We start from the raw sequence: 72,089 nt of genomic DNA on the forward strand, positions 1-72,089 counted from the left end.
TATAGCTATAATTATAAGAGAAATTAATAATAATAAAATGTTAATCTATCTAAATATCGCTTATTCTAATACGCTTTATAATAATCTAAAACGAATAATTATTTAATCGATTAAATGAAATATACTTACTTATACTTTTACTATTCTTTTTTAACTTTTCATTATAATTATATCGTAATTATACTTTTTTAATAGATTTATTCTTTTTAAAAGTAATTATATATCTCTTAATAATAATATAATCTTAAGATTCTATATATTACGAGTAAAGGTCTAGAAATTAAATTTATAATTATTTTTTTAATTAGAGCTATCGAGTAAATAGGTAAGCGATCTTTAATAAGCGAACTTTGATAAGCGATATTTGAATTCCTTACGCTTTAATAATTATAAGACTAAATTTAAGAATTCTTTTTTTCTCTAAAAGCCTATATTGTATTATGTAATTTAAAAAGAAATTACAAAACTTTAATAGAAAATAAAAAAGTTATTGTAAAATTAAATAATATATATCTATTTTTTAATTAGAGCTATTCGGCTATTTTTTTTAATAGTTACGAATATTAATTTATTTACTTTTAATAACTTAGTTAATCTAATTAAAGAGCGTAGTAACTCTAAATATATAATTAGTTATATATATATATTTAAGATTTTTTAAATTAACTCTATCTTATTCTTTTATATATATTAATTATATATATAGAATAATTATATTAAATAAGATATTTATCTAATTATCGAGAGATAAATTTAGAGTTATTATTATTAAGTGAGAAATATAGATAAACGATAGAGTAGATATTAATTCTACTATTATATTCTAATATAAAAATATTTAACTTAAAGAGACTAGATATAAATTCTTTATTATTTTCGATTAATATTTATTAGCTTTTACGTAATTATTAATTTAATTAGAGAGATTATATATCTAGTAGATAGAGATTATACGCTTATTAAATAGAGGCTATACGCGTAATAATAGTTTAATTTTATATTATATTTAAAATCTAGTCTCGAAGAGATTTTAAAGTATTAATTAGTTTATTCTATATACTATATATTTAATATTTTAATAGCTATTACTATTATAGCTACTACTATTTATTATTTAAATAATTTATTATTATATAATAGCTATAATAGTAATAGTTATAATAATAATAATTATAATTATAATAATAATAATAATAATAATAATAATAATAATAATAATAATAATAATAATAATAATAATAATAATAATAATAATAATAATAATAATAATAATAATAATAATAATAATAATAATAATAATAATAATAATAATAATAATAATAATAATAATAATAATAATAATAATAATAATAATAATAATAATAATAATAATAATAATAATAATAATAATAATAATAATAATAATAATAATAATAATAATAATAATAATAATAATAATAATAATAATAATAATAATAATAATAATAATAATAATAATAATAATAATAATAATAATAATAATAATAATAATAATAATAATAATAATAATAATAATAATAATAATAATAATAATAATAATAATAATAATAATAATAATAATAATAATAATAATAATAATAATAATAATAATAATAATAATAGTAATAGTTATAATAGTAATAGTTATAGTAATAATAGTTATAATTAACTAGAATAATAACTAGAATAATTACTTATACTTCTAAATATAGAAATTTTAATCGAGAAATTTTATGTATATATTATTTTATAATATAATACTATATATATATTATCTTATAATATAATTTATTAAGATTTCGAATTTATATTAAAAAAAAGATATAATATTTAACTTTATTTATATTATATTTAAATACGATATAATATTACTTAATATAAAATAATCTATAAAATATATTATATCTTTTTAACTAGTATTTATAATATATTCTTTATATAATATATATTATTTAATTAATCTTAAAAAAACTTTTAAATAATATTAAAATTATTTTAATAAATAAAAAATTCTAGAGAAGCTAAGATAATAAAGAAAATAAGAATTAAATTTAAATAAGTATAATTAATTTATTAATAATCTTAATTTAAATATACTATTTTTTATTATTATTCTAATTATTATATTATTAATTATATTAAAATTTAAAAAATTATTATATATATAAATATTAGCGATTAGCGTAAAAATATTTTTTTATATTCTAAATTAAATACTTTTAAAATAAGAATATTTTAATATTAGATATATATTAATTTTTTTTTAAAACAAATATTATTAAAAATATTTTCTTAAGCTTTTTTAAGATATTAAGATTTATTAAAATTTAATTTATTAGATATTAATTTATATTTTACTTCTTTATATTAATATAAGTAAAGATCTATAAATTAAATTCATAAAGTTAAATTTTTCTAAGTTAAATAAAGTTAGATTTTTTTAAGTTAAATAAAATTTTAGTTCTAGTTAAAGTTAAATCGAACTCTAATCGCTTACTATACGTTTTTAATCTACTTTTATTACTACGAAATTAATAAAAAAGATAAAAGCTCTAATTCTAAGTTAAATCGAATTCTACTTATTTTTTATATAATATTTAACTTATTTAGCTTACTTCTATTACTATAAATCGCTAATTAATTATATTCTTATCTAAAAAAGAAGTACTTACTTAATAATCTTATTTTTAATATATCTTATTAATCGAGTAAGTTATCTTCTTAATAAATCGTCTAAAATTATAATTAATAAATTAATCTTACTAATAACTCGACTTAGAATTATATATAATTAATTATAAGTAAAGACCTCGAAGTATAGATATAAGTTAATTTACTATAATAACTAGTCTTAAAACTTATTAATTATTATATTAAAGATTAATTAAATTAAAAATTAAATATATTAAAAGAGAATATATAAATTATTTAAATTAGATAAAGCTAGAGAAATATATAATATATAATATTATTTATTATTATATTCGTTTTTAAGAATATAATAATTAAGTATCTTAAACTTAATATATTTAATTTATAAATATATCTTATTATATAAATCTATACGCTACTTTAAATTTCTTAATAATATTATTATATAATTCTATTTTAACTTTAAATAATAAGATAAAAGCGAGATTAATTTAAAGATATTTATTATTTTAATAAATAGAAGAAAACTATCTTTCTTATTAATAACTTAATTTCTACTATTATAAATAATCTTAATTTTAAAAAACTTATTAAAAATTTAATTATTAAATTAGATAATATTCTTATTAAAAATATAAAGAATTATTTTAAATATATAAAAATTAGTTATTCGATATAAGTTAAAATTATTATAAATAGTATTAATTAATTAAATAATAAAGTCGTTTAATAGTTACTCGATAAACTAATTAATAGCTTTTTATTCTTCGAAGCTTATTAAGATATTATTATCTATATCTAATAGTTTTTAAATAAATTTCTCTATATTAGTTTAGTCTTAATTAATAAAATTAGAGTTTTAAAGTTTTATATTTTTTATAAGTCTAAGAATTTAAATATAATTTTAAAAATAAAACGCTTTTAATATAGTTTAAGCGATATAATCTAATTTAATATTCTTAATAATTAAAAGAATTTAATAGAAGTTATTATAGAAGTATATAATTATATTATTAAAAGAAGTAAGATTCTTTTAAATATCTTAAAATATATAATTAATAATCTTAATATCGTAGCGATTTTATATAGAGATCTTATTTTAGAAAATAAGCTCGATTATCTTTAATAATTAAGTTAAATTAAATTCTATTAATATATTATAATTAAATTAAATAATAATATTAAAAGAAATCTTAAAGCGAGAATAAGCGATAATATTATTTTAAAAAAAGAATAAAGATAATATTAGATAAAGCTATAATAATAGCTATTTTAAAATTATATTATACTCTTTATAATACGATATTCTAAAATATAATCTTATTAATACCTTTATAGCCATCGAGAAAGAAAAATTAATTATTAAAATAAGAGATTATATTCTAAATAGCGTTAATTATAGCGATTTAATTATTATTAAAACTCGCTTATATTTACTCTTAAATATTAATTTAATAATTATATTCTTCGCGTAGAAGTTAATTTTAATTATTAATATAATACTATTTATAATTTTATTAAATTATAAATAAATTAAAATTAATAATAAGATTAATATTTTTTATAAAGCTAATATTATTTTTCTTTAAGCGAATTTAAATTAAATAAAGATAAAAGTCTTTAACGATAATCTATTTATATTATATATTATTTAATAAAGAAAGAGTATAATACTAAGTCTAAAGAATATAAATAAAATTATTAAATAATCTAAATAAAGAAAAATATATATTAATTAAGAAATATATATAAAGTATAAAAGAAGAATTAAATTATTTATAAATAAAAAAATAAAAAATATATTTAACGCGAAAAGTTTTAATAGCTAAAAAAAGAATATTATATTAAAAAAAGTTATAATATTTTAAAACTATCGTTAGCGTGAAAATCTTCTTATTCTATAACTCGAAGTACTTTAATTTATAAAAGAAATTATTTAAAAAAAAGTATTTAATATAAAAAGTTTTAATATATAAAAAAAGAAATATTATATTAAAAAAAGTTATAATATTTTAATATTATTATTAACGCGATAAGCTATTTATAATACGCTTAAAAATTTCTATTTAATAAAAAAAGAATTATCTATATATCTTAATTTATAATTATTTTATAAATCTAGAGAATTATCGAGTTTATATTATAATAGAATTATTATAAAGAAACTCTATAAGCGATATCCTCTCTATTAAATCGCTACTTTATTTAATATTTAATTCTATTTAATATTATTATAAAATAAATCTCTCGCTATATAAATATTATAATAGAAAGAAAGAATATTATTATTTATTATATATAAGTCTTTAAAGAATATAGAGTTTAATATATTTAGAAGAAGATATTATAGATAGAAGAGCTTCTTAGCGTTTAAATTAATATAATATATTCTTATAATAATATCTCTACGTCTCTAATATAGACTTTATTTAAATATATCTTACTTATTCTTTTTTTAGATATATTACTTTAATAAATTAATATAGAAAAAATCTTCTATTTATCTTCGCTATTAACGTTATTAATTTAATTAAAAGAAGACTATTAATTTAATTTAGCGTTTATATATTATATTAATTATCTAATTTAAATTATTATTATTATTAAATATTATATTATATTAATATAGAAGATAAATAGATAATCGTTTAATAGAAGAATTATAATTATATAATTTAAAGCTAAAAATCTTTTAATAGACTTTTATAGAGTCTATCTATTATACGTCTTAATACTTTTAAATCTTATTTATCTAATCTAGATCTATATTATTCTAATCTATATCGCTTTTATACTTTATCTAAAAACTAGTTTAATTACTATTTTTATAAATATATTTAAAAATATATTTATAGACTTTAATATTAATATAGATCTTTATATTAATATAAGCGTTATACTTAATTAATAAATAGAGACTATAAGATATTATCTAGTAATTCTATTTAGATTTATTATCTAATATCTTAATAAGTCTATATCGATAATATATAAAATACTCGAAGTTTAATTTAAAGACGATATAATCGCTAAAGTCCTTCGAAAATTATTTATTATATATATTCTTATCTAAATCTTAATAAGACGAAATAATATTTATTCTATTAATAGTATATTAGCTATAATTTCTATAAAGTATATATTTAATAATAATTATATAGAGATTAAGAAATAGACTTTAATTAGAGATTTAAATATTAATAATAATATCTATCTTAATAACGCTAAAGAATTAATCTTTAGAATATAATATAATAAGAATATAAATATATAATAAATTTTATTTTTAAAATTCTATAATATAAATATAGATAAAAACTTAATTTATTATTTATAAAGTTAATTAGAGTTAAAGCTAATCGATATTTTAATTAATTATACTTCGCCTTTATAAGAATAAAGAAATTTTTTAAATAATATATAGAGTTAATTAATAGAAATTACGATATATAATAAGTTAAATTATATTAAAAGTACTTTTAGAAATTATAATCTATACTAATTATCTAATTTATATATTATTTAAAGAACTATTCTATTAAATAAGAAGAGAGAGAATTATTATATTATAATAGAGGATAAAAAGAATAGAAGTATATCTAATATCTTCTTCTTTAGAATATTATTTATAAAGATCTTTAGCTTTAATCTAAATATTCTAATAATTAAATTAAATTAATTAGTAATTTATTTATTAAATAAAAAGTTTTTAATAATTTTAATCTATTTTAAATTATAGATAAAAGTTATAAAGAGATTTAGTCGACCGAACTTAATAAATAGAGTAATAATATTTTAATAGAGTTATTTTATAAATCGTAAGTTTTCTTAATAGAAGAAAGAGAGAATAATATATTATTTATTAATCTAATCGTTTATAATAACTTTATTAATATAAATATCGATAACTACTTAATAAATATTAGCTTAAATAATCTTCTAATTTATCTTTAATTAATAAAGTTTATTATTTTTAATAATTATATAGATATTATAGATAAAATATTATAATAGTCTATTATAATAGAGAAAGCGGTTAAACTTATAAGAATAATTTTATATTATATATTTATAAGAAGTTAGTAATTAATAGAATAGAAGAAATAAATAAAATAGATCTATAATATAAGATAAGCGTTATTTATATAAAGTTATCTTAGCTAATAATTTCTCTAATTTATAAAATAACTTTATTATTTCTATTTCGCTAGATAAGAAAACTCTTATTTAATATATTATCTATATAAAATATATTATTATATTATAACTATTTATTAAATAAGAAGATAAGAGAATAGTATAGAGATATATAGACTAGATACTAATATAAAATACTAAATCTCTTATTACTTTAAGTCTTTATTAATATATCTCTAATTTTAGATATATCTAATAAATTATCGATATTATTCTTTTAGATAATAGCGATTTTATCTAAAATAAGACGATTATAAGTATATAGATTATAATATTATAGATTTTTATAGAGTAGCTTATAACTCCTTATATTTAAATTAATCTCTAATCTTTTAAATATCGATTTAAGAATATTAATATAGAAATTAATACTTTTAAGAATTATAACTATTTTATAATAAAGCGTCTAATTAATATAATTATAGTAATTATATCTAGTAAAGTTAATATAGAAAATATAATCGAGAGAAAGTTATATCGTATTATAAATTAATCTTAGATATTATCTATAATATAGATTTAGCTAAAAATCGATTTTTCGCTCTTTAGAGACGCTAGAATAGATATATAAATAGTAATTACTCTCTAGATTTTATATATATATAAGACGATTAAATAATTAATAATAATTTACTATAAGACTATAAGAATTATATTATTATATTAAACGCTATAGTATAAGAGCGTAGTTTACTAACGATTAGCTAGCGAGTATAGACTATAAAAGACGTAGAGTTATTATGAAATTTAGTAGTATATTTAATAGTAGAAATAATTTTTAAGAAATATTAAAACTTCGAGATATATAAAGTAAATCTATATTCGTTAAGTCTCTAAATATATAAGATATATTATTAAAATTAAATCTTAAAAGAAATCTTAATATAATATATATAATGTTAAAGCTTTAGCGTAAATAGCGTTAAGGTTTATAATAGTATTAAATATAATAATTATCTCTTCTTTTAAATCTTAATCTCTAGATATCTAAATAAATAGAACGCTTATTAAAAAATCTTTAAACTTTAATAGAAAAATAAGAGAAAAGAGTTAATCTATTTTAATATCGTTTTAACGACGTAATAGAATTAATTATTACGCGTTATAGACGCGCTATTAATATATTATATAATAATATTAATACTATCTTTAAGAATAATATCGCTTTTATAATATTAATTAATAGTAATTTATAGTAAGTTAACGCGCTTAATATTAGCGTTTTTATAGCGTTAATTAATAACTCTTATAGCGAATAAATATTTAATTTATAAATTTATAATAAAATCTTAAAATTTTAATAAGTAAAAGAAGATAGAAGAGTTATTCTATAGATAATATCGTTTTTATAATATATTATATTAATAGCGAAGTAATATAGTAATAATCTTTATTATAGATATTTAAAGAGAATAATTAATAGAGTAACGCGTTCGCGATAATATTTTTAATTATTAATTAATAATAATAGTAGAATAATAATAATAGTTAGATAACGCGGCTTTATAAATAATAGCGAAATATTATTATATCGCTAATATCTATATTATTAAATATTATTTATTAATATTAGCGCTATAATAAAGAATATAAAAACTCTCTTTAAATTATTTATTTTTATTCTTCGTAACTCTTAATATCTCTCTTATAAATACTTATTTTAATATTATAATATTAATATTAATATTAATATAAATATAGTATATCTTATTATATTAATAGTCTATCTCTCTTTATTATAAATATCTTATTATTATTAATTATATTAATATATAGATTAATAATTTTATAATATTCTTTTTTAATAATAATAATAACTTTAATAATAAGTATATAATCGCCTTATAGACGCGATTATTAATCTCTAATTATTTTTATTATTATCGCTTTATATATATAATTATTAATAAATTCTAATATTTAATTTATTATATAAAACTTATTTTTATTAAGATAACGATTTATATATTTAAGATAAGTCTTCTCTTTATAATAATTATAAAGTTAAAAAGCGCGATATTAGTCGCTATATTAAAATCTCTCTATATCTTTAAGTATAAATAAGAAAATTAATATAGCGCTATCGTCGCGTTAGATAATTTTAGCGAATATCTTATTAATAAATTAAGCTCGATAAAGAGATTATTTAATAATATAAGTTATAGAGATATATAATAATAATAATTTCGATTATTTTTATTATAATTATAAATTTTTATATCTAGCTTATAGCGATAAATAAGCGTATAATAAAGTTTAAATAAGTTATTAAAGAAGAAGTTTAAGAGTCTTTATTAATATATAATAAACGTCGAAAAATATTAACTCGAAGATTATATTTTAATTAACTTTTTATTAAAGTAATAAATTAATAAATTTAATTTAATATCTAACGCTAAGATAATAAAGAATATTTAAATAATAATCTTTTTTTAATAATAGCGCTAATATAGAATCTTTAGATAATTCTTTAATAGCTACTTTAAGTAAAAATATATTTATATTAATAGTATATATTCTAATATAATATAATCTCTTTATAGTAGAGTTTAATAGATAGCTAAATAATATAATTATTTAATTAATCTATATTTTAATAATAGTAAGTATAAAGAAATACGCGCGTAGTATAAATATTATCTAAAAATATATCTAATTTAATCGATATTTATATCTTATTTTATCGCGTTCGCTTATTTACTATTAATTTATATAATTAAATAAACTCTTTAATAATAAGAGACTTATTATTATCTATTATTTAGTACTTCTACTTATTATTTGTTTATTTATAGATTTAAATTAACTCGTTAGTATTAATAAGTTTATTATCTAATAGTTATTAGTTATACTCTTTATCTTAATTAGTTTATTTAATTTTATATTAAATATCTTTCTTATATTTAATCTTATTAACGATTTCTTTAATTTTTTAAAGCTTATTATTATTAATAAACTTAAAGATCTATATAAAGATATTCGCTATATTATTATAATCGCGATTATAATAAGACTTAAATAATAATATATAAAAGATATTATAAATTTTATACGTTAAGAGTAAAAGTAGATAATACGCTTACGCTTCTATCTTATTTATAATTTAAAATAATTTTATAAATTTATAAGATAACTTCTTATTTAGATATTTTTACTTTAAATTCTTAATTACTAATATTATTAAATTATTTATTTTATAGCTTTAAGATTAATATATTTTATTATAATATTTAAACTAAACTATAATAGCGCTACGAAAATACTCTACTATCTTATTTCTTAATATTTATAACTTCTTTATTCTATTATTTATAGCGAATATCTTTCTCTTAATAAAGTTATTTTTAATCTTTTAATAAATTTTAGAATAATATTTATATCTTAGAAAAAATAATATTATTTTAATAGAGAAATATTAATTATTTATATAAGCGAACTCTATTATTAATAGTTATTTCGCTTAAATATTTTACTTATCGTTAATAAATATATATAAGAAGTATTTTAGTATCTAATTTTAACGCTTAATCTATTTATCGATTTATAAATAAAAGATAATATTTAGATATCGCTTAATTTTAGAATAAAAGTAAATAGTTAATTAGAAGCTATTAATAAATATAGAATCTCTATTATTAATAATATTATTTAATATACTATAGCGATATATTATTTCGAAATAAAATACTTTTATTAGCTAAGCGATATTGATTATAATAAATATAGAAATATATCTTATTATTTTTATAAATCGATTTATTATAATTAGAATAATATTATAAATAATATTCTTATATTTACTTATTAATAAGTTAATAATAAAGTTTATAGAATTTTTTTTTATAGCTTAATAGCGATAGGAAGCGAATTTAATTCGCTATAGAGGCGATATCGCGAAGTCTTAATTTGCTAATAAATGTTATATATCTTAATATAGTCGATAACTTATTTTAAGCTTTTATTTTAATAATATTTATAGATAAATAATTTATATATCTTCGTAGCGCTAAAGTATTTAAATAATAAATTATTATAATATTTATTAATAAGCTCTTCTCTTATAACCTTATCTTTAGAGATATAAAGATAATTATTATATCTTAATAGTTTCTCGAAGTTTAAGATCTATACTTAATTATATATATGATACTTAATTATAAACTTATTAATATTAATTTAAAAAGAGTTTATCTAATTATTATAAATTTATAAATCTTAAATTAATATTTTTATTAGTCTTTAAAGTACGTTATAAGTAATCTCTTATACGATCTTAGACTCTCTTTTAGAAATAATTATTTAAATATTAATAATATAAAATATAAACGCTATCGCCGTTATAATCTTTTTATTTCTTTATAATTATTTATCGCTAATTTAAAGTATAAATTTATTTTATAGTATTAATAGTAGTTTAATATTTAATAGCGAAGTTCTTTTATAATTAAAACGTCGCGATAATGAATTAATAGAGTTTAATTTATTTATTTAATAAAAAATTTTAAAGTTATAAATAGCTAACTTTAGCGCTTAACGAGTTTATCTAAAGTTTAATTTCTTCTACTTTATAAAATCTTTAAAATTATTATAATTTATTAAGATTTTAATATAAAATATATTATCTTCTAGATAGTAATATTATTATTTTATAAACGCTATAATAGCGAGTAGCTCTTAATTATAGATTTTATAGTTTTATTTTATAGAAATTATTTTTTTAGATTAAAATATTACTAATCGCTAATAGCTATTCTTATTTAATTATAAAAATATAATTTCTATATTAAAGTTAAAAGTATCGATTTTAAGATATAGCTTTAAATTTAAATCGTAGTAATATAGAAATAGTATAATTATAAAAGTATTTTAAAGCTATTAGAACGCTAGCTTAGCGCTATCTATTTATTCTAGCAATCTAGATTTCTTATTATTCTTACTCTCTTTAAATAAGTTAATAAGTAATATTATTATACTAAAATAGCTATAGATAAATTATTAATAGAAATTAATAAAGTCTAAAAAGACTTATATATTCTAATAATTTTTTAATTTTAATTATTTCTTAATAATAATAATATATTTCTAATTTATCGCGATATTTTTAATAAATATAATAAATTCTAGAAACTTAATTCGTTTAATATAGAATTAATATTTTTTAAGATTAGCGTATAGTTAAAACTAGCGTAAACGCTTAAATACTTATTTAATATATTACTAATACTTCGCTAGATCTATACTATAAATTAGAATATTATTTAAATATATTATATATATTATATTTATTAGACTTATAAAAATTCTATTAATATATATTTAAAAAGTTATTAAGATATTAATAAGTTTAAAAGATATAATTAGATATTCGAAGTAATCGTAATAATTGCGAAACGCTATTTTTTATTTATTATCTTCTTTAATTTAAATTTAATAATAGATATTCTTAAGATCTAATTTTATAAAAATCTTAGATTTATATAAGTAATTTAAAATCTCGATAATTAAAAGTAGCGAATATCGATTTTTAATAGTTATTATATTTAAACTTCGATAATTAATATAAAAATAGAGTTCTCTATTCTTTTTAAAAATAAAAAGAATTAATACTTCGATTAAGAAAGTTAAATAATAAATTTAATTTTTCTAAAGAAAATTCTTTAGATAGCGCTATAGCTTTACTAACTTTATTTAAAATAAATTATATAAAAAGCTATATAGTAACTTTTTATTACTCTTAATCTTAATAATATAATTTCTCTACTTAAGTATAAATAAGATCTCTACTTTTTTATTAAAAAAAATGTTATTAAACTCTAACAACTTTTAAGAGAGTTTTAGACTACATCTATTTTTCGATTTACTTTATATTATCGCGATATATATAATTATAAATATATTTAATTTTTATTTAATAATCTAAATAAATTTAGTTAATTCTTTAATCTATAATTTATTAGCGTTAACTTTAAACTACTATTACTTCGCTATTAAATTTAATAATACTTATAATTAATTTAACTCGAATATATTTAATATAATATTAAGATCTTTTTAATTAATAATATAAAAGAGTATATTATACTTTCTACTTTAATTTTAACTATCTATTAATTAGTAGTTTAACTAATATACGCTATAATAATATATACTTTAGTTACTTAGCGCTTTTAATTATAATAAAATAGCGTTATAAGATTTTAAGTCTTATTAACTTATAAATTTTTATAAAATTAAATTAATATATATTTTAATATCGAGTAGAGTAATAAATTATCTCTATTTACTCTAAAGCTTTATTTACTTCTTTATAAAAATAGAAGAAATTATCTCTATTAATTATTATTTTTATCTCGCTTCTAAGACGATTATAAGATTTAATTTTTTTTTATTAATACGGCTCCGATATTAGTAATAGATAATTTATCGAGATCTAAATATTTAGATATCTAATAACTCTATTTATTATAATAAAAATAATTATTCTTCTTATAATTAGAATTAAAGAATTTAACTTTATATTTTATATTACTCTCTTAAGTACGCGCTACTTTAATATTATTATTTAAAATTAATTTAAACTTCGAAATTCGCTCCTTTAAGAGCTTATTCTTAGTAAATCTCTTTAAAGACTTTAAATAAAAACCGCCGCTAAAGCGTACGCGTTTCAAAATCTTTTCCTACATAATAGCCTAGATAAGAATTTCTTCTTATTATCTTAATATATTATTAATATTTAAAATCTTATTTTTAAGCTCTAGTCTAAACTTAGTTAAGAAGAAATTAATTTAATATTTCTTAGAAAATAAGAGTAAATAGATCTCTAGCTTCTTTAAATAGATCTTAAAAATAGATATCTTCTAGTCGAAGCGATATTTAATCTTCTTTTATTTTTCGTAGATAAGAAGATAGCGATTTATTAGGTTCGTAATTAAATTAAATAAAAATTATTTAAAGAATTTAAAGATTATATTCTCTAGATTATAGATTTAATAGTATTTATATTATTAGATATTAGAGTTATCTTCTAAAAATTATATATAATAAATAATTCTAGCTTAATTAATAATAAAATATTTAGAATTTATAAAGAATTTAATTTCGATTTCGCGGAATTAGCGTAGATACTTCTTCTTATTAATACTTTTATAAGAATATATTTTTTTAGAGTAAAGTATTTTTATCTTAATTAATATATTCGCTAAAGATGCGATAGTAATTAGTATAAATAGATTTTTGCTAGTTATAGACGATGAGCTAGCGTTATAAAGCTCGCGATTATAAGCATTTAATATAATTAATTCTTATTTTTATTTTAAATAATAGTTTTTAACTTTAATAATCGTAAGATATGATTTTATAGTAAAGTTTTCTATTAATAAAAAACTTTTAAATTAATTATTGACGCTATAGCGGTTATCGATATTATCTTTATTATCTACTATATAGTTTAGAGATAAACTTAATATTATAATAATAATAAATCTTTTTCTTTAAAAGATAAAAAGATTAGAATTATAAAAGTGTAATCTATTAGCGATTAGCTAGTGAGTATAAGTTATAAAAGATATAAAGTTATTATAAAATTTAGTAATATATTTAATAATAGAACTAATCTTTAAGAAATATTAAAACTTCGAGATATATAAAGTAAATCTATATTCGTTAAATCTCTAGATATATAGAGTATATTATTAAAACTAAATTCTAAAAGGGATTCTAATATAATATATGCGATGTCGGAGCCTTAATATAAATAGCGTTAAGGCTTATAATAGCATCAGGCCTAATACTATAGCGACGAAATTCTTTATAATTATTAATAAAATTTAAAGTCTCTAGCGTTAAAGAATAAAGAATTTAATTAATAATATACTCGCTAGAGTTAATCGAATTATTTATACTTATTTCGACGTTTTTATAGCCTTATTCTATATTATTTACTTCTTAATCGATATCTATTTTAAATATATTAATTTTAGTTTTTTCGCTATCGTAGTATTACTTAATAATCTTATCTTTTTATAATATCGCGCCGTAGCTATTATAAATCTAGTTTATAAAATTTAAATTATATTATATAAACTTTATAATATATAGATAACGCGTAATATAGTTAATAAGCTTTATTAGAGATTAAATAGAAGCTAAATAAAGGCTAAAAGATAGATTAAAAGAACGTAGACTATCGAAATTATTATTAAAGAAGTCTATTAATAAGTCTTATAATAGAGAGTCTTCTATATCGTCTTTCTCTTATTTAAAAGCTTCTTCTTAATAATATTTAAGATATAATACGCGTTAAGAGACTTTAAAATAGAATAATAAAGAATAAATTAAGAAGAAAGACGCGTTTTAAGAGATAGTATCGCTAAATTAAAAGATATTATCGCTAGCTTAAAAGAAGTATATAAAAAAAAATGTATTCATTTAAGCTCTTTTTAAGGGTCTTTTAACGCGTTTATAAGTAGTAATAGATAGCTATTAAGCTCGCTTATAATCTTAATTATTAGTAATAACGAATTCGCTAAGAGATAATCTAAAGGCGTTAATAAGAAATTTAAAAAATAGACGAAAGAAATATATATCTTAGATATTTAATAATATTTAAGCGAGAGATATTAAAAGCGAATATATTTATAATTAATAGATTAATAGAATTATAAAAGAAATATAATTATATAAATAGATAAAAGAATTATTATTCGATCTCGAATATATTTAATATAACTATAATATTTAAATATTAACTTAATTTATTAATAATAAACTAAACTTTATTATTTTTATATCGTTAGAAAACGTATACTAAACTTTATAATTTACGAAATTATAAAGAAATAGTATTTATAGAAAGCTAGTTATTTTAGAGTATAAGACTTCTATATATAAATTTTTAATAAGAAAACTCGAGAGAGCTAGCGAGCTAACTTAGATAGTCTAATTAAAAAGCGTAATAATCTTAAATTTATAATTAGCTATATATATAAATTTAAGATTTTCTAGCTTAGCTCTATCTTATTCTTTTATATATACTAATTATATACTTTTTTAAAAATAAATTAACTATTTATTTAAAATTAAATAATAAAAAATAGTTATAAATAGAAATTATAATCTAGATATTTAAATAATTTTTAATTAATTATTAATAGATTTAATATTTAACTTAACTTATTAAATCTTTTTATAAATTATAAAATTAATAAATAAAGAAAAGAAAGCTATAATTTATTATATCTTTAATATTTATAATTATTTTTTTAATTATATAGATAAAAAGCTCGAAAAATTAAAAAGAAAAAGAATTTCTTAAAAAGAAGAATTTTTTAAAATTTTTAAAACGGTTTATAAGAAATTAACTATTTATTATTATTAAATTTAATTAGATTTAAATTATTTATATAAATAAATTATATTTCTATATTAATATATATAAAAGAATAAAATAGAGCTAAATTAGAAAATCTTAAATTTATATATATAATTAATTATAAATTTAGATTTACTACGCTTTTTAGTTAGATTAACTAATTTATTACGAATAAATAAATTAGCGTTCGTAATTATTAAAAAAATAGATATATGTTATTAATATATAGAGTAACTTTTTTATTTTCTATTAAATTTTTAAAAAAAAATTTAACTTATAAAACGAAATATAAGCTTTTAGATAAAAAAAGAATTTTTAAGTTTAGTCTTATAATTATTAAAGCGCAAGGAATTTAAATATCGTTTATTAAAGTTTGCTCGATAGTCGAATAGTTCTAATTAGATATATATTATTTGATTTTAAAATAAATTTTTTTTTTCTATTAAAATTTTAAGATTCTTTTTTTAAATTATAGAATAAAATATAGACTTTTAGATAAAAAAAGAATTCTTAAATATAGTCTTATAATTATTAAAGCGTAAGGAATTTAAATATTACTTATTAAAGTTCGCTTATTAAAGATTACTTACCTATTTACTCGATAGCTCTAATAAAAAAAAAAATTATAAATTTAATTTATAGATCTTTACTCGTCTAAATTATAATAATATAAAATTAAATAAATTAAATAAAAAGATTAATATTAAGAAGTAATTATAAGTAAAGATTTATTAAAAACGTTTAAAAAATATTTTAAAATTATTAAGATATTAATATAATTAATTAATTATAAAGAGCTAAGCGAATAAATTAATTAAATAAAAATATATTTAATTAAATAATAAAATCTAAGATTAAAAGTTTAGATAATAAGAGTAAATATAACTAACTTTAATAATATAAAAGAAATAATAAATTTTCTAATTATTATTCTAATTATAATCTTACTTCTAATCTTTATAAAGCTTCTTTTAATAATTTAATAAATCTTTTAGTTTTAAAATAATAATAAAAATTAAAATCTAAATACGCTATAATTACTTAAATAGCTTATAATATTCTTTATACTTTCGCGAAAATTATTATATATAAATAATATTTTTTAATAATTAAAAGATATTATAATAAATAAAAGTATTGATTATTAATAATATTTTATATTCTAATAATAATTCTTTATATAAAATATTAAGAAAACGAGTTTAAATAAGTTAAACTTAATTTTAAAGAAGATTTTAATATATCGAATTAGATTAAAAGAGTTAATAATACTTTATATAAAAACTTAATTAATAATTATAATAATTATATTAATAAAAATAATAAGTTTATAAAAAATACTTCAATAAATTTAATATTTATATATTTATTAAGATATATTACTAATACTTTATAATATTATAAATAAAAAAAATTATAGAAAATTAATAATAATAATATTAATCTTAATAAAGAGATTTAAAATAATTTAAAAAGCGAATTTATTTATAAATAATTAATAAGTTTAATTAGATAAAGATAAATTTAAAATATTTAAAAGAATTATAATAAAATAGAATAGAAGCGAAGCGAAGAATTTAAGATAAGATTAAATATAATATTTATTAAACTTATTTAATATATTAAGATAAATATATAAATAAAGATAATTATAGAATTTTATATTTATAATATTTAAAGATTTAAATTTAGAATATTCTTTTATATTATAATCTTAAAAAGAATAAAAATATTTATAATTCTAATTATTATTCTTATTATTATTAATAAAAAGATAAATAATTATATTAAATTACTTTTTATATTTTCTATCTCTTAGTAAAGAATTATAAATATATTCTATATATCTTAATTAGATTATTTTATATATATTAAAATCTTAATTAAGAAATCTTATATATATATATTATATTATAATATAACGAGTAAAGGCCTATAAATTAAATTTATAATTTTTTTTTAATTAGGGCTATCGAGTAAGTAGGTAAGCGATCTTTAATAAGCGATCTTTGGTGAGCGATATTTGAATTCCTTGCGCTTTAATAATTACAAGACTAAATTTCGAAATTCTTAAAAATTCGAAAAGTATAAATAGCGCTTTAAAATTTAAAAAAAAATCTCAAAGTTTTAATAGAAAATAAAAAAGTAATTCTATGTGTTAATAATGTATATCTATTTTTTTTAATAAGGGAGGCGTGGGAGGGCGAGATTTTGATAGTTACGAACGTTAATTTATTTATTTACGATAAGTTAGCTAGTCTAATTAAAAAGCGTAGCGAATTTAAATTAATAATTAATTATATATATAAATTCAAGATTTTTAAGCTTAGCTCTATCTTATTCTTTTATATATATTAATAAATATATTATATCGTAATATATATCGTTAAGATCTCGAATTTATATTAAAAAAAGATATAATATTTAACTTTATCTTTATTATACTCGAATATAATATAATATTACTTAATATAAAATATTTTATAAAATATATTATATCTTTTTAACTAGTAATTATAAACTTTATAAAAGAAGTATATTAATAATTATTAGCTTTTAACGCTAAAATTTAAAATTTAAAATTTAAATATATTTAATAGAAGAAATATTAAAATTATATATCTTAGTAAATAATTAGATTATAAGAATATAAATAATTTAAAATTATTAAAGCTTTAAATAATTTTATTTATAATTTAAAACTCTCGACTTTTATAAATAATATTTACTTAATCTTTTATTTATAATTATTAGATCTTAATAATAGTAATCTATTATTAGAATAAATCGAACTCTTATTATTATCTATTAATATTAATAAAGAAGATATAATTTAAAATATTAAAGAAATAATTTCTTAATTAATAAGAGAGAATATATAATATATAAAATTTAATATAAAGACTTTAATAGCGAGAAAAACTTCTCTTAATAGTTATTTATAGATATAATATAATATTTAAATCTAATAGTAAACTTTTATTATTATCTTCTCGAGATCGCTAATCTTTATTTATTTTTTAAAAGATCTTTAAATAAAAATTTCTTTATTAATACTATTAATTTATAATAGCTATATCAATTTATAAAAAGATTTTAAATTTATAATAAAATATTAAGCTAATATATTTAAGAATACTTCTTTATATATATCTAGATATAATTTTTATAAGATTAATATCTATTATATAACTATTATTATTATTAAAGCTTTAAATTAAGAAAGAAGATAATATTACGATTTTAATTACTTTATTTATATTATAGTCTAATTAAGCTTAGTATATTAAAGTCTTATAGTTTTTATATTCTATTATAAATTTTATATTTATAATTATTCTATATAGATAATATTCTCTTTATATTATAAAAAAAGATTATTATATATACTCTTAAGTTTCTAATAAAAATAAATAAAAGAGAAATATCGAAGTTTAAATATTAAATTATAAATAGTTAAAGATTAATTTATACTATATAACGAAGCGAAATAAGATTAAATTTTATATATCTAATATTATCTTACTTCGAGATAGAGTCTTAACGAAGTAGAATTTATTACGAGCGTACTCTTAATATATTACTTAGTTCTCAGCCCTATAACTAGTAGACCTTAACGGAGATATCTTCTACTATATTATATCTTCTTTTCATCTATATAATTCGATAGTCTTATTATTCTCATTCTATCTTACTTATATTAATATCGTATCTATACTAGTTCTAATATTATAATAAAACTTCTTTATATCCCCTAACGAAGAGAAATGTAATTCGAATATACTCTATTCGAATTAGCGGATAAATTTAAAGAAATGCGTTAGTAGAGACTTTAATATTATTATATTTTTAGATAAGCTTACTAGATAAGTAACTCGATTTTATAGTAAATTAAACTCGATAAATAGTAATTAAGAGATAAATAAAGTATTAGACTATTCGTACGACTAGCGAATCGAAAAAAATAGTTAATACTATCTTATAAATATTTCTTTATATTATAATAAGTCTACTATAATAGCGATAGAAATAGCTCTAAAATAATTACGATTCGATCTCTTTACTAAGTATATCGATAATATATATAATAAGTCTACTATTAAATAATATTCACTATATTTAATTCTTTCTCTATCTTTCTATAGACCTACGAATCGATAAGTACGTTAAGATAAAAAATGAAATAAAGAATAAATTTTTAATAATAAGAGTATAGGAGATATAGGGTAAATCTATAGTGAAGCTCCTAGGCCAGACTATTAACTGATATTAAGAGGGTTTTATAACACATATATACGTTAGATTTTCTTTAATTCTATCGAAGGATTATAGCAAGAAGACTAGTTAAGAAGAAGAACTCGAAGAATCTCGCTAGCACGCAGATAAGATATAATAAATATCTTTAGAATCTCTAAGGGATAATATGGGCATGGTATAGTCAAGACTAATGCGATCCGGCAAAAATCGTCAAAACTCGAATTTCGACTATTACCGCTATACCTCGATAAATCTTCTCCAATCAAGGCCTATAGGGACTATGAATATTTAAAGAAATAGGATAAGCAATGGGCGTGCATCTCCGGTCTACCAGCCATGGGGGCTATGGCTATTTGAGAGAGAGGATAGTGTTATAAGCGTACCCTTAATATACCACTCAGCCCTCAGCCCTATAGCTAGTGGGCCTTGGCGGAGGTATCCCCTACTATATTATGTCTTCTTCCCACCTATATAGTTCGGTAGCCTTATTATCCTCGTTCTATCTCACTTATACTAATATCGTATCTATGCTAGTTCTAATAGAATTAAATTAAGATAAGATTTTCTTAATAAAATAATAAGAGTATTCTATTATTCTCGCTAAGTATATTAATTAAACTAATTTAAAATTATTATTCTTATATTAGTCTTACGAGTTTAGATTTATAAATTAAATTTATAATCTATTTTTTTTAATTAAAACTATCGAGTAGATTTAATAAGCGAACTTTAATAAGCGATAAAAAAAATTATTTTTAAATGATTATAAGATTAAATTTCAATTTTTTTAAAATAATTAAAACGTGCGATTTACGTTCTATAATTTAAAAGAAAAATCGAAAGATTTTAATAGAAAATAAAAAAGTTATTTTAAATTTAAATAACGTATATCTATTTTTTTTAATAAGAGCTATCGACTATCGAGTAAATTTAATAAGCGAACTTTAATAAGCGATATTTAAATTCAATGTCTTTAAAGAATTATAAGATTAAATTTCAAAATTCTATCTTTATTAAAAAGCGTAAGCTACGAACTATAATTTAAAAAAAGTTAATAAATTTTAATAGAAAATTACAAAGCTATTAAATAATTAAATAATTAAAAGTAGAAAAAGAATATTTTAATAATTACGAACGTTAATTTATTTATTCGCGATATTTAATTAAAAAGTATAGATCTATTAAATTTATAACTAGCTATATATATATAAACTTAAAAATTTCTAACTTAGCTTTATCTTATTCTTTTATATATATTAATAATATCTTTATAAAATTCTTTAAATATAATTAATATATCTTCTAATTATCTTTTTAGATATTAATATTTTATACTCTAATTTAGATTATAATATTCTATTTTATATTCTATTTTATTATAGTTTTTAATATTATAATAATATATAATATTAAAATTTAAAGAAATCGCTTAGAGATGTTTAAAGTTTATCGAAATAATAAAGTATACTTCGAAATCTCGCTTTCGAATCGAGGCGAGATCGAGATTTTAAGAAAGCTCGAAATCTTATTATAAAACCTCACCTCGACCTTAACTGTTACGTTTTTAGTTACGTTCCTAGCGTAACTTGGCATGTAGCTTTCTTTAGCTTTTTCTTCGATAGCTATGAAGAATTAATCAACTCATACCATTCAAAGAAACACCTTTCTTCATGCTTTGTAACTGCTTTCATCAATTCAAGAATACACTTACTTCCTTCCCACCGTAACCCTGATAGATTGGGCACAAATTTTTGATAAACTTACTCTTAAGATACCTTGGACAAGGCGTGAGATTTCCGATACAGGCTGACCAATACCGACCGACTACGGAGTACGCGACCCACACTCTCGGTGGGGTTCTGGAAAGTCACTTAGGGGGCGAGAAGACCAAGACACCGAGCCAATTGGTGCCGGACGCAATGCAAGATATTGCCAGTGCCTCAGAAATGGCTTGATCTGCAGAGGCAAATGCGGCGAATCAGTTAAGATCTACCCCACTATTGGAGTTGAGATAGCGGCGTGTGCGGGGATGGACGCAAGGCCATGCGTGTCGGAACCGGCAGGAGGTGAATTTGGTGAATTTGGTGGATGACGGCGAGAAGTCTTGATTTGCATGGAACACAAAAAGTCCCCGAGAAAATCAAAACACTCAAATACAGACCCGAGCTATGCGACCACGTGCTTGCAGAAGTAAACCTTCACAAATAGGCGATTTTGTGCGAATGGCTCGATCTCCCCAATAGGTACAAGTAAACGTACCTAGCTGCTCATGAATAATACGCCAACCGAAACAGGTCAACGCGAAGGAGATCCCTCGCACCTTTAACTATTCAAAGTAGTCGGATCCGTTTTCAAAAATGCCTTGAAAAAACGGCAACTTTGGCATGCATCAAGGAAAATGCCTCACACCATTTGCATGTGTCCGGAGACTAACAGATGTCCCTGAGGATTTACTCGCCAAAAATGAAGTGGTGTAAGTGTGGCATGGCAGTCGATAGCGAATCCGGACCTTTAACGTCATCCTCCACAGATGGCCCTTATTTCCTCTCTGCTCCTGGAACCTATCTTGCTTGTTCAACTTCTCCCCATCAAAACATCGGCGAGTTGTGCTCATAGAGATCCGTCAAGATGATGAAAGCGGTCCGATTCCATGGCCAGAGGGACATTCGACTGGATGACGTGGAAATTGTGCAATGCGGTAAAGGCCAAGTCAAGGTGGGCGCCTTCCCAATATTCGAATCTGCCAAAATCTTGGTACTAAGCGTAGTCTGTCAGGTTAAACCGGCTTTCGCGGGTATATGTGGAAGCGGTAATGCTGCCGCCCCGTTCCTCGTAGTATGATAAGGCTGACAGCATGGTTCCAGATTTGCATGAATACCTTGGAGGTGCAAGTCTGATGCCAACGAGTCCTCATCCCATCACAAACGAGAAGGTACCTTTGACCCTGGGACACGAGTTCAGTGGGACAATTGAGGAGGTAGGTGAAGGTGTCCATGACATCAAAGTGGGATCGAGGGTCGCTGTTCAGCCAATCATCTACGACGGCACATGTAATGCGTGTAAAGAGGGATACATCAACTGCTGTGATAACAATGGCTTCGTAGGTTTAAGCGGTAAGGCTTCTCAGTTCATATTTGACTCTATACTAAAAGAAAGTTCGTAGGATGGGGTGGTGGACTCTCGGAGCATGTAGTCGTTCCTCGAAAAGCCGTGTACGAGATTCCAGATAGCGTCTCGATGGATGTCGCTGGTAAGGCGCTCAATCCCAGTTGGTTGAGGATCGGCTAATTCTTGGACTCAGCACTTATTGAGCCGTTGTCTGTGGCATGGCATGCTGTTAACACAAGTCCTTTCAAGACAGGCGATTCGGTTCTAATCCTTGGTGGCGGGCCAATTGGGCTCGCAGTAATTCAGATGCTTGTGGTCAAGGGTGCCGAAAAGATCATCGTCTCAGAAGTCGCATCTCGCCGTCGGGAGTTTGCGAGACAGTTTGGCGCTCACTACGTCCTGGATCCCACCAAAGACGATATCGTCTCGAGGGTTCGCGATCTTTGCGATGGCTCGGGCGTGAACGTAGCCTTCGATGCTGCGGGAGTACAAGCTGGTCTTGACCAGGCCGTACAGGCTATCCGCGCTAGAGGTACTCTGGTCAATATCGCAATCTGGGAAAAACAAGCCACTATCACGCCGAACTGGTTCTGCTTTAGGGAGAGAAAGTATATGGGCGTTGCAACGTATCAGGACGGGGATTTCCAGGACGTGATCGATGCAATTGCCTCTGGTAAGTCTTCAGACTGCACAAGCGTGTCAAAATTCTCTAATACAAAACAACATAGGGAAGCTCAACCCGGGGCCGATGATAACAGGCAAGATTCGCATGGATGAAGTCGAAGAAAAGGGTTTCAAGGCACTTGTCAATGATAAAGATAACCATATCAAGATTCTCATTGACATTGGCCTGGGAGTACCCCGAGACTAGAAGTACGAACGATGGCAGTCCAATATCCTGAGAGTGTCATGCCAAATGAGACGTATGATGAGGTATGAGAAATAATATTTTTTCACTAGCTCAATGGTCCACTCAGAAGCCAGGCGAGAGTTCGCCCATATGTTTCGATCTGTAACCAAGGAAATTCATTTGCGTCCAGGCAACGCTTAAGCATCATATCTTCGTGTCACACTTGATAGAACTTCCCCAATACAAAACGCTCTTGAGAGAGTTGGTCCGGAGACGTCAAGACAGGTATCATCGCTGCGGTGCGCGCCCCACAGCTTGCGTCTCGCAACAAATCCCAATGCCCACATGCCATGCATCCAATCCAACCTATCCCAGCTACCAAGTAACTCCACTGCCCCTAGAGGAAGTCTCTATTTCCGAAACCCCTTTCTACGTCTCCCAGATCTAAACTTCTCTGACTTCCATCTGCACTCGTTCCACCAACATCAATTCTTGTGGTTTTCTTGATTCCCTGATCTGCAGGTTTTATGTCTCCTGGCAAGGAGTTCATCGCAAACCCGTCCACGCCAGCTCCATACTCCTGAGCACGATCTGCTTCCGCTGAGACCGCTTGCGCCGCCGCTCCCAAGGCAGGATCGTACGAAGCTTGTGGAGGGGCAATGTGCTGAGCGTTGGCTTCTCGATTTGCGGGGGGTGGGAAGGATGGCGTGAGTCGACGAGGGCGAAGTCGCTGCTTTTACGTGGGGAGCGATGAGAGAGGTAAGAGCTGATGCCAGCAGAAACAGTTCTGTACCCAGGGCGTAGGGCGGGTATGCAAGCCGCGACGATGCCAATGCAGACTTCCCAGGAGCGCCAGTACCAATTGTTGACACTTTCCCAGGTTGGATCTGAGTTGACATTCTGCCAGTTCAGGACTGTACGGACTATGCAACATGCTGCGGTGCTATTTGAGCGAACAAGGTCAGTGAGGAATCTCGATAGCGGCCAAAAAAAGTGGGGGCGTACATAAGACCAACAGCCATCAAAGTACACAAACCGGCTTTGAGGCGCGGCGCTATCTGAACATTCCATAAAAGAACAATGGGGAAGAGGGCAAGCATGAAATCGGATATGATCGAGATGAGGGCTTGAGAGATGATAATTCTTTGTAACTGGCCGTCGGTAAAGCATGAACCTGGAGTCTGCTTGTTCCATACACTGGCAATCGGATTACATTGGAAAATCCATAGCAAGGTGAGGACGATGTTGCTGATAATGAGAGCGACTGTAGCCCCTTGAATGGGTCGTATCAGGTGCTTTTCCACTGGAATTCGTAAGAGGAAAAAGCAGATGGATATTTTGGTGAACATCAAGGTCTGGAAAGTCTGGATCCATTCTCCGTAGGAGTATTTCATAAACTCAATTAATTGCCAATGTGTGAGGGCGACATTGTGTCTTCCAAAACCATAGTGAACTTCTACGATGACGAGACCAGAGCCGATAATCTTACCGAATGCTGCGAAAAGAATGGTATAGTCGTCCCAGCCGACATTGCGGACAATCCATATCCGAGTCGCTAATCGCAGAGCTACAGTCATGGATGCCAGGAACGTGGTGATGACTTCTGATGCAATGATTCCTCCTCCATGATTGTCATCTCTGTCGTGCAGCGAGAGTCCTGAGCCACTCATGTTGCAAGGATACTGGCGCAACTCCTGGAACTGATCGAAAGACAATTTGCAGATGCTGATTTCTTCTCACCACACAAAACCTATACAGAATCTCAGGTAAGGCTGACGGTGTCTTGGGTGACATGGCGTTGGGTAGGGTAGAGCTCGATATATATAGTGAATATGCCTCGCAACTGTCAAGCTCCTTCACTTTGGTATCAGGTGCTTGGGTTCCCAGCCTCGCCTTCTTATGTAGATGGTACGTTTAGAGCAAAGCCGTATCTTGCACCTGCAAATGCGACTTGGCAGCAGACATCTCTCTAAGTAGCAACGCCGTCATTGGGTACTGTGACTGGGATCGCCATCCTGTGTGACATTCCGCAACACCCTCCGAAAAAAAGGCGGGGCGTCGCAGTCCTTGATACGTGCAGAATTAGTGAGAGTAATAAGCATTATAAAGCATTATGAAATCAAGGGAACTAGCATTGTGACACTCCGGCAAGGCTACCGCCAGCCATATGGAGTGTATGGTTCTAATAGAGCAGCACATAGACCTAAGATCAACGACATGCGAAAGGCACAGCTTGCGGGAGCTGAAATATAGCTTACACCGAGCTGAACGTTGCATACTGACACTTATCCAGTTCTCCCCATCATGTGAAGTATGCTGTGTTAGGAGTCAGCTGGATGACGTTGCGACGCTGCCGATTACATTGTCAGCATCCGCATTGGTAGATTGATCTTCGCTTTAGTAAAGCGTACTGTCAGAGAGATCATGATCTCCGGAAGGATTCCCAATCGGAGAATTCTTTCTTGGTCGCATACATCAAAGTTATGCACAATTTGGCATCAGAACACCATCGTTTACAGTCTTTCAATGCCATGGCATCTTATGATTGGGGTTGCAGCTCCGTTTTGCTCCATGACAAGGGTCAATTTCGCTGACAATGGAATGATCTACAGCGATACAACTTAGAACCTGGAGATAGATCAATTTTGTTCCAGCAAGCTTGAAAGTGAGCAGAAAAGGCAGCTACTGCGGACTTTTCGATCTTTCTCCCCAATCACATACCTTCAGTATCTTATAGTACTGGTGGGTCCGCAGTCCACCTCTCTCCGGAAAAAAGTTGAGCGCGGGTGTATTTACCCTGAACGTAGGCGACTCAGCAGGAGTGGGGGGTGGACGGAATGATATAAACTTAAGATTAATACGTGCTGGGGCGTGAGGCTACCCAGTAGTGGGAAGCTTGCTAAATACTGGTTTTTAACTATTTTTAATTCTTAGAGAGGCTCTCTAAAACCCCTTAAACCCTTCGAAGACTCTTTAAAAATTCTTCGAAAACTTCTATCGAAGGGGTTATTTAAGTAAACTCGAAATTTAATTATTAGTATATATAATAGAATAAGATAGAGCTAAATTAGAAAATCTTAAATTTATATATATAGCTAATTATTAATTTATTAGATCTACACTTTTTAATTAGATATCGCGAATAAATAAATTAATATTCGTAATTATTAAAAAAATAGATATATATTATTAATATATAGAAAAACTTTTTTATTTTTTATTAACTTTTTAAGATTTTAAATTTTAAATTTTAAAGCGTAGTTTACACTTTTCGAATTTTTAAGAATTTTAAAATTTGGTCTGATAATTATTAAAGCGTAAGAAATTTAAATATTATTTATTAGAGTTCGCTCGATAGCTAGATAACTCTAATTAAAAAAAAAAGATATATATTATTTAATTTTAGAATAACTTTTTTATTTTCTATTAAAATTTTAAAATTTCTTATTTAAATTATAAAGTATAATATAGGTTTTTAGATAAAAAAAGAATTACTAAATTTAGTTTTATAGATATTTAAAGGTAAGAAATTTAAATATCGCTTATTAAAGATCGCTTATTAAAAAATACTTAATAATCTTAATTAAAAAAATAATTATAAATTTAATTTATAGATCTTTACTCGTAATATTATACTATAATATAGTATATATATAAGATATTTTAATTAAAATTTCTATATTTATAGAATAATTCGACTAAGATAGATAGAATATATTTATTCTTCTTTATTAAGAGAGAGAAAATATAAAGAGTAATTTAATATAGCTATTTATCTTCTTATTAATAATAATAATTAGAATAATAATTAAAGCTATAAGCATTTTTATTATTCTTTTTAAAATTATAATATAAAAGAACGAGTAAAGGTCTATAAATTAAATTTATAATTATTTTCTTTAATCGAGACTATCGAGTAAATTTTAGTAAGCGATCTTTAGTAAGTAATATCTAAATTCCTTATCTTTAAATATCTATAAGATTAAATTTAGTAATTCTTTTTTTATCTAAAAGCCTATTTTATACTCTATAATTTAAATAAAAGATTTTAAAATTTAATAGAAAATAAAAAAGTTATTCTAAAATTAAATAATATATATCTATTTTTTTTTAATTAGGGCTATCCAGCTGTTAAGCGAACTCTGATAAGCGATATTTGAATTTCTTACGCTTTAATAGTTATAAGATTAAATTTTAAAATTCTTAAAAATTCGAAAAGCGTAGATCGGCGCTCTAAAATTTAAAATTTAAAATCTCAAAAAGATAATAGAAAATAAAAAAGTTTTTCTATATGTTAATAATATATATCTATTTTTTTAATAATTATAAACGCTAATTTATTTATTCGCGATATTTAATTAAAAAGCGTAGATCTAATAAATTAATAATTAATTATATATATAAATTTAAGATTTTCTAATTTAGCTCTATCTTATTCTATTATATATACTAATATTCTAAATTTTAAATCTTAAAATATTATAAAAATAAAATTCTATAATTATCTTTATTTATATATTTATTTTAACGCGTTAGATAAGCTTAATAAACTTTATATTTATTCTTCTTTTAAACTCTTTATCTCTCTTCTATTTCACTTTATCGCGATTCTTTTAAATATTTTAAATTTATCTCTATTTAATTAAACTTATTAACTATTTATAAATAAATTTACTTTTTAAATTACTTTAAATCTCTTTATTAAGATTAAATTTATTATTATTAACTCTCTTTAATTATAAATTTATTAATTATTTCTTTATTAGTATATATAAAAGAATAAGATAGAGTTAAGCTTAAAAATCTTAAATTTATATATATAGTTAATTATAAATTTAGAATTATTACGCTCTTTAATTAGATCGACTAAATTATCGCGAATAAATAAATTAGTATTCGTAATTATTAAAAAAATATAGTCGAATAGCTCTAATTAAAAAATAGATATATATTATTTAATTTTAGAATAACTTTTTTATTTTCTATTAAAATTTTAAGATTTTTTTTAAATTATAGAATAAAATATAAGCTTTTAAATAAAAAAAGAATTCTTATATTTAATCTTATAATTATTAAAGCGCAAGAAATTCAAAATATCGCTTATTAAAGTTTACTCACAGATATAGATTATATGATTTTAGAATAACTTTTTTATTTTCTATTAAAATTTTAAGTTTTCTATTTTCAATTATAGAATAAAATATAAGCTTTTAGATAAAAAAAGAATTTCTAAATTTAGTCTTATAATTATTAAAGCGCAAGGAATTCAAATATCGCTTATTAAAGTTCGCTTATTAAAGATCGCTTATCTATTTACTCGATAGCTCTAATTAAAAAAAAATTATAAATTTAATTCATAGATCTTTACTCGTATATTATAAAATATTAATAATATATCTTAATAAATTTATCAATATTAAACTTATTAAAATACTTTTTATAAGCTTATTATCTTTATTAATATAATTATTATAATTATTAATTAAGTTTTTATATAAAGTATTATTAGCTTTTTTAATCTAATTCGATATATTAAAATCTTCTTTAAAATTAAATCTAATCTATTTAAATTTATTTTCTTAATATTTTATATAAAGAATTATTATTAAAATATAAAATATTATTAATAAATAATACTTTTAAGTATTATAATATCTTTTAATTATTAAAAAATATCGTTTATATATAATAATCTTTATAAGAGAATAAAGAATATTATAAGCTATTTAAGCGATTATAATATATTTAAACTTTAATTTCTTTTATTATTTTAGAATTAAAAAAAGTTTTATAAAGATTAGAAATAAGATTATAATTAGAATAATAATTAGAAAATTTATTATTTCTTTTATACTACTAAAACTAATTATATTTATTCTTATTATCTAAATTTTTAATCTCGAATTTTATTATTTAATTAAGCGTATTTTTATTTAATTAAATTATTTACTTAGCTCTTTATAATTAATTATTTATATTAATATCTTAATAATTTTAAAATATTCTTTTAAGCGCTTTTTAATAAATTTTTACTTATAATTAATTTTTAATATTAATCTTTTAATTTAATTTCTTTAACTTTATATTATTATAATTTAAATATAAAAGTATAATTTATTTATATAAATAGTCTAAATCTAATTAAATTCGATTATAATAGATAATTAATTTTTTATAAATCGTTTTAAGAGCTTTAAAAGGTTTTTTTTTAAAGAATTCTCTTTTTTCTTAATTTTTCGAGCTTTTTATTTATATAATTAAATAAATAATTATAAATATTAAAAATATAATAAATTATAACCTTCTTTTCTCTATTTATTAATTTTATAAATTTATAAAAAAAATTAATAAGCTAAATTAAATATTAAATTTATTAGAAATTAATCGAAAATTATTTAGATATCTAGATTCTAGATTATAATTTCTACTTATAATTATTTTTTAAAAAATATATAATATTAATATAAAGAAGTAGAGCGCGAATTAATATCTAATAAATTAAATTTTAATAAGTCTTAATATTCTAAAAGAGTTTAAAAAGATATTTTTAATAATATTACTCTTTTTTAAAAGATTAATATTTATCTAATATTAAAATATTCTTATTTTAAAGATATTCAATTTATAATATAAAAAAATCTTTTTATATTAATCGCGAGCCTTTAAATATATATAGCGATTTTTTAAATTTTAATATAATTAATAATATAATAATTAGAATAATAATAAGAAATATTATATTTTTATTAAGATTATCGATAGATTAATTATACTTATTTAAATTTAATTCTTATCTTCTTTATTATTTTAACTTCCTTAAAAAAAATTATTTATTAAAATAATTTTAATATTATTTAAAAGTTCTTTTAAAGCTAATTAAAATAATATACGCTATATAAAGAATATATTATAAATAATTTAAGAATTTAAATTCTTTAATATTAAGTAAGTTATTTATTATAAAAATAAAAAGATAAGTAATTAAATCTTCGAAGAGTATACTATTATTATTATTATTATTAATTATAAATTTTAATATATAAATTTTAATCTTATATTTCTCGAGAATTAATTTAATAATACTTATAAGTTTTTAATTAATATATTTATCTTTAATATACTTAAAGTTTATAAAAATCTTATATTATTATTAATTAATATTAATAAAAAAGATTAGAATTATTATAAATAATTAGTAATTATAAGATAATTAATAATTTAAAATTAGAGAGACTTTAATATTATTAATTAATAAATTTTTTAATAATCTTAATTTTAGCTTTATAGCTTTTTTAATTAATTAATTGTTTATAATAATTATTAATTTTAATTATATATTAGAGTCGAGATAATATAAAAGTAATAATATTCTAAAATTATTAGTAATTATAAATAAAATATCGATATTTATAATTTAGCGATAAAATTATTTCGAGAAGTCTTTATATATAAACTTTTAATTTTCTAATATTATAAGAGAATTTTAATATTATCTTTTCTAGAGTAAATAGTAAGCTAAATTTTTTATTTTTTATTTTATTTATTAATAATTTATATTATCTAATTTAGTATTAAGATAGTATAAGATTCTTAGAAATCTTATTTCTAAGAAAGACGTTTCTTAAGTGATAATAAGATGATTCTTCTTCTATAGAATCTAATTATCTAAATATATCTTAATATTAAGCTATGCTAAGCTATTAACTACTAGCTTCTATTAAGTATATCTACTAAGTATAATCTATAATATATATTAATAGAAAGAAAGAAAGATAGCGTTCTCGCTATAAGCGCTTTAAGTAAAGAATAGTCTTTTTTCTATTAAAGAAACTTATTTTTTTAAGTAAAAATAAACTTTTTTTCTTTTTATAGTAAGATAAAGAAAGTTAAAAGATTCTACTTCTATAGAGAAAAATCTAGAAAGATATTTTACTAAGTAAGAAGTTATATATTATAACGAGTAGTAGAAATAATAAAAGTTATAGAAGAATTTAATAGTAAAATAGACGATAACGTAGACGAAGATAAAGTCGTATTCTTTACGGGAATTAATACTATAGTTCGAATTATAAAAGTAGATCTTTCTTAAGAAGTATAATTCTTCTTATAAGAACGATCTTATTTTCTAATAGAAGTATAAATAGAAATAAATATAATAATAACTTACTTTCTAATAGCGTCAGCTTTAGAAACTAATAAAGTAAATATTTTTATAATTAATACTTACGTAGTAGATAGCCTCTTTTCTTAATAATTATTTATAGAATTAACAGCGATGCGTGTATCGTATTTTATTATAAGATTCTTTACTTTCGAGAGAGTATATAGTAGATATTAAGTATTATACTCTTTATTACTATTTTTTTAATATATTAAATATTTAAGATTTCTTTTAATTTCTTATCTATTACTTAGTTTTTTAATTTTAAATAATAAAAATCTAATAGTAAGATTTAGATCTATCTATTCTTCTTCTTTTTTTATTAATTATAGCGAATAAAATATTCTATAATAAGAATCTTTAGTTTAATTTAATATAGGCTTTAATTAGATTATAAATATTATAAAATAAATATATATAATACTCGAAAGATTTAATCGATAGATAAAATTTTCGACTTTCTCTAATATCTTAAATAGTCTAACTCTCTAATTAAAAAGCTTAAGATTAATATTAGAAATAAAGTAGTTATATTATAGTCTTAAATAGATTAATAATCTCTCGCGAAGATTAATAGCTTTATAATTATTATTATAGCGAGTTTTTATTATAGTATTAGCGAAAGTAATAATATTATTAATCTCTTTTTATTTAATAAGATATAGTTAATTAAGATTCTCTAGAGATAAGTTTATAAGTAGTCTTAGTATATCTTATATCTGAAATTCGTAGGCGATTTTATTTAGTATAAATCTCGTTAACGTAATTAAGTTATTAAGATATACTTAAAAAAATAAAAGTATATTTAACTAGTTATTCGTATTAGTAGTAAGATGAAATTATAGAATAATCTTAATAGTCTAATTTATTCTTTTTAATTATTTATCTATTTAAGAGTAATAAGTAGTCGAAGTTATTATAATAGTTTCGAGCTTTTTGAAAATAGTTTTTTAGAAGATATTTATAAACTTAGTATTATGATCGCTAATTATAACGATAAAAATATCTTAATTATAAGATATTAGAGTAATAAATAAAGTATTTATTTAATTAATAATAGTTTATTTATTAAATTCTAGCACGAGAAGTTTTTTTTTAAAGAATTTATATATTATAATAAGAAGTATATTCTTATCTTTTTAAAAAGAAAGCGCGATAATAAAATTTATTATTATAATATAAAAAGAAATTAGCGATATAGAAATTAAATTAAGCTCGCTATAAGTGAGATATCGCTTAATTTAATTAAGCTAATACTTATAGTAGTACTTTAAATAAGTTTAAAGATATTTTAATAAGTTTTTATTTTAGACTAATAATAAGATTCTAGTATAAATAATATAAAAATCGATATAAAAATTCTAATCGTATATTAATTAGAAAACTTTTTATTATATAGATTTAGAAATATAGAGTTATTACTTATTAATATAATTAAGTATAATATTATAAATAAGATTATTATATTTTTAAAAGCGAAGTTCTTTTAAAAGATCGAGCTTAAATTACTTAAGTAAATTAAGAATCTTAATCTATTAAGAATTCTTACTATATATCTTAATAAGATATTTTTTAAAGTTATTATTTATTTCTATTAAGGTTATATAATAGATTAGAATTTCTTTAAGCGATATTATTTATTTATTTAGTTCTAGAATATTCTTATAAAGACTTTCTAATATTACTTACTTCTCTTTAAAATTTATATCTATTTAAAGTCTAGATAATATATTAAGAATAATATTCGCTTTATTAGCTTTATAATATATAATAAAATTAAATCTTAATAAATATTAGAAATAATATAAATTAGTCGAAGTATAAATTAGTCGAAGATTTAGTTTATTAGTAGATAATATAAAAAGCGTAGTTTATTAAGCGATTTAAATTATAGTAGAGTAATTAATATAAATTACTACTAATAATACTTTAAATACTTTAATTAGATATCTAATTTTATAAACTACTTAAATTATAATAATAATTTTAAATTTTATAAATTAATAATTACATTTCGTAGTATTAATTAATTTACTTAAGAATATTATAGTTTATATATCTCCTCTAGTAGAAGTAGAGATCTTTTTTTTTTATATAATAAATTATAGTAGTAAATCCTTATATTTTAAAAGTATTAATATTAATATATAATTTTTAATTAAAATTAAAATATACTAGAAAGAAGGGCGAGCGAAAAGTATTCTATAAATTCTAAAAGATAGAAATTTCTTTTTAAGTCGATTTATAGTATAGTTATATAAAAGTTCGCTTATATATAAATCTAATAAATTACTTCTTAGAAGTAATAGCTAATTCGAGTTAATCTAAAAAAGTAATAGATTTAATTACTATTATTTAAATAAGAGAAATCTTTTATTTCTATAATAACTAAGTACGCTATATATAGCGAGGAATTAAGTTTTTTAGCTATTTTATTAAGTTAAGAAAGATTTTTAAATTATAAAAACTTAATGAGAATCGAAGTATAATAATTATCTTAATCTTTTCTTCTATTATAGATATATTAAGAGAGTTAACGCGCTATTCTAATAGTATTATAGATGAAAATTCTAAAAAAGATTTCGTTAGTATTAGAGAAGTATATTTCTCTTATAATAGTTAAAATAACTATTAAAAATAAGATTTATATTTTTAGAGAGTTCTATTAAAGACGATAATATTGTTTATAAAAGTATATATAAAAATATAAAGTAAATATAATAGGATATTAGTCTAATATTATATATATAATAAAGATTTTTTATATCTTATAAGTATTATATTGAATTCTTTCTAACCGCGATAATTAATAATAGTAAGTTTATATTTATTAGAAAGCTTTATACTAAATTAATAGAATTATATAACTTCGTTTATAATAGAAATATAGATATATTTTATTATTAAAGTAATAATATCTAATTATAAAAGTAATAAATAGTTATTATTCTCTATTATAATATTAAATCCTCGGATATTAATAATAACTCTTTCTTTATAATTTTATAATATATTTTATTGGATTATAAAGTAAGACTAGTTATAAGAAGTTGATTATATAAAAAAGCGAAGCTTTTTTTATTATTATAGCTTATTAAAAGTAGCGTTAACTATCTCTTAATCTTTATAATTAAAAGAATAAACTTTTAATAACTTTACTTTAGCGTTTAATTTTAATAGAATTAATAATTATTATTCTTTAGAAATATCTATAATGCTTTCTAAATTTATAAAGATATCTTTAAATTTTATTATACTAGAGTTAAAAGTATAATAAGTCTTATTCTTATTATAGATAATTGAATTATTTAGAAGTATATACTTAAGATTAAAATCTATTATAATAATATAATTTATATTAATAGAATTATTCGTAGCTGTAATAATAATAGTTATCTTCGATTAATTTAAAGTATATTACTTATAAGTTACTAAGCTAGTTAACTTATAAGAAATTTAATAGTATTTATTTATAATATACTCTATTATAGTATTTAGCCTCATATTTCTAGAAAGTATAATTAATACTTTTATAGAATTTCTTATTTATATAAAAGTTATAATAGAATTTATAATATAAATAAAGATATTATTTTCTCTTTTAAGAAAAGTTAAGAATTTAAATTTAAATAGATAGTTATGATTATTAGAGAGCGTGCTATAATAGCTAATTAAAATATTTATTATAAAATTAGATAATAATATAAGTATAGATTTTACTTTTATAACTCGCTTAATTTAAGAGTAAGACTTCGTTATAGAATAAGTAGAAATCTTAATATTCTAGTAATTATTTATAATAATAAACTATAATTTATAATCTAGTAGAAACTTATATAGTATAAAAATATTTATTTTAATTAATATATTAGTCTTAAGATTATTCGTTAAATGAATTTTTATCTATACTTTAATAAGAGTAGCTTCTTTTATACTTTTTAGATTTTCTAGAAAATATAGATTTATAAGAATATACTTCGTAGTATTAATAATCTTATTATTATAGTCTTAGATCGATATAAGAGATACTTATTTTTAAATTTATTTTTTAAAGTTAAATAAGAAAGCTAATAAAGTATAATCTTTAAGAATAATCGAGTATCTAGAATTTAGATAAACTTTTATATTAGAAGAGTTTAAATTTAGACGAGTATTTATTTTAATATACTAGAAATTATAGAAAGCGATTTCTTATTTATATCTAGGCGGTTTTATAATAGTAGACTTAATAATTTTAAAAGTGAAAATTGTTTTCGTAGTATAAAGTGTGAAAACTGCTTTTATAATATACTTAGAATTCTTAGAATTCTTATTTTCGAAATTAATAGATTTTCTAGAAATCTTATTCTCGAGTTTATGATTCTAATATTACTACTTAAAATAATAAAATAACTTATTTCTAAATTTAAACTTCTTATAATATCGCTAGTAAGAGTATTTTAATAGCGGTGAGTTAATAAAGTTAATCTTCAATTTTATATTTTTATAAGATTCGTGAAAGCTAGAGTAATCGTTTTTTTATTTTTTAATATTTTTCTTATTATAGTCGTTATAAAAGTTATTAGAATTCTTCCAGTAACTTAGATCTTATTAAGAATTCTCTAATTTATTTATTTTATTAATTAAGATTTAATAAGCTCGCTATTTTTATAATTAAAAAGATTAAGTAATATTCTAATAGATTTCTCTAGATTAATATAAGATATAACTAGACTAAAAAGACTAATAAGAATTATATATATTTTATTACTAATATTAACTTAGATTAATAATAATCTAACGCTATATCGATAGAGCTAATAGTATTTACTATACGTCTCTTTAAGAGTAGTTTTAATAAGTAGAATTATTAATTTAATAAGTTAATTTCTAGAATTAATTATAAGTTTAATAATTCTATTAATTAGAGAAAGCTAAAGATTATTACTATAATTAATTAAAATTCTAAAAATTAGAGTTTATAGATTAATTAGATATATCTCTTACTTAATTATATTAACTAAGATTATCTTTATAAGATAGATTTAATATATAAGAAGTATTATTTAAACTAGGCTTCGTTATTCTCGAAGCTTTTATTTATTATTAACTCTTTCTTATATCTATAGTTATAAGAAATTAATTTAGCGTAGTTTAAATAATAAATAGATTTATATTAGATTAGAACTCGATATTAAGATTATTTTAAATAATATTAAACTAATTATACTTATTATCGAGTTTTACTATTTTAATAATTCTAATAATAGTTATAGTATATTTATATAACTTACGATATCTTATAATATTATTAAATATATATCGTTTTTTAATAATAATAGTTATTCTTAATACTTTAATAGGCTTAAATCTCTTAAGTAAAATAGCGTTTTATTTATTAACGTTGTTGTTATAAGTTAATAAATGCTTTTTATTATTAGTAAATTTTGATATATACTATTCGAGTACTTTATTTTAAAGATAGATTTATAGATTATTTCGTAGTAGCTCTATACTCTTAACTCTCGAAATATTCTTAATTCTATTAATAAAAATAGTAATATCTCGAAAATAGATTTCTTTTCTAATATACTCTATATCTGCTATTATATTAGAAGATTTATTATTATAGAAAGAATTGAAGAATCTAATATCGCTATTAAGAAAATAAAGTTTATTATTTTTATTAATAGTATTCTATTTTAATATTTCTAGATTTTCTAACAAATCTAGCGGGCTAGAAGGTTCTAGATTTAGATGATTTTTTATATAACGATCGATGATATTAATAATAATTACTTTTATATTAATAGCTTAAAGATCTACTTCGAATCCTTTATCTATTATTCTACTATTATTACGATGATAAGTAATCTTATTAGCGAAAGTATTTAAGATTTTTAGCGAAAGATATTACGAATCTCTAAACTTAGTAGTAAATTAAAGATTATTATTTAAAGATCTAGTAGGCGAGGTATCTATAGCTTAATTTGAAGGGGTATATCTTTTTTATTTCTAGAGTATTATTAATAGAAGGGGGATTCTAAAAATTAGAATTAAAAATTAAATTTTTTTAATTAATATTTTAATTATTAGTTATATTTATAAAAGTATATATTAATATTTTAAAATTATTAAATTAATTTTATTAGATATTAATATAGAATTAGAATTTAATTTAAGTCCTTTAATAATTTAATTAGCTAAATTAATTATTATCTAAATCTTTTATATATAAGAATTAAATATTTTATTATATTAAAACTATTTTTAAATCTCGAGATCTTTTTTATTAATACGCTTTTCTTCTATTTAAATAATATTATAATATTTTTTATTTAAATATTAAAGTATTAAAGTATTATATTTTTTACTTTTAATTAAGAAGTTTTATTTTTAAGTTAATAATTTTAATCTTATAAAAATAATAACGAGTTTATTATAGATAAAGATAAAAAAGAAATAATATTTTCTTTTATCTTTATAGTAGAAAAAGAGAAAGAAGTAAGTAAATTAATTATAAGCTATAAATAGCTTAATATTTAAGAATAATAAATTAATAAAGTTATAATATAATTAATATTAGAATAAAAAGCTTTTTTTTATAATTAGTAAATATAAGATTAAATAGAAATTAATTAGATTAATAAAATTATCTTTAATAGATATATTATATATATAAAAAATATCGAAATATATAAAATATAAAAGAGGATATATATATATAGCTATAAATATTTAAAGTATATTTAAAATATAGAAAGAAGCGCTTATATATAGCTTTATAATGTATATTAATAAAAAAGAAATCGACTTTTTTCTAATTAACTTTCTAATTAATATTTAAATTTAATTTATTTTTAAATAGTATTTTATTTTAATAAGATTTTAATTATATAATATTAATTAATTTAATAATAAATATTTAATATTAATATTTTTTAATTTACTCTCTTCTTTTTTAAATTTTTTTTTTATTATTATAATATTTATATTATAGTATATTTATTTATTATAATAATATTTATATTTAAAAAAAAAAAATTTTTCTTTATATTCTATAATTAAATTAAATTAATAATATTATTTTTATAAAGTAAATATATATCTAATAATAATATATCTTTTAATATAATAATTAATTATAATATTAATTATAATTTATTAATATATAATATTATTATCTATTAAAGTTATTAACTTAATAATTATAAAAATTTAAAAAATTCTTAATAATTTATTAATTATTAATTTAGATTTATTTAAATTATTAAAGTAAAGTAAAGATAAGACTTTATAAAGATAAAAATTAGAAGATTATATATAAAGTTTAAAAAGTATAACTATAAATAAGAAAAGTATATAATTATATTAATTATATATATTTAAATTAAATAATAAATTAATTATATACGCTAATTATATTATTATTAATTAGACTTTAAAATTTATATATTAAAGAAAATTCGCGAATTATAGAGATTAACGAATTTAATTATTTTTTAAATTATATTTATTTAAATAATAAAGAAAATCTTAATTTATATAACTTCAAAATTAATTAATTCGCTTCGAATTTAAATTTCTATATTAGTTATATTTTAAGAAATTATAAAAATAAAATTAATAAGTAATTTTAATAATATAATTTACTTTTTAATAATTATAAATAAAGAAAATTACTAACTAATATCTAGCGACTTAATTATATATATTTTATATAAAAGAAATTCATAGTTAAAAGATATATAGCTTTTTAAATAATTATAATAAAATATAAGTTTATAAATAATAATATAATATTATTAAAGTTTAGATATAATTTTTATAAAAAAAAAAATAATAATAAATAAAAGAAAAACTATTCTAAATTAAAAGTAAGATATTTTAATTATTATTCTACTTATTACGCTTAATTAATAATATTTAACTATTATACTTAATCTAATAACTTTATATATTTTATATTTATAAAATAAAACTTTTTAAATTAATTTAAATATAGATATATATTTATAAAAATATTACTACTTTAATAAAAGAGACTTTTTATTCTAAAATCTATATTAAATTAAAGATTATATCTCTATATTCGATAGCTTTAATTCTTAAAGTTACTATTAATATTACGATTAAATTTATATAATAATAATACGTCTTTCTTATTAGTGAGTATTCTTATATTCGATAGCTTTAATTTCTATAATTATTATTAATATCGTAATTAAATTCGTATAATAATAATACGCCTTTCTTATTAACGAGTATTTCTATATTTAATAGCTTTAATTTCTATAATTATTATTAATATCGCGATTAAATTCGTATAATAATAGTATATCTTTCTTATTAATAAGTATATTAATAATTATAAATATTTAAAATATAATAGAAAATAGTAAATAACTCTTAATAATATTCGATTTTAAATTTATAATTTCTTTATCTTATTTAAAAATAAAGATATTTATATTTAGAATTTAAAGTAAGTAAATTCTAATATATAGCTATTAAATATCTAGATATAAATCTTTTAATACTTCTCGCTAAATATTTAACGCTTAAAAAAATTAATCTTTAATTATATTTATATAAATCTTTTAAAAGAAGTTATATATTAATAAAAAGTCTTAATTTATATTATTTATAATTATAAAGATAAGGATAACGAGTAAAGGCCTATGAATTAAATTCATAATTAATTTTTTAATTAGGGCTATCGAGTAAATAGGTAAGCGATCTTTAGTAAACGAACTTTAATAAGCGATATTTGAATTCCTTACGCTTTGATAATTATAAGACTAAATTAGAGAATTTTTTTTTATCTAAAAGCTCACATTTCATTCTATAATTTAAAAAGATAATCTTAAAATTTTAATAGAAAATAAAAAAGTTATTCTAAAATCAAATAATGTATACCTATTTTTTGATCAGGGCTATCCGGCTATCGGGCTGTCGAGCGAACTTTAGTAAGCGATATTTGAATTCCTTACGCTTTAATAATTAAATATAAGACTAAATCTAAAAGTTCTTAAAAATTCGAAAAGCGCAAACAGCGCTCCAAAATTTAAAAAAAGAATTTCTAAATTTTAATAGAAAATAAAAAAGTTATTTCTATTGTGAATATCGTATACCTATTTTTTTGATGGTTGCGGACGCTTATTTATTTACCCGCGATGACTCAGCCGATCTAATCAAAGGGTATAGTAACTCTAAATTTATAATTAGTTACACATATAAATTTAAGATTTTTAAGCTTAATTCTATCTTATTCTTTTATATATACTAATTATAATCTTAAATATAATTAAATATTTAAATTATAAAACTTATTACTAGCTAATAATTAAGAAATTAAATTCTATTAATTATTAGTATATATAATAAAATAAGATAGGGCTAAGCTTAGAAACCTTAAATTTATATATGTAATTAATTATTAAATTAGAGTTACTACGCTTTTTAATTAGATCGACTAAGTTATCGCGAGTAAATAAATTAGCGTTCGTAATTATCAAAATCTCGCCTACCTACGTCTCCCTTATTAAAAAAATAGGTATATATTATTAACACATAGAATTACTTTATTATTTTCTATGAAAATTTTGAGATTTTTTTTTAAATTTTAAAACGCTATTTGCGCTTTTCGAATTTTTAAGAATTTTGAAATTAAATCTTATAATTATTAAAGCGCAAGGAATTCAAATATCGCTTATTAAAGTTCGCTTATCAAAGATTACTTATCTACTTACTCGATAGCTCTAATTAAAAAAATGATTATAAATTTAATTCATAGATCTTTACTCGTTCTATTTAATATTTTATTTATTATAAAATTATAAAATTATCTTTTAAAAGCGAATTTTTAAAGATAATAATTAAATAATATAATATATATATAATATAAAATCTTATAAATTACGCGCTAAAAGAGAAGCTTTAAAATTATAAAATTAATTAAAATTTAATAATAATAAATCTCGCGTAAAGTTTAAATTATAGCTTATATTAATTATATATAATAAAAATAATAATAATTAGAAGAATATATTATCTAATTTTTATTAATATTTTAATATTATTAAAGTAAAGATAATATTTATTAAAATAATAATAATATCTAATAAACGCTTTATTATAACGCTTTTAAATAAATTATTATTATATATAATTTAAAATAGTATTAACTTTTTTAAAGAGTTATTAATAATAAATTAAATATATATAAATTAAGCTTTTCGCGCGATCTATCTATATATTAACTTAAAATTATTAATAAATAAAAAATAAATATATAACTTAACGTTTATATTATACTTTAAATATTATTATAATAATATTAGATTATTTAAATAGAAATCTAATATATAAAGAAGATAGTTTTATAATAAAAAGAGTTAATATAATAAAGAAAGTTTTAAAGAAAAGAGAAAGCTTAGATATCTATCGCGTATATTAAATATTTAAATTATTTTATATTATCTAATTTAATTTAAATATTAATAAATAATATATTTTCTTTTCGATTTTAAAGATTTAAATTTAAGTAAATTATATTTATTAAGCGCTATTATTTAATATAATTTTATTTACTTCTATAATATTTATAACTATTATTATAATTTATATAAATTAAAAGATAAGATATTTAAAAAAGCGAGTTAATAAATAATTATTAAAATATATAATAGAATAAGATAGAGCTAAATTAGAAAACCTTGAATTTATATATATAGTTAATTATTAATTTATTAGATCTACGCTTTTTAATTAGATATCGCGAGTAAATAAATTAATATTTATAATTATTAAATAAATAGATATATATTATTAATATATAGAAAGAAAAAAAAATTTCTATTAACTTTTTAAGATTTTCTTTTTAAATTATAGAACGAATTATAGACTTAGTAGTCGGAAAGGTATAGTATTTAATATGGAATTAAGGCAATTTTCGAGATATCATTCCAAAAGATATAGGATATTTTCAGTCCCATTCGGTATTTTATACTTAAATTACCGTATTTTAAAATTGTTCCGTATAGAATACACTAGCGTTACTATAGGGCTTGAAGAACTATAAGATTCTATAAATAGGTTATAAAGATATAAATTTTCAAAAAAAAGAGATAAAAGTTGAAAAATTCTAAGTTTAAAAAATCCCATACCTTTCCGGCCAGTATTAATAGACTTTTAGATAAAAAAAGAATTTCTAAATTTAGTCTTATAATTATTAAAGCGTAAGGAATTTAAATATCGCTTATTAAAGTTCGCTCGACAGTCGAATAGCTCTAATTAAAAAATAGATATATATTATTTAATTTTAGAATAACTTTTTTATTTTCTATTAAAATTTTAGAATTTTTTATTTAAACTATAGAGTATAATATAGGCTTTTAGATAAAAAAGGAATTACTAAATTTAGTCTTATAGATATTTAAAGGTAAGGAATTCAGATATCGCTTATCAAAGATCGCTCACCAAAATTTACTCGACAGCCCCGATTAAAAAAAAATGATTATGAATTTAATTCATAGGCCTTAAATCGTCTTTATTTAATTTAATTAAAATAAAATTATTATAACTTATTAAAATTTTCGCGTATTTTTTTTTTTTTTTTTTTTTATATAAATAATTATTTTTTAATTTAAACTCTATAATAAAATAGTATATAATATATATTCTCTTTATTTCTAACTTCGATACTTATTAGAATTAATATACTTTTTAATAAAATAAATATTATTTAAAATTAAGTATAATTTAATATTTATAAATATTTATATAAGCTTTTTAATTTCTTTATATATATCTATTAATTTATCTTTTTATAATAATTAAAATAGAAGATATTAAGTCTAATAATTTATTATAATAAAAATTAAATATTAATAATAATAATAATATTAAAGAATTTTAATATAGATTAATTAAATAGCGATTAGATTTTTAATTAAAATAAAAAGTAAAGAATAAATTTAATAAAAATAAAAATATTAAGAGATCGCGATAATAAATAAATATATTTATATTTAAAAAGAAATTAATTAAAAAAGTAAAAAAAGCTAATATTTTAATTATTAATTATATTATAATCTATAATAAATATAAAATTAGATATATTAATATATTATAATTAAAATAAAAATAAGCTTTTAAATAAATTAGATAAAATATAATAAATAAATAATAAATAATTTTTAACTATAGTTATTATTCTAATAAACATATATTTTAATAATATTATATAAAAAAAAAAAAAAGCGTAATTTAAAGAAAGTCTAGAGTTTTACTTTTCGCGTAAATTATTATATATATAAATACAAATTTAATGGCTATATTATACTTTAGATATTATTATAATAATATTAAATTATTTAAATAGAAATTTAATATATAAAGAAGATAATTTAATAATAAAAAGAGTTAATATAAAAAAAAAGTTTTAAAGAGAAAGAAGAAGAGAAGAAAAGCTTAGATATTTATCGCGTATATTAAATTTTTAAATTATTTTATATTATCTAATTTAAATTAGATATTAATAAAATACTTACTTTTTAATTTTAAAGATTTAAATTTAAGTAAATTATATTTATTAAATACTATTATCTAATATAATCTTAATTACTTTTATAATAATTATAATTATAATTATAATTATAATTTATATAAATTAAAAGATAAAAGATTTAAAAGAGCGAGTTAATAAATAATTATTTTTATCTAATTTAACTAATATTAAATTATTATAATTTTTTAAATTTTTTATATATTTTATTTTTACTTTCTTTTCTTTAAGTCTTACTATCTTTATAAAAATAATTATTTTTTAAATTAAATTCTATAATAATATATTTAAAATAATATATAATATATATTCTTTTTATTTCTAATATCGATATTTATTAGAATTAACGTATTTTTTAATAAAACTATAAGATAGTAAGATCTCTTTTAATGAAACTGCGTAGTAGCTATATAATTACGAGGTCTAGATATATAGTTAATAGAATAGATAGATTAGTTATTAGATAAACTAATAACTAAAGAAAAAAGAAGAGAAAAGAAGACTTATAAGTATTTAAGACTTCGCTAAATATATTAAATACTTACTTTAACTACGTAGTTTATAATCTAATAAGTAATATAAGCGAGTTTATTAATTCGCTTTAAGTACTTCTATTTTTATAATTATATCTCTCCTTAAAAGATATAATCTTTAAATCTTATTATTATTATATCTTATAATTAAATACTTATAAACTTATTAATTTTATATATATTATTTATTATTAGCTTAAATATAATTTAAATTAATATATATTATAATAACGTATTTAAATTACTTATCTCGAGATCTTCTTAAGTATATTAATATATTTATATATTAAATCGCGATAGTATCGCTTTATGTATTATTATCTTAATTAATAGAATATAGACGTATTACTATTCTATTACGATATACTATTATTACTATTATTATATATTATTATTATTATTATTATTACTTTAATAATCGTAATAATTCTATTATTATAATTATAAACATCGCGCTAATAAGTATAAAAGTCTTACTTTTAATTTAACTTTTATTCTTTTTAATAATAATATTAATATTAACGCTATTATACGTAAGTACTTAATTCTTCTTTATATCTACTATTTTATCTTTATTTATTTTTATTATAATATTATAATAGCGAGCTGCGTATTATTATAATAGTATAGTATATATATTAATTAAGATAATAGTTAAGTGAAATTATAATTATTTAAATTAATTTTATATATAATAAGTATCTCGAAGAATATTTTATAATACTTTATAAATAGTATAAGAAGTACGCTAATATATTAATAGTGATATTAACTCTCCGCTCTTATAGCTCTACGAATTATTAAGTATTTATAATTATTATTATTTCTACGCTTTTCGCTATAGTTAATAGATATTTATATCTATTTTAAAGATATATTTAACTAAGAGAGCTTAATAGCTTCTCTTATTACTATTTCTATTCTTATTTATAAATAAAAGAGATATTAGATAATTAAGAGATTACGCTAATATATATTAATTCTTTTTTACTCTTATTATATATATACTCTTATATATAATTCTTATATAATTTATATCGCGTTTTCTATTAGCTTATATTAATATAAATATAAATAATACTTTTATAGAGATTATATATATATTATAAACTTAATCTCTTATTATTAGATAGATATTCTCGCTATAGCTCGCTTTAATAAGAATATTTATATTATTCTTTAGATATAAAGTAATATAAGTCTTAATTAATATATATTAGATTATATAGCTAATATATATAATAACTTATTATATTAAAAAACTTTGATATAATATTATCGTCTTTATCGCTTCTTCTATTATTTCTTTTACTATTTCTTATATTAGATCTTCTTATTATCTAATAAATTTCCTAAGTAAAAAATTACTTTTTAATATAAGAGAATAAATAGATTAATATTAGATAGTAATAATTATATATATAATCTTAATAGCTATTTTTCTTATTATATATAATATCTTAACGCTTTAGAATCGATTTATAGACTTTTTAATTATATTCGCTAGGTCTTTTAATTATAATTTTATTCGTCTATCTAAATCTTCTACTACTATTACTTTCTTAATCTTTCTTATTTTTTAATTTCTCTTAATAATTATATTTTTAATTTTATTTTAAATATTAATTTATATAATTCTTTTACTTATTTAAAGTTCTTAATTACGCTTTTAATATTTTTAAGATACTCTATTAATTTCTATAAAGCTTTATAAAATAAAGAGTTTTTTTTAGTTAATAAGATACTTAGTCTTATCTTTATAAACTCTTTTATTTAATATCTTATTAATTTCTTACTTTTTTTTTATTAATTAAAATTATTATTATATAAGTATTATAATTTTAATAATAATATATAAAATATAAAATAGATTTTTTTATATCTAATTAGAAGATCTAGCTTATAAATCTATATATTTATTTTCTCTAATATTTTAAAAGACTTAAATTATCTATAATTAAGTTTCTTTTTTAATTATAAAATATATATATTTAAACTTTATAATAGTATTTTATCTTTTTTCTTAAAGATTATAATTTTATAATTACTATTATAATACTTTACTTATTACTTTAATACTCGCTTTTATAATTCTTTTAAATATAATCTTATTTCTTATAATTAATCTACTCGCTCTATAATAAATAATACTTTCTCTCTTAAGATTCTACTTTTAAAAGTATTTTTTAAATCTATTATATATTTTATTAGTAACTCTTATAAAATCTTATTAATATTTATATATATATTATTATTATATATAAATATCGCTATTAATAAGATTTTAGATTAATTATTTTATTTATAATTATAATATATTTATAAATAGTATTTTAATATCTAATTTTATCTCTTAATCTAATTATTAATTTAAGAATAAAATATAATATTAAATTTACGTTTTATATTTAAATATTAATATAGTATTATTTAAAACTTACTTATAAATAGAGAGTCTTAATCTAAAATTAAGTTATATATTATATTATATAATAATATAAATTTCTATTATAAGATATTAGTAAGATTATTAGCCTTTAAATTCTTTATAATTACTATATATATTATATACTTAATTAACTTATTTATTAAGACTAAAATAATATTATAAATTTTATTAATATATAAATTTCTTATAAATAATAGATTTATAATAGAATCTAATATTATAGTATAAAATAAATTTATAATATCTAAGAAGATTAACGCTAGCTCGTTATATAATTTATAATAATAAATTTATACTTTTTAATAATCGAGATAAATGTAAATATACTCTACTATATCGTTTATTATATTTATTTAATAATATTTAGACTTAATATTCTTCTTAATACGCTTATAAATAAAATATCTAATATTAAGATTATTATAATTTATATAAAGAATTTCTTTCTTTATAGTAGAATCGTTAGAAATATAGATTACGAGATTACGATATAATAGTTTATTCTTATTAATTTCTTATTTCGAAAACTTATTTTATTTAATAGCGTATCTTTAGTACTACTTCTTATTTATAATAAAAGCGTTTTTATATTATAATTTAAGTAATTATATTATTATTAATTTTTATAACTTTAAATAAAATCTTTTCGATTTAAAAATTTAATAAATTAGAAATTAGAATAATATTGTAGTATTTAGAATACGTATTTATTTATTAAGTATTCTCTTATTTAAGTTAATAACTTAAGTATCTACGATAATAATAATATTTAATTACTTTATTAACGCTATAAGTTTAATTATAATAGATATATTATTATATTCTTATAGATTAAATTAATATTTTTAATTACGAAGCTTATTTTATAAGATAGAAAGAAAATTATTATTATTATTCTTATTACTATTCGATTTAATAATATATTTATAAAGTTAAATTTTCTTTTATAATATTTAATTATAAAGTTAAATATAATTAATTTCTTAGCTTAGCGAATTTACTTTATATTAAACTCTTTTATTATTATAAAATAATATAAATTATTATAATTTAAAATTATATAAATAAGATATTTATTATTTTATAAATAATATCTTTAATTTTTAAAGTCTAATATAATTATATAGAGCTTTTTATTATATATATTCTAATAAAACTTAATATCTTTAAATTTATAATTAAAAAAAGTAATAGAATATTATTATTTATTCTTATTTAATTAATTAAGTATATTATCTATATCTATATTAGAAATATCGATCTTTATAATAAATAATACTTTTTAATTATAATATTCTAATATAAATACGATAATAAATACTCGCTTAAATATCTTAAAAGTCTTATATATTTTTTTATTAAATATAAAGAATAATCTAATTTTATCTTTCTTTATTTCTCGAGTTAGATTTATTAAAAATATAATTATCTATAAAAAGTCTTATATAAATTATTAATAGAAGTTTATAAATTCTAGAAAAATTAAGATATCTTTAATAGACTCTAATTTTAATTATTTAATAATAATTTTAATATATAATAGCTCTATTTAGATATCGCGTTAATTTATTAAAAATCTTAGAAAAATAATCTTATTATAATTAAAAATATATTTTAATAATTTTATATAGAGTCGATACTTTAATAATACGCGTAGTATTTTATATATATACTCTTAATATAACTCTTTTATTTCGAAATAAATTAATATATTATTTAAATATATTATATAGAAGATATTAATATATAATTTAAATACTTTATTTATATAAATTTAAAAGATATTATTTAATATTTAAACTAATTATAACGAATTCGAAAGATAATTTTTTATTTGTTTCTCTTTTATATTCGTATTCTATAATATATATTATAAATATTAATCTTAATAAAATACTTTATATATACGAATCTCTTTAAAATCTCTAAAAGTAGTAATAATAGATAATTATTCTTAATAATTATCTTATTAAGCTTTTAATAATTAATATATAATTATAGCGAGTTATTTAATTTTTTAATAAATAGTATTAGCGAGCTAATTTAATTAATTAAGAGTTAAATCTATTTTCTCTTAAGCGTAATATCTAGATAATCTCTAATTATTATAAATTTATTATATAATATATTATAAATCGAATTATTTTTAAATAGCTTTCTAGATAATAAGTTAATAGAATATTTAATTTAATTATATATATTAAGACTATTAGATAGTTCTTCTAAAAAAGACTTTTAATAGATTTTTAAGTTATTTAGATATATTAAAATTATTTAACTATATAATATTATATCGTATAACTTTATTATAATTATTCTTATTACTTTTAAATAGAATTTAATATAAGAGTATAATAAACGTTTATTTTAAATTATATATAATTACTATATTAGCTAATAACGTAAACTACTTTATATCTATTATTATAATATCTATTTACTTTTTATCACTTATAAAAAAATCGCGATAGATTTAAAACTACTCATATTAATAAATATTTAAATTAATATTATAGATTTAAGAGAAATTAAGAATAAGATTATATTCTTATATATTTATAATATATATCTTTAAAATTTACTCTTACTTTTTTTTTTCATTATTCGCGAGATTAAAAATTAGATTATACTTTTTATATAAGAATATTTAATAATTATTAATAATACGTATTATTATTAACGCGTATTTAAGTTTAGAAATTTATATTTTTTTAATAAAAGATTATAATATAAAGATTTTTTTATTATCGATATTTATTAGAGTAATTATTTTATACTTTTTATTTAGTATAATAATTTTACCTCTTGACAATAGAGAGCGAGATTATTATTTAATTAATAGTATATTTAATACTATAGCGATAAGTATTAGACTTTATCTTTTCTCTTATTTAATCTATAATTATATACTTTATTATTTATAATATAATTTAAATATTTAAATAAATTCTTATAATATTTTAATTATTTATAATTATAATATTATATTTTAATAAAGAACGTTTTAAATTTAATATAAGAGTTATTATTTTTAAATTTAATTCGCTTAGACTTTTAATCTTATAATATTAATAAAAATAAACTCTTTTTTTAATCTTATTAACTCTTTATATATTATCTCTTAAACTTAATATATTATTAATTATTACTTTTTTAATTACTTATTTTATTATTAAAGCGAGTTTTATCTAGAATAGAAAGCTCTTTTATTTTTTATAGTCTTTATTTTATATTTTAATATTATTATAATAATATAATATAAATAATAGATTAAGTAGTTTTCTTAATAACTTTTAGAGAAATTTTTTTTATTACTTTATTTCGTAAATCTTTTATATATTCTAGATTAATTATATAGTAATCTCGTTATAATTAGAATATAATAAGATAATTATTAAAGTTAATTATTAATTATATATCTCTTATAATTATTTTAATTAATTAGTATTTTATATTATAAGATTTAATAACTAGATTATAAACTTAATTTAAGTATTATCTCTTATATTTCTTTTAGATAAATTTCTTAATATTATATAATATCGTATTTCTAATATTTCTCTAGATTTATTTTTTAGTATTTATTAAGAGAGTAGAAGTCTAGCGAGTTCTTTCTTCGTTTATATAAAAATTAATATAAGATATTAAGATAATAAAATCGTTATAATCTTAAAGAAATATAATTATCGAGCTATAGTTATTAAGATACTATATATTAGATATTTTAATAATACTTATTTTTTTATAACTTGAATTATAATAGTAATTATCGTTATACTCGCGATAATATTTTTATATATTCTATATTTTAATTAATTTTAATTTTTTAACGATTAGTTACTTTTTAGTATTAAACTTTAAAAGTTAATAGTATTAGATTGAAGTTAAGCTTATAAAGCGAGAGTTTTTATTTATAAATAAAGAATTATTAGATATAATATTTTAATAATTATTATTTTCACTAATAGTATTATTAGAATTTCTATTAATATTAGAATTAATATTATAATTATTTAATTATATAATAGATATATTTTAATAAAAGTTATTTATTAGATTAAAAATATTATTAATTAATTATAATAGAATATTTTTATTTTATAAATTAATAGAATTAGCTTGCGAGTTACTTATTATAATTAAATTAAATAACTTTATATAAACGAAGTTATTAGAATTATAAGATAATAAGATCTCTTTTAATAAAACTATATAGTAATTATATAATTATAAGATTTAGATATATAGTTAATAGAATAAATAGATTAATTATTAGATAAACTAATAACTAAAAAAAGAAGAAGAGAAAAGAGAATTTATAAGTATTTAAGACTTCGCTAAGTATATTAGATACTCGCTTTAACTACGTAGCTTATAATCTAATAAACGACGTAAGCGAGTCTATTAATTCGCTTCGAGTACTTTTACTCTTATAAAAACGAGCTTTAATTAAAATTAAGAATAGTTTAATATCTATAAATATTTATATAAATTCTTTAATTTCTTTATATATATCTATTAATTTATCTTTTTATAATAATTAAAATAAAAAATACTAAGTTTAATAATTTATTATAATAGATATTAAATATTAATAATAATAACGATATTAAAGAATTTTAATATAAATTATTTAAATAATAATTAAGCTCTTAGCTAAAATAAAAAATAAAGAATAAATTTAATAAAAATAAAAATATTAAGAGATTATAATAGCGAATAAATATATTTATATTTAAGAAGAAACTAATTAAAAAAGTAAAGAAAATCGATATCTTAATTATTAGCTATATTATATTTTTTAAAAAGTATAAAATTAAATATATTATTATATTATTATTAAAATAAAAGTAAGCTTTTAAATAAATTAGATAAAATATAATAGATAGATAATAAATAGTTTTTAATTCTAATTATTATTCTAGTAGATTTACATTTTAATAATAATATATATAAAAATACGCGAGCGTAATTACGAAGAAGTCTAGAGTTTTATTTATTATATAAATTATTATATATATAAATAAAGATAAAAGCTTAAATTAAAAGAAAATAAATAATATTAAAGTTAAATAAAATATAAATATTAAGAATAATTTTATTATACGCGTTAATAATTAAATAAATTTTATTTTTTAAATTATTTAAGAGTATAATATAGAATTTAATAATAAATATAATTATAGTTTAAATATAATAATATTAACGCGCTAGCTAATAAGTATTAAATTATTATAAAAATCTTAATATATTAAATATAATTATATCTAGAAAATAAAATTATAAATTTTTATTTATATATAATTAATTTAATATATAATAATAAAAAGTTTATTATAAAAGCTACGCTATCTAAATTAATATTTTAATTTTAATTATTATTATTACTATTATATAAGTAATATAAAATTATCTTTTATTTAAATATATTTAATTTTTAATTTTAATTATTATTATAAATATTATTAATTTATTCTAAAATTATTAAATATATTTTTATATATTTTTTATATTTAATCTTTTTTTTTTATATCGCGAAAAGATAGCTTAGAGAAATATAGCTTATTATATTAAGCTATAATACTTTTAAGAGAATATTAAGAAATATATTAACTTTTCTAAATTAATAATTTAATAAAAAGATTATAATTATAATATATATAATTTTATATTAAATAGTAATATTAAAAATATATAATAGATATATAAAATTATCGTTAATAACTTTAATTATAAAGTATTAGTAAATTTCATATAACTAATATTAAAGAAAAATAAGCTTTTCTTATTATTAATAGATATAGCTCGCTTTCTTTTATATATATAAAATAATAAAATATAATTATATTTAATTTTATATTTTATTAATTTAGCGTAATTATTAATTAGAATAATTACTTTTAAATATAGAAATTTTAATTAAAATATCTTATATATATAATATAATATAATATAATATTATAAATATACTATATTATAATATATATCGTTAAAATCTTATATTATTAATATATATAAAAGAATAAAATAGAGCTAAGCTTAAAAACCTTGAATTTATATATACAGCCAATTATAAATTCGAGTTCGCTACGCTCTTTAATTAGATCGGCTAAGTTATCGCGGGTAAATAAATTAGCGTCCGCAACTATCAAAATCTCGCCCTCCCGCGTTACCGCGTTTCTCTTATCGAAAAAATAGATGTACGTTACTAATATATAGAATAACTTTTTTGTTTTCTATCAAAATTTTAAATTTTTTTTTTCAAATTATAGAACAAAATGTGGGCTTTCAGATAAAAAAAGAACTTCTAAATTTAGTCTTATAATTATTAAAGCGCAAGGAATTCAAATATCGCTCACCAAAGTTCGCTCGATAGCCGGACAGCCTTAATCAGATACACATTATTTGATTTTAGAATAACTTTTTTATTTTCTATTAAAATTTTAAAATCTCTTTTTTAAATTATAGAATAAAATATGGGCTTTCAAATAAAAAAAGAATTTCTAAATTTAATCTTATAATTATTAAAAGGCAAGGCACTCAAATATCGCTTATTAAAGATCGCTTATCAAATTTACTCGATAGCCCTAATCAAAAAAATTATTATGAATTTAATTCATAGGCCTTTACTCGTATTAGATATAATATTATATAAATATTAATATTTTATATCGTATTAGAGTATAATATAATAGATTAATATATTATATTATATTATATCTTTTCGACTAGTAATTTAACTTAATTATTAATAATAATTAAATTCATTTTTTAAAATAAGATCTTTATATAAAATTATTATAATATCGAGATTATTAATTATATACTCTAAAATATTTAAAAGAATCTTACTTTTTTTAATAATATAATTATATACTTCTATAATAATTTTTATTAAAGCTTTTTAATTATTAAAAGTATTAAGTTAAATTATATCGCTTAAATTACGTTAAAAACGTTCTATCTTTAAAATAATATTTAAATTCTTAAATTTATAAAAAATATAAGACTTTAAAATCTTAATTTAATTAATTAAGATTAAATTAATATAAAGAAATTCGCTTAGAGATTATTAGATATAAGTAATAATATCTTAATAAGCTTTAAAGACTAAAAAGTAATTAATTAGTCTATCGAGTAATTATTAAATAACTTTATTACTTAATTAATTAATATTATAATCTATATTAAATAATTAATTTCTATATATTTAAAGTAATTTTTTATATTCTTAATAAGAATATCGCTTAATTTAATAATTAAATTCTTAATAAATTCTTTAAAATTAAAATTATTTATAATAGTAGAAATTAAATCGTTAATAAGAAAGATAGCTTTTTTTTATTTATTAAAATAATAAATATCTTTAAACTAATTTTACTTCTATTTTATTATTTAGAGTTAAAATAAAATTTTATAATAATATTATTAAGAAATTTAAAGTAGCGTATAAATCTATATAATAAAATATATCTATAAATTAAATATATTAAGTCTAAAATACTCGATTATTATATTTTTAAAGGCGAATATAATAATAAATAATATTATATATTACGTATTTCTTTAACTTCGTATAATTAAAATAATTTATATACTTTCTTTAAATATATTTAACTTCTAATTTAACTAGTCTTTAAGCTAATAATTAATAAGTTTTAGAGCTAGTTATTATAGTAGATTAGTTTATATCTATAATTAATTATATATAATCTTAAATTAAATTATTAATAAAATCGATCTATTAATTATAATTTTAGATAATTTATTAAAAAGATAATTTACTTAATTAGCGAGATATATTAAGAATAAGATTATTAAGTAGATTTTTTTTAAATAAGAATATAATTAATTAGCGATTTATAATAATAGACGTAGATTAAATAGATTAAATATTATATAAAAAGTAAATAAAGTTTAATTTAATTTAGAATTAAGTTTTTTATCTTTTTTATTAATTTTATAGTAATAAAAGTAGATTAAAAATATATAGTAAGCGATTAGAGTTCGATTTAACTTAGAGCTAAAACTAAAATTCGATTTAACTTAGAAAAATTTAACTCTATAAATTTAATTCATAGATCTTTACTTATATTTTAATATTTTATTTAAATAAATAAAAAAGAGATAAACTTTAATAAGAGAGGTTAAAATTAGCGATATACTAGCTATATTAATATTTTTAAAAGAGATAAAAATAATCGCTAAATAAATTATTTAAATAAATCTTTTAAAGTAATACTCGCTCGCTAATATATAGCTATATAAATTAACGAGTAAAGATCTATAAATTAAATTCATAATCATTTTTTTAATTAAGGGTATCGAGTAAATAGATAAGCGATCTTTAATAAGCGATTCGACTGTCGAGCGAACTTTAGTAAGCGTTATTTGAATTCCTTACGCTTTAATAATTATAAGACTAAATTTGAAAATTCTTTTTTTATCTAAAAGCTCACATTTCGTTCTATAATTTAAAAAAAAAAATCTAAAATTTTAATAGAGAATAAAAGATTATTCTATGTGTTAATAACGTATACTTAAATTTTAATAGTTATAGACGCTAATTTATTTACCCGCGATAACTTAGTCGATCTAATTAAAGAGCGTAGTAACTTTAAATTTATAATTAACTATATATATAAATTTAAGATTTTTAAGCTTAGCTCTATCTTATTCTTTTATATATATTAATTTTCTAGAAATAAATAGAAATTAATATTAAATTTAAAGTTTAAAAGAGAAATTAAAAAGTTTAAGATATAAATATAATAGAAGAATTAAACGTACTATAAAGATAATAAGAGAGAAAAAAATAAGAGTTATAATTTTAATCTAAAGAGATTAAATAAGATTTTTTTTATAAATATATATTATCTATATAGTAGCTCGTAATTACTCTTTATAGTTTAAGTAAAAGCGTATATAAATAAATAATTTATCATAATAGACGTATTTTAAATATTTTCTCTCTCTATTTTAATAATATTAATATAATTAAGAGAGTAAATAATAAAATTAAAAAGTATTATTTCTTAATATAGAGAGACTTATATTAAATATATTATTTATAATTCTTTTTAACTTTATATTCTCGAAGAAATAAGAATTTTATATTAGTTAATAAGAATTTTAATTAACTCTATAAATTAAAATAGAGATAATAGAATTATATATTCGATAAAGATTATTATTATTTATTACTATCGCGATATTATCGAATATATCTTTAAAACTTTTATTTATTTATTTTTATTTATACGTTAAAGCGATACTATAGCTTCTTTATAATCTTTTATATTTATTATAAGTATATAAGTATTTTTTAATTTTATTTAATTTAATTTTAATTTAATATTTAAATTATAATCTTTATAACTTTAACTATTTTATTTATTTAATAATTTAATTAATAATTTAAATATATAACTATTTAAATAATCTATCTATCTATCTTTTAATTATATTAAATTATATTTTATTAAATAGCTATTACTTCTAAATTATTAATTAATATAATTAAGAGATTTAATATCTATAAAAGATAAGAGTTAACTTAAATTATAAATTAGTAAAATTACTATTAATAAAAAATAATATTAATAATATATTATATAAGACGATATAAGAGTATATATAATTAAATGCGAATTAGATTTAAGTTAAAATATAATTAATTATAAATTAAGATATAAACTTATCTTTTTATTCGCTTTTAAGTTTCTTTTTATCTTTTTTAAAAGAGTTTTATAATCGCTTTATATAAGTTAAAATAAATAAATTTTAATATATAAATCGTTTATAATAATAATATTTAAATATATTTAACGTATAAGCTTCGCTTTAATAAGATTCTTTATTCGATATATTTATCTATTAAATTATAAAAGTTATTATTAATTTTATTACTATAATAATAATCTTTATACTTTCTCTTTATAGATTTTTTTTTAATATAAATAAGATATATACTTTATAATAGTTATCTTTATTAACAATATTAAAAAATTCTTTTATATACTTATAAGTTTAAGTCTATGAATTAAATTTATAAAAAGTAATTAATTTTTAAATCTAATTTCGAGATTAAATTCTAATTTCGAGATTAAATTCGACTCTCGAAGAGCGAAAATACTTTAATTTAAGATTTACTTAAACTATAAGATCGAATTTTATAAATTTTAAATTATTAAAAAGTATAAAATATATTCTATAATTAATAGAAATAATAGAAAAATTTTAATAGAAAAAAGAGAAGTTATATTAATAATAAGTTTCTTAAAGAGTTAATTAACTTTAAATTAATTTATATTTAATTAATAAGAAGTTAATTTTAATATCTATTATAGTTTATTTATATTAATTATTATTATTATTATTATTAGAGTTTTAGAATTCTTTAGCGAGAGAGATTAATAGATTTAAATCGAGAACGAAGCGAAATAATTTCGAATTTTATTAGAATTATTATTACTCGATTATTTAAGTTTATATTAAAGAATATTCTTAATAGAGTAAATAAGTTTTTAATAAGTAATATTTAAATTTCTTATCTTTAAATACTTATAAGACTAAATTTAATAATTTCTTTTTTATTTAAAAGTATAAGTTATTAGTATATATAAAAGAATAAGATAGAGTTAAACTAGAAAATCTTAAATTTATATATATAGTTAATTATAAATTCGTTAGGTCTACGCTTTTTAATTAGATACCGCGAGTAAATAAATTAGCGTTCGCAACTATTAAAAATCTTTCTCTCTACTTTTAACCCTCTAATAACTTTACTATTTTCTATTAAAATCTTAAGATTTTTTTTTTAAATTATAACCCGTAATTTACGCTTCTTAAAAATAAAAAAATTCTAAAATTTAGTCTTATAATTATTAAAGCGCAAGGAATTCAAATATCGCTTATTAAAGTTCGCTCGACAGCCGAATAGCCCTAATTAAAAAATAGGTATATATTATTTAATTTTAGAATAACATTTTAGTTTTCTATTAAATTTTTTTTAAATTATAGAATAAAATATAAGCTTTTAGATAAAAAAAGAATTATGAGATTTAATCTTATAGATATTTTAAGATAAAGAATTTAAATATCGTTTATCAAAGATCGCTTATTAAATTTACTCGACAGCTTTAATTAAAAGAAATAATTATAAATTTAATTCATAGACCTTTACTTATACTCTATAATTTATTAAAAAAATTAATAGAAAAAAGAGAAGTTATATTAATAATAAGTTTTTAGAGAGTTAATTAACTTTAAATTAATTTAAATTAAATTAATAAGAAGTTAAATTTAATATCTATTATAGTTTATTTATATTAATTATTCTTATCTTTATTTTTATAATTTATAGAATTTTTATTAATTTTACGAATTTTATAATTTTACGAATTTTACGAATTTACGAATTTATTAATTTTTCAGCGAGGGAGATTTATGAATTCGAATCGAGGACGGAGCGGAATAATTGCGAAATTTATTGAAATTATTACCACTCGACTATCTAAGCTTATATAAAAGAATATTCTTAATAAACTAAATAAGTATTTAATAAGCGATATTTAAATCTACTATCTTTAAATATTTATAAGACTAAATTAAAGAATTCTTTTTTTATTAAAAAGCGTAAATTATATTCTATAATTTAAAAAAAGAATCTTAAAATTTTAATAGAAAATAAAAAAGTTATTCTAAAATTAAATAATATATATCTATTTTTTAATTAGAGCTGTTGAGCGAACTTTAATAAGCGTAGAGCGATATTTAAATTTCTTACGCTTTAATAATTATAAGATCGAATTTTATAATTTTTTTATTATTAAAAAGCGTAAATTGCGAGCTATAGTTTAAAAAGTTAATTTAAAAATTTCAATAGAAAATAGTAAAGTTATTAAAGAGTTAATTAAAAGTAGAGTAAGAGATTTTAATAGTTACGAACGCTAATTTATTTACTCGCGATAACTTAGTCGATCTAATTAAAAAGCGTAGCGAATCTAAATTTATAATTAGCTATATATATAAATTTAAAATTTTCAAGCTTAACTCTATCTTATTCTTTTATATATATTAATTATAAATTTAAACGCTCTTTAACTCGAGAATAAAAAATTCTCGAATTATAGCTTAATAGAGATAAAAAAAGTTTAATAGAGATAAAGCTTTAATATATACTCGCTTTATCTCGAATAAACTTATAATATATATTAAATATATTTATTTTACTTAAATAAATTTAAGTTAAGTTTAAAAACTTATAATCGCTCTATTTAAGTTATTATATATATTAAATATATATTAAATCTAAATCTCTTTAAAATTAAATTCTTTTAAAGTATAATATATTACTTAAATAATTAATAAATTTAATAGTTAAATAAGTATATATATTAAGTATTAATATTATATATTAATATATATAAAAGAATAAGATAGAGCTAAGCTTAAAAATCTTAAATTTATATATATAATTAATTATAAATTCGAGTTCGCTACGCTCTTTAATTAGATCGACTAAGTTATCGCGAATAAATAAAATAATATCTATAACTATTAAAAAAATATCGCTTATTAAAGTTCGCCGGATAGCTCTAGTTAAAAAATAGATATATATTATTTAATTTTAGAATAACTTTTTTTTCTTCTATTAAAATTTTGAGATTTTTTTTTAAGTTATAGAACGAAATGTAGGCTTTTAGATGAAAAAATAATTTCTAAATTTAGTCTTATAATTATTAAAGCGTAAGGAATTTAAATGTCGCTTATCAAAGTTCGCTCGACAGTCATTTAATTTTTTTGTTTAAGAAAAAAAAAAAATAAAAAATTAAAAAAAAAAAAAAAAATAAAAAAAAAATAAAAAATAAAAAAAAATAAAAAAAATAAAAAAAAAAAAAAATAAAAAAAAATATAAAAAAAAAAAAAAATAAAAAAATAATAATAAAAATAAAAAAAAAAAAATAAAAAAAAAAAAATATAAGGCAAGCTCGGGGTGTAGGGAGCGTCTGATGACTGAGGCAAAGGTGGTTGCATAAAAGCTAAAGTAAGGCTTAGCAGAGATCGGGCGCTTGAGGATGCTGCACCTCGCAATAAATATAGGCCTAGATATAATATGTTTCGACGAGAAAAATGGAGCAATAGATTGTGTGCATGCTTGCCAAGAGCAGCCGGAGCAAACATGTAGATCCGATCATGTCCGTTATCTTCGCCCTACATACACAGCCTCGACACAATCTTTCATCTGACAGATCTTCAATCCTCTTGTTGACCCGGCTTTCCAGCACTGTAGGCGGTGGCATCCCCCCCTTAAAGCTTTCAGGTTGGTCCATGATTCCTTAACGATGAGTTGCAAGTATATAATAGGTAGATCCTTCAGGAATGCTATGGACAAGCCTACAGGCCGTGTTCCTATTTTCCACCTAAACGGGCAACATGACCCAGTCCTTACTAGCGTCCAATACCGACAGGTCTTTTTCGTGCATGCTATCATGCATTTGAAGTGTTCCTTGTCCTTGGCTGTTCAGCATCTAGATTGAAATACTACGCCCTTCTCCCTTTGACCCTTCCCGTGCCTACCTTATCTGAGAGCCATGCTCAGCAAACGCCTCGCGGTCCTGCCACGGCGATCCTCGCACAAGCATGTCAGATCAACGGTACGTAGACGAGATGGCCTATATCATATGGGGTCTGCCACTTATGTGGACACCACCTACGCAAATATTGTCCATGCAACGTCCAACGTGCCACACCACAACGGATCTCCAATCCCTCTGCTCTTTCTTCAATGCCTGTTCGGTCTTTTTGCGAGTAATCTTTGTCTTTGCTCCAAATGTATCCACGCACCATCGGAATGTATACAGGGTTTGATAGAATGAACACTGTGTTTATGACGAAGGCCCAGCGTCACAAGAAGATGATCAAGCCCTTATTGATCGTTGCTCTTTGCGCGATACTGGCTCTATTCTTAGGTCTTCAACGTGATCGCCTCTTTCCCTCCTCGTCCTTACAATCATCATCCTCAAATTCGAGTCCTTCTACGAGCTCCAAGCTCGCCCATGTCCTCTCCCAAAACAGCATACAAGCAATACATAACAATACCCTTGGCTTCGGCGACGTCTACTTTATACATATGCCCGGCCGAACCGACAAACTCGATTCCCTTCGCCTTCTCACCTCTATCACCAACATCTCATACACTATAATCCCAGGTGTAGACGGCAAAGGAATTCCCCACGTCGCTTGGCCAGGCTTTTATAAAGAAGGAGAGAGAGCCACAAGCATAACCGGCTGCTGGCGCGCTCATATAAATGCTGCTGCCTCGATCCTCGACAACAATCTCTCGTCCGCCTTGATTCTCGAAGACGACGCCGATTGGGACGTCTCTTTGAAAAACCAACTTACTCAATTCGCCCTCGGGACCCGACATATCCTCGACGCGCCCACCTCCTCGGAGCCTTTGTCCCCTTATGGCGATGGTTGGGATATGCTTTGGCTCGGCCACTGCGCGCAAAACAAGCCCACAAAACCCTTTTCGCGCTTCATCATCGCCAACGACACCACCGTACGTCCGGCCGGTCACCGCTGGCATCTGTGGAACCCTGAACCAACTCTAACCTACGACCTCCCCCACAACCGCACCACCCGCGTGGTGTACCGCTCCGCAGGCGGCATGTGTTCCTACGCTTACGCGCTCTCTTACACCGGCGCCCGTAAGTACATCTTCGGAGCTGATCCTTCCCAAACGGTAGTAAAACTGAGCCGTGAGAGATGTTTCGGGAATAATGGGATTTTTCTACTCCTGAGACCTGTCTTGGAGCTCCAAATTGTGCCTCAAATACGCAATGCTGACTCCGAAATCTGCGTAGAAAAGCTGCTATACTACCTCTCCTACTCCCACTTCAACGATCCCGTCGACGTCGGCCACTCCAGACTCTGCAAGCGCGGCAGCAAGGGTGAAATTGATTTTTCGTGCGTGGTCCCTTACCCAGGACTGGTATACACCGCCTCCGTGCAGAACGACATCGAGTACCATCCGGACAAGCCGAGAAAAGACAGGGACAAGAAAAAAGGTGCGCCGGGGGCGCGAAACCTGGTTTTTGGTGTGAGGGCGAATATGAAGAATATAATTGAGGGAAAGGAGGCCGAGGGGCGGGGAGGGGAGGAGGAGAAGATAAGGGAGGAGATGGGTGAGATGGGGATGTGGTTCGACGAGGGGAAGACCGAATTGTGACGTGAGAAAAGTCTAGAGGGGGACCTAAATCATCAATAACGTTAGAGGTTTGGATTTCCTGGGCGCTTCGAGGCATCTCTGATATCGCTACATTATAGAATCTATCGAGATGAGTAGTAAGGATGATCTATTCTATTGAAGCCTGCTGCAGAGTATAGCCCTATCGCCAAGCACCTATACCGTATAGCTAGCCTGCATAAGGCTGCACCTCCCAACCCAACTCCACGGTCGACTTGTCGTTGATAATGCAAGAGGAAAACTCAAATGACAAGTGTGTCCTCTACCTTGAAATGCCAACCACCGGGTTCCCATATTCATCAAAGTAGGATTATAGAGTATTGACACAGACGAATTCTACCATTTTTTGTGTTACTTTTGTAATTCTTTGGGATCTGTACGACGGCCTGTGTTGTCAAGTGAATGAATCCGCTGCGTGTCGCCAATATACCATGAGCCGCCGGCAAGTCGCCCTTTCTGTTTCTTCGCCTCCCAAATCCCATCAAGAACGGGAGCTAGATACTAGATACCACGTTTGTGGATAAGCATGGCGTATCCATTTCCATCCTCTCCCAGTGCACCTCAGACACCTTTACAGGTGCCAACCATGAAAACTCCACCCATTCGCAGTAACAGCAACCCGGTCGCTGCCTCCAAGCGGACTGCTTTCACTGTAATCCTTGCCATTGCTCTATTCTTGTGGATGATTAGTCCATTCTCTGCCTCTCCAAGACAACTAGATAGGGTTCCGTTCTCGCAGAACTCGGTGGAAGAGTAGGTCGTAAAGCCTTTCTTCCAGTACAGTCTTGCTAACAAGCCCAGCCACTTCTCACACTTTGAAGGACATGGAGATTGTGGCATCAGATCAACGCAGCTCTACGTACCTCCAGTTGCACCCGACGATGATGCCCCGAAGCATACGCTTTACTGCAACAACCGGGCAACACTTCTGGAAGCCATGAGCGGAGGCGGTCGACACGGATTTGAGAAGCCTTATTTTCCCGCAGGCTGCCACTACCGCTGGTACTCGACTGCAGAAATTTGCATGATCCTGGAACGCTTTGATGCCATTGTCTTTATTGGCGACGACTCCCTCAAGCATATCTACGCCGCCTTTAACATGCTGCTCAGAGAGAACATGGCTATGGGTAGTCTTAAGCAGTGGGAGCTAAACGAAAGCCAGCGTGATGCTTGCAGGTGCGACAATCAGTTCACCAAGTCAGAGTGCTGGAGCCACATGATCATGGAGAGTCAGAGCGTAAAAGAGAAGGAAGATGGAGTTGGTCACAGAAACCCTTTCTTCTGCGATCGTAGGTCTACCGTCAAATCAAGACTCCCCGAAGCCAGTGTTGACTTGCATAGGCACGCCACATGTATTTCTTCCCGTCACAGACTCCCCAGCGCCCGAGGAGCTGCATGCCAGCTTTACCTCGCTCATCAGCGGAGACCCAGATGCTTACAAGCCGATTCCAGTCATCCATTCTCTGTCATTGGCAACATCGCTTTCCTGGTCTAAAGCAGTTGATTCGATGGATGAGTGGGTGACTCTAGCAGATGCTTCTGGTCGAAACATCCCTATCCTATGGGTAGGCCCGAATACGGCGGGCCATCTCAAGCCTCCTGGCCAGATCCTCACTCAAGGCAACAATGCTCTTTGGCACTACACCCTGGAGACAATGAAAGAAGCCAAGGCGAGGCAGCTTGACGCGCTTGGGATGTACAATCTCACGCTCCAGGCGAATAGCTGGGATGGGAGTAATTATGGACAGAGAGTCGGACTTGTGCAGGCAATGATGGTAAGGCGTCTTCGGGTACAAGGCAGCTCAATTATTAACGTCATTCAGGTTATCAATTGGCTGTCCAGAGTGGAGTCGACCTGAAAGGAACGTGGGAGCCCGGGCTTTATCATGAGAGTTGAACTGCAGGCAGGTATCAGATTCCAGGCCCAAAGGCGCTTCCAGGTGTTTGCCCGATATAGCGGCCTAACTTTGTTGCCACTGAATAAACACACGTCAAGCTAAGAAAATGCCATTGGAAGCAAAACGTTTCAGATTGCTTCCACCAAGCTGTTTTCGCATGTCTCGTTGATATCCATGATCTTTGCGCGTCACAGGAATTGCCAAATCACGGCGTGCACAGCGGTCTTGTATAGCTGCAGAAGAAAGCTTGCTTGCAAGAATACTTTCCTTCCGAATTCGGTATGGGAACTTTAAAGCATACAAACAATGGAGTTTTCCCCTGAAATGCAGTCTCACTCACACGAAACAAAGAACAATGCTAGAATACCGACAGCGAAAGTAAAGGAACGCCCTTCCGTATCTTACACGCAGCCTTTCCCTCCTCGGCTCCCACCTCCACGGCGCCCCTATCCCATCGCGATTCTCATCTCAACGTCATGGGCCTCCTCCCCGTCCCCTTCATCACTCGCCCTATCGTCAGCATCGGCGGCCGGACTGTTCGCAAAGTCATCCAAGTCCAGCTGCCGATGCACCGTCGCTTTCACATCGCCAGCGTCCTTCGGCGGATCAATACTGCCAAAGTGATGGCCGGGCGTCGGGGAATGATGCAACAAGGGCGCTCCAAATGTCAAAGGAGAGTCATCTTCGAATTCGTCGGCGTTGGCTTCGGCGTCGGAGAAGGGCTTTTCGAGCTCGTGGCTGTCGGAGTCGTTGGCTTCGGAATCGGCTTTCTGCTGGCTGTGGAGGGCGAGGCGGGCGGCTAGTTGGCGGCGGGCACGTGATGGTGGGAGATTGAGGGGCGGCGGGGTTGGTGGTGGGTCTGTTGGCGGTGTGGGGGTTATGTTGAGGGTTGGATGGTTGGGGAGGTACTACATGCAGTGTTGTCAGCATGGCTGTTTGTGGGCAAGATCGTGGCGGATGTGAAGGAAGGTATTCGAGTGCATGTCATTTGTGAGGTGAAAAAGGGGCAGATAAAGCGACTTTGTGCAAAGATGGTGGATGTCGTGTTCTCAAGAGTGTGACGTGAACGAGAGAGTGGCAAGAGCACAACAAGAGAGGTGAAGCATGGCATGTTTGCAAGGTTGTCTGGTTGCGTAGACTGGTCAAGCTTTCAAGCTTACTCTCCAATGCCGCTTGCCATACCAGTGCGTGTGCACCACAACACCCTCAAGATGCAGTTGCAAATATCTGGGCATGATCTCGATCGCTCATGTCGATGTCCTCAAAGGAAAGGTCACCCACCGAATCTTGACCAGCACCGGCATCACCCTCATCAATCTCCTCCATTTCCTCATCCTCCTCGTCGCTTGAGCTACCGAAGCCGCTTAGTAGCGAACCGCTGCTGAGACCACCGAAGCCACCGTTGGAAGTTCCGCTACCATTGCTGGCAAGGTCCATCGAGTCGAGGCCTGGGTTGCCGTTGAGCCCAGCGTTCGCGAGGGCAGATGATGCTCCTTGGCCGAAGCCGTGGGCTGCATTGACAGCGTTGAGGACTGCTTGTCGTGGGCCGAGAGACATGTCTGGTCTGACACCACCTAAGATGGCGTTGTCTCGTTCTCGCGTCTCTGATAGCGTGTTTTCGACATACTCGGTCCACTGCTGACTTGTCACTTTCTCGAGTACGACCTGCGACAATAGCTCTGGCGGATGCCTGTCGCTGAACTTGACCACTTCCTCAGCGACCAGCGTGAGATGGCCCATATACCCTAAGCGCATATTACTCTTCGCCTGTGCTTCGTCACTCTGTGCCTGGCCTTCAACTATCCGCTCGGTGACTCGTCCGGTTTGGAAAAGATCAATAGCAAGAGTGCGGTTGTATCCTCTATCCATGGGGCCGTTAAATACTTGCTGTACAACATCATATACTACATTGTGAAGAAAATTGTTCCAGGGGAATCGAAAGAAAAAGTCCTGCACAGGAGAAAAAATTAGTAAGTTGCCAGGGAGACATTAACCGCCGGCACAACATACCAGGATCGTAGGTACAACATGGTGTTCAACAAACATCATCTTCAGAAAGTCACCGACCATCGGCTGACCGTCAACATCATAATCGAATTGCGATGCGAAGCTCTGGTCATTACCACTCACGAGCACGGAGCGGCTACTGTCTCCATCTTCGCCATGAGTAGTATCAATAGTCTGCTGGCTGTCACCGCCACCAACCTCCTCATATCCTTGTCTTGGAGTGTCTGATGGCTGATCTACTCGACTTGCAAACAGAGGCGGTGGCTTGTCCTCTGGGTGTGGTGAAATGCCCCGAGGACTCTCGGAATCTGGTGTCATGGGATCTAGGTGCCGTTCTCGGTGTGGTAGAGGAGGCGGGTCAGCGCTAGTATTTTGAGAAGGTGGCTCCAGCGTTGTTGGCGCCTCTGTATGTTGGATCTTAGGTGTTTCGGTTGTTTCTTGGTCTGCCATTGTTGTGTCCTCGTTGACTGCGAGCTCATTGACTCCTGATGCTAGGCCAGAGGTAGGAGACTCGGGTTGAGGCTCAGACTTGCTCGGAGACTTGGGCTCCAAAGGCTCCGGGACTTCAGCTTCTGGCATCTCTGCCTCTTCCTCATCGACAGCCTCCAACCTCGGAGAAGTCAAAGGCTCATCGACAAAATCCTCGTCAAGATCCAATCTGGGCTTGCCAGGCTTGAGTAAGTTTGGCATTTGCGAATGTTCTGACTCTGTGTCAAAGGGTGATCGCTCGTCCTTCTCGTCAAAGTCATCCTTGATGTCTTCGGCATCTACTAGGTCCGCAGAATTTCCAACGTCCTCGTATCCATCGTCTTCTGCACTGTTTTGCACCTGGAGCTTATGGTTCTCCTCCGGCTCTGTGCTTAAACCCAAAGGTGACACTCCGTTGGCGAAGTTAGTGGAATCTTCTGAGAACTCTGTAACAGCTGACGTGGGAATTCTCGGAGCCAAAGCGCCTTCAGCTTTCATTCGCTCTCTTTCCTCGTCTCTTTGCCGTACGAAAGCCTCGCTGCCTCGCTCATTCAGTAGACCCATGTTACTGCAGTGGAGAAGTTCCGCCATTAGCTCGCAAGTTTTGAAGCGATCGAATCCTAGGGGTTCGATCTTGTTGCCAAAGGCTACGCCTAGCTCTTTCCTTTTGATGGTTATTTGGCTATTACCGTCGGCAACGGCATGGGTTGGACTCAGCAGTAACCCCATGAAGTCGGGGACACGCTTGGCAAAACATCGTAGTAGAGTCCCCAGGTAGATAGGATCATTACTTGAAGGGACCGAGTCTGGACCAGCTCCAACATCGGGATCATAGTCCGAGTTGTTCTTCCTGATGACTTCGATGATCATCCCAACGCCAACCGTCAGCGGGTTGCCGCCTCTGAGCATGTTGGAAAGCAGGTTTTCAATACACGGCTGCGATACAAGTTGTCTGGTCAGGTTGTTGGGACCTATGCAGGACTGCTCGTTTTGTGATGCGTTGGCTGAAATGGTGACGATAGCTTTGATGAAGTCTCCTGCAGATGTCTGCGTCCCCGGGGCGTTGTCTTTCTCCAAGAATGCAAGTAAGCGTGGCATGAGGTCTTGACTTTGTAACCACTGTATTTCCTGTCAGCCTGCGAACAACAGAATAGCCCTTTCTCTTAGTGTAACAACATACGTCGACGACTCCTGCACCACCTTCACTCTTTTCCATGCTTATAATTTTCAACAACAGGTCCATTATTGCGGCACAGTCGATATGTTTGAGCATAATTGGTATGATCCCTTCAAACGACTGAAGGAAATGCATCATCTCCTCTGTCTTCTTATCCAGCAGCGTTTCGTTGATCTTTGTAAAGTATGCTGCCTCGGTTGAATCCAACGGTGACTCTCTCTTCAAAAAGCCCCAGAATACCCGCAACAATTGCTGATTCTCCATCAAAGACTCGAGTATCGACCAAGTTTCCGACGAGAGAACCTCGCACGATGTGTACGCTTTCTGTGTCCTAGCCTTGTCTGCTTTATCCCAGTCCTCAAACTCTTCTTGCCGCTTTGATTTCTCCTTTTTGACTCTTCGAAAAGGGCTCAAGGATTTCTCGCGCATGGTCTCCTCTTCGCTGTCCTCGCCTTGCCCATCATCTTCCGGTCTCGGAGCTTGTGGTGCAACCACCAGCTCCAGGAGTCTCCGCAGGACATTTTCATCTCGCAAGAATTCGATCAGCTTCGAATTTGACTGCTTCAGCTCTTGTATCAGGTCTGATTCCTCCAAGACTTCTTCAAGTGTGACATCGGGTTTTTCGAGGATAGTATTGAGGGTCGAGACGTTGGCGTAGCCCCCGAACCGCCAAAACATTGTGGTTTATGTTTTGGCGGAAATGAGGGATAGGGATGATATGCAGTGAATGGAATCGACTATGTTACAGAGGAGGAGGAGTCGTGACTGATCATGCGAGAAGCTCCCAAGTTTGACAGGTTGTCCTCCGCACGAGCTGTCGTTGAATTGAAGCTTGCCCGCATTCATCTACGTACTTCATCGGCATCTGGATCCCGAGTGGTCCACGGTGATCGACGAACGTTGTATGTCAGAGTACGCCAAGATTGGGAGATGGCCTGTCGTCCGTCGGCTGGGTTCGGCGACCTTGTGGGGGATTGGTTTGATCGCAACGAATCGGGTGAAAGGACAGAGTCTTGAACAGGTGTAAAAGAATACTTGAACACGGTTGAGCAGGTCCCGATGCTATTCGAACTCAAACAAATTCATACAATGGGTATTATAAACAGATCAAGCTCTTTTGTTTTGTGTCAGGATGTCGGCTCCCGCTGGGTCAGACTGATTCTAACTTCAAAAGATGAGCCAGCGCTAGCGTCTCAGGCCGGCTAGAACCATTCTGTACTTTCAGTGTGGATAATCCATCAGCTCCCATGTCTACAATCTATTTCTATTTTCCAGCCTGAAGCATCTATTACATACGATTCTGACACCTCCCTCCAACTGCATGACGCGGCGAGGAGAAAGCCCTCTCGCGTGCTTTCCTCTTGGCCGTTAGGAGAGCTCTAGAACAACCCCTGTTCCCGCTGTTGGTGCGGTTTTGAAAAGCCATTCTTCGATCTCCATCTGCTAGGTATGCAAGATATGATGGCTCTACCTAATTCTCGCCTTGATTCAAATCAAAGAGACTTTCTGGATAGGTAACATGATACTTGAATGTGCAAAAGACTTTGAATTAACTAATCAATGTGGGTGAGAAGATAATCATTGATGAGGAGCAGGGATCCTATGGTTCGAATCTCGGCAGTGCCCGAGCCAGCTGCGAGGTTTCGCCGAAAGTACCTTCAACTTCTGAGCAGGCAAACACTCAACACCGTAACTGATCCCATGTACCACGCTTCGACAAGTGTCAAGTCTTCTACCATACAAAACAAATGAATCGCCTATTCGGGGCCAAGAACCCTGGTCCTAAACCCACCCTCTCCAGCGCCATTTCCACCGTCGGTGCCCCTTCCCAACTACAGCACTCTCTTGCTAACACCCCAAGCAGACTGACTCCCACGTCGAATCCTTGGACGTCAAACTCGCGAAACTCAACGCCGAACTGACCACCTACCAACAACGCATGTCCAAGATGCGCGACGGCCCCGGCAAAACCGCCCTGAAGCAAAAAGCCCTCAAGATCCTGCAACGACGGAAGATGTACGAAGGCCAGCGGGACCAGATGCAGCAACAATCCTGGAACATGGAACAGGCCTCCATGATGACCGACAATCTGAAAAACGTCATGACGACCGTCGACGTCATGAAATCCACCAACAAATCCCTGCGCAAACAGTACGGGAAGGTGGATATCGACAAAATCGAGCGCATGCAGGACGAGATGCAGGATCTGATGGAGGTGGGGAATGAGATCCAAGAGTCGATGAGCCGGAGCTACGACGTGCCGGAGGATGTGGACGAGGCGGAGTTGGATGCGGAACTGGAGGCGTTGGGGGAAGAGGCGGAATTCGAGGGGGGGCTGGGGATGGGACAAGGGGTGGGAGAGATGCCGGGCTTTATGCAGGATGAGGTGCCGAGCTTTATCGATGAGCCACCGGAGGGGGCAAAGGTGAAGGAGGCGGCCGGATGAGAGGTGTGGGCAAGGGAGGGGAAGAGATCTGTACATGAGAACCACGAGAGGCATGAGCGTCTGGCGTTTATCATCGGTGAACGAGCGCTGAGCAAGGGCATGGGAGTTTGAATCAGCGTGAAACATCATTGGTGGCAGAGGCCCGCAATTAAAGTTCAACTTCGATGGAGACTTTCCATACCATCAGGTACATGGACCTTTTCCTGTTCCAAAACACGTAACTTGTGTCTCTCTCCGTTTGGTATCATCTGACTCTAATCCGATGCCATACGCCCGATGCCCGATGCTTCAACGCTATGCGATGCCAAGACGCCTCATGCCTCAGGCTTCTCCCAATCCTGCAAACACCAAAGACGCCACATCCATGATAGTAATAACAAGCCAGATTGCGACCGCAAGGGCTGACACGAGCCGGTGGTTCCTCATCTTCACCTTCTCCGCTTCTGGCTGCAGTTCCTGCCCCATCTCCTCCCCTTCTACAGACTCCGTGCCACCAACAACCATATATTTGTTTCGACAAGTGAAATAGATGAGCGGTGCTGATATGAATGGCAGGGCAATACTGAGCGCGAATTGGGTCCCGTTCAGTGCTGCTGAGAGGCCCTCCTTGCCTACTGCTCCAGCGACAATGATGCTGGGTACAATACTGATAGATCGTGTAAGTAATCTCCGCACCCATGGCGCAACTTTCCATTGCAAAGCTCCTTCGCTGAGCATCT

At 23.2% G+C, this 72,089-nt stretch overlaps 7 protein-coding genes across 7 annotated transcripts in view; 4 read left to right on the top strand and 3 right to left on the bottom strand.

Moving 5' to 3' along the window:
- Positions 1-23,101: 23,101 nt before the first annotated feature.
- On the top strand, positions 23,102-24,452 carry HO133_002281 (uncharacterized protein; the record flags this gene model as incomplete). The annotated part of the gene is made up of 6 exons (XM_037293207.1): positions 23,102-23,188; positions 23,249-23,282; positions 23,338-23,586; positions 23,637-23,723; positions 23,775-24,254; positions 24,310-24,452. 6 exons carry the CDS (start codon positions 23,102-23,104, stop codon positions 24,450-24,452), a joined length of 1,080 nt encoding a protein of 359 aa, XP_037150860.1.
- Positions 24,453-24,977: 525 nt separating this feature from the next.
- HO133_002282 (uncharacterized protein) lies at positions 24,978-26,101 on the bottom strand (the record flags this gene model as incomplete). Its single annotated transcript, XM_037293208.1, has 2 exons — positions 24,978-25,345; positions 25,468-26,101. The coding sequence occupies 2 exons, from the start codon at positions 26,099-26,101 to the stop codon at positions 24,978-24,980; spliced, it is 1,002 nt and encodes a 333-aa protein (XP_037150861.1).
- A 35,854-nt stretch (positions 26,102-61,955) lies between these two features.
- On the top strand, positions 61,956-63,356 carry HO133_002283 (uncharacterized protein; the record flags this gene model as incomplete). Its single annotated transcript, XM_037293209.1, has 2 exons — positions 61,956-62,835; positions 62,992-63,356. 2 exons carry the CDS (start codon positions 61,956-61,958, stop codon positions 63,354-63,356), a joined length of 1,245 nt encoding a protein of 414 aa, XP_037150862.1.
- A 604-nt stretch (positions 63,357-63,960) lies between these two features.
- Positions 63,961-65,233, top strand: HO133_002284 (uncharacterized protein; the record flags this gene model as incomplete). Its single annotated transcript, XM_037293210.1, has 4 exons — positions 63,961-64,127; positions 64,176-64,663; positions 64,716-65,149; positions 65,198-65,233. 4 exons carry the CDS (start codon positions 63,961-63,963, stop codon positions 65,231-65,233), a joined length of 1,125 nt encoding a protein of 374 aa, XP_037150863.1.
- A 485-nt stretch (positions 65,234-65,718) lies between these two features.
- Positions 65,719-69,602, bottom strand: HO133_002285 (uncharacterized protein; the record flags this gene model as incomplete). Its single annotated transcript, XM_037293211.1, has 4 exons — positions 65,719-66,180; positions 66,554-67,222; positions 67,283-68,866; positions 68,928-69,602. The coding sequence occupies 4 exons, from the start codon at positions 69,600-69,602 to the stop codon at positions 65,719-65,721; spliced, it is 3,390 nt and encodes a 1,129-aa protein (XP_037150864.1).
- Positions 69,603-70,672: 1,070 nt separating this feature from the next.
- HO133_002286 (uncharacterized protein) lies at positions 70,673-71,370 on the top strand (the record flags this gene model as incomplete). Its single annotated transcript, XM_037293212.1, has 2 exons — positions 70,673-70,738; positions 70,789-71,370. The coding sequence occupies 2 exons, from the start codon at positions 70,673-70,675 to the stop codon at positions 71,368-71,370; spliced, it is 648 nt and encodes a 215-aa protein (XP_037150865.1).
- Positions 71,371-71,691: 321 nt separating this feature from the next.
- Positions 71,692-72,089, bottom strand: part of HO133_002287 (uncharacterized protein) — a gene marked incomplete at both ends in the record, with an annotated part of 1,842 nt that continues 1,444 nt past the window's right edge. Inside the window, one exon of the mRNA XM_037293213.1 lies at positions 71,692-72,089. This exon is cut by the window's right edge and continues 700 nt beyond it. Within this exon, the coding sequence (XP_037150866.1) occupies positions 71,692-72,089 (398 nt within the window).

This window comes from Letharia lupina (genome assembly GCF_014066315.1).
Source record: "Letharia lupina isolate WasteWater1 chromosome Unknown contig_14, whole genome shotgun sequence".
Classification (NCBI taxonomy): domain Eukaryota; kingdom Fungi; phylum Ascomycota; class Lecanoromycetes; order Lecanorales; family Parmeliaceae; genus Letharia; species Letharia lupina.